Source organism: Scyliorhinus torazame, chromosome 17 (genome assembly GCF_047496885.1).
Source record: "Scyliorhinus torazame isolate Kashiwa2021f chromosome 17, sScyTor2.1, whole genome shotgun sequence".
NCBI lineage: Eukaryota > Metazoa > Chordata > Chondrichthyes > Carcharhiniformes > Scyliorhinidae > Scyliorhinus > Scyliorhinus torazame.
In genome coordinates, this window is record NC_092723.1 from 81789058 (window position 1) to 81861146 (window position 72089).

Consider the following 72089-nt stretch of genomic DNA (forward strand, 5'->3'; position numbering starts at 1 on the left):
CCCCCAGGTGTGGGGGGGGGGGGAATCCTTGGGGGGGCCGGGGTGGTGGCGAATACCGTGCTAGAGGGATGTGGAAGTTGGAGACGGGAGTCCTGCAGGGATTGGTCTGGGTCTATACTAATTAGTCATGTAACCCTGGAGGAGCCATCTGAAGTTAACAATTTAAACCCCCAAACCTGGCGCTGGGGAGCTCAGACATTACGTTAGGTGGTACATCCATCAACGAGAAAGCTGAATCATCCTCTGAGACCTGGACCTTCAAGAGATCACTCATACTCCAAGAGATTCTTGCCCATCAGTATCTAGGGAGAGCCAATTCAATCCAGCAGGCCACCATAGAGATGGTCACCATCTGCTGCAGTGCCTTCTGTCCATCACCTCTGACCTGCCTTCATGAATAACTGAGAGATCCACAGTTTCAATCTCCACCCAGGATCTAATGGATGCCATTCCTGTGAAAGAAAGGAACTTGCTGCTGAATGCATAAACTTCCTCAGCTTCTGAAGGCTGAATTTCCATTGCGTTGAAATGAAAGGTTGAAGATTGTTGTATGAAAGAAATTGAATCGTTCAAATAATGAGCGTCATCGAAGATTCCTACAAATATGCCAACATCACCATTCAATAAAGACATATGTTGATTGTGAAAAACAAAGAGAGAATCAATACCCTGTTGCCCTTGTAGCTAAGAGCAGTAATAATCCTGCCTTTGATTGGAAGGTTTTGCTGCCTGGACCTTGTAATTTGATGTCTGATAAAGAGTCATTGGCTGAAGCCAGTCAAGGTCATCTGCTGATATGTTAGCTGCAACTCTATTATCGATTTTAAAGATAGTCTCGAAGTCTTGGACTTTAAATGACCACGAGTCTGGATTAAGACTACCAACTTTCCCAAGGAACTCTAATTTTGTCATTTTCTTGATTTTCCATTTCTTCTATGGATTGTGTTTCATAAATTCTTTCTGGTCTTTGGCTTCGATTAGAGTTTCTGGATCTGCAGAAATGTTTGAAATGTTCAGTTTTGCTACTGTGAAGCATTCTGTATCCGTGACTGGGCAGTCCTGGTGTCATGCCACAATGCAACCATCTCAAATTGGCTGCCGGCGTGGAGTTTCCTGTCCTTTCACCTGGCTTGGGGGACTTTCTTGTGGGTGGGACCACTGCCCTTTAGCCTACCCAGTCTACGGATACGTGAAGCCTTAGAGTCACTGCAAATTCATAGATTATCATAGAATTAACATAGAATTAACAGTGCAGAAGGAGGCCATTCGGCCCATCGAGTCTGCACCAGCTCTTGGAAAGAGCACCCCACCCAAGGTCAACACCTCCACCCTATCACCACAACCCAGTAACCCCACCCAACACTAAGGGCAATTTTGAACACTAAGGGCAATTTATCATGGCCAATCCACCTAACCTGCACATCTTTGGACTGTGGGAGGAAACCGGAGCACCCGGAGGAAACCCACGCACACATGGGGAGGGCGTGCAGACTCCGTACAGACAGTGACCCAAGCCGGAATTGAACCTGGGACCCTGGAGCTGTGAAGCAATTGTGCTAACCACTATGCTACCGTGCTGCCCTGTTAAAGCTGATTAAGTGCTTGAAACTGAGCCTGCCTTGATTGAAACTGAAATGATCTTTGGCTGCAGAAAGTCAGAGAGCTTTTCCTATCAGACACCCATGACTTTGCGATCACAGTTTAGCTCATCTTTCAGCAAGAATCTGAAGTATCTGCTAGAGCTAGCTAGGCAATATTGTTTGATTACTAAGATTTCTTTGGCATTCAAAGAGGTGTAAAAGGCTTTAATAATGATCCCAAAACCCAAGTTGGACTCCTGTACGCGTTGCCTGAAGAGAATGTTGCCTCCACCTGGACCTACTGCACAGGGAAAGAACTGACTAAACCTTTGTGTCCTTTTTATGAAGACATGGGGCGAAATTCTCCCCCAACGGCGAGATGTCCGCCGACTGGCGCCAAAGCCGGCGCCAATCAGACGGGCATCGCGCCGGCCCAAAGGTGCGGAAGGCTCCGCATCTTTGGCGGCCTAGCCCCAACATTGAGGGGCTAGGCCGACGCCGGAGGGATTTCCGCCCCGCCAGCTGGCGGAAATGGCGTTTGTTTCCCCGCCAGCTGGCGCGGAAATGCAGCATGCGCGGGAGCGTCAGCGGCCGCTGTCAGTTTCCCAGCGCATGCGCGGGAGCGTCAGCGGCCGCTGTCAGTTTCCCGTGCATGCGCAGTGGGGAGAGTCTCTTCCGCCTCCACCATGGTGGAGGCCGTAGCGGAGGCAGAAGGGAAAGAGTGCCCCCACGGCACAAGCCCGCCCGCGGATCGGTGGGCCCCGATTGCGGGCCAGGCCACCGTGGGGGCACCGCCCGGGGTCAGATCGCCCCGCGCCCCCCCCAGGACCCCGCCCACGCCACCTGGTCCCGCTGGTAAATACCAGGTTTGATTTACGTCGGCGGGACAGGCAATTCCTGGGCGGGACTTCGGCCCATCCGGGCCGGAGAATCCAGCGGGGGGTCCCGCCAACCGGCGCGGCCGGATTCCCGCCCCCGCCCAATCTCCGGGAGCGGAGACTTCGGAGGGGGCGGGGGCGGGATTCACGGCGGCCAACGGCCATTCTCCGACCCGGCGGGGGGTCGGAGAATGACGCCCATGATGCTGTTCGGTACAGGACAAAATGGTGTTTCCATCACTCCCGCTGCTGGTCCCTCTGTGGGTTCGCGAGGCACTCAAACAGGTTGGGAAAGGGCAGGGATTGCTCACCAGCTATGGTCATCGTTACCTCTCTCCATTGTACTCCCTTCTTCCATCGATGTTTTGCGAGATTTCAACTGTTTCTTCCTTCTGTGGTTCCTTCGATGACACCAAGGCATTTTTTTACATCAATATAGGACCTGTGATGGTCCTTCTACCTTGGACTCTAGGCATAGGACTTTGTTCTTCAACAGACTTTGGACAAACTCTGGATTCTGTTTATCACTTGCTTGTTAGTACTGCACATAAACAGGCTACACAGTAGCTACGTTGCTCTGAAGCACAATTCCAATCTTGCTCGAGTCTAACACATGATTCACTGATGTCACTGGTACATCATCATCCATGTCATTTTAGTTATGAGGAAAGATTGCATAGGCTAAGGTTGTTTTCCTCAGAACAGAGTTGGCTGAGGGATGACTCGACTGAGGTGTGCAAAAGTATGAGGGGCTTAGACACGGTGGACAGGAAATACCTGTTTCCCCCAGCTGAGGGGTCGACCACCAAGGGGCATAGATTTAAGGTGATTGGTAGAAAGATTAGAGGGGAAGTGAGGAATTCGCTGCCTGGATTGGTGGTTGAGGCAGAGACCCCCAACTCATTTAAAGGGTACTTGGATCTGTAGCTGAAGTGCTGGAACCTGCAAGGCACGGATGCTGGAACATGAGATTAGAATGGGTGGCTACTTTTTCCTTTTCCTTTTTTGGCCAGCACAGACTCGATGGGCTGAGTTGCCTCTTTCGGTGCTATAAACTTTCTATAGTTCAATGGTACCATCCCATTGGTTAACACTTGATACAATACCCAGCTTTACTCCATGGGCTCTTGCCTCAGCCCCTACATTGTTTCTGCTTTGCCACACTATTTATCTCACATCAAATATGGATGAGTAAAAATGTCCTCCAATTATATATTCCTTTCTTTGCTTTGATAACTGTCTGAGGCGGAACCAGACCATTTGCAGACTTGGTATTACGTTTGGCCTCAAGGTGAGCTTGCAGTCACATATCTGTGCCATCACTAAGACGGCCGCCATCCATCTTTTTACCATCACCTGACTCTAACTCTGTCCCAGCTCCTTTGCTGCTGAAACCCCCACCCATCACTTCATTACCTCTAGGCTTGCCTGTTCCATACTCTCATGGCCATGCTTTGTAAACTTGCTCATCCAAACCTCTGCTGTCAGTATCCCAACTCACATCAAGTTCTATTTGCCAATCACCCTGAGGCTTGCTGACTTCCAGCCTGGCAACATCTCTGATAAAACAATTCTCATCCTGGTTTTCAAAAGCCTTTGCGGTTTTGCCTTAACTTTCCCCATAATCATACACCCTGCTGGAGCAACTGCTGCTTCTGGATGTGGAAGAGGAGGGAAAAATTGGGGCTATATACAAGTGGCTGGTGGAGCAGGGAGGTGAGCGGGTGGTGAGGATCAGGGAGAAATGGAAAAGGAGTTGGGAGGGGAGATCAATTGGGGAATATGGAGTGAGGCACTGCGAAGGGTAAATGGGACCTCCTCTTGTGCAAGGATGAGCCTGATAAAGTTTAAGGTGGTGCACAGGGTGCATATGACCCGGGCGAGAATGAGTGGGTTCTTTCAGGGGGTAGCAGATGAGTGTGAGAGGTGTGGGCGGGGGCCAGCGAATCACATGCACATGTTTTGGAGTTGCGATAAATTGGGAAGATTCTGGGCGGGAGTATTCGCGGTCTTAGCCAGGACAGTGAAGGAGGAGGTGAACCCTTTGGTGGTGATATTTGGGTTTCAGAGAAGCCAGAGCTCATGGAGAGGAGGAAGGCCGATGTCATGGCCTTCGCCTCTCTGATTGCACGGCAGCGAATTTTGCTGGAGTGGTGGTCGGCATTGCCACCGGGGGTAACGGCTTGGTTGGGTGACCTGTATGACTTCCTGCGATTAGAGAAGATAAAGTACGAGTTAAGGGGCTCTGCAGAGGTGTTAGAGAAAAGGGGGGGGTGTTTGTGACTGTGTTTGAGGAGCTGTTTGTCGCAGGCGTGTGGAGTGTGGGAGGGAGGGGAGGGTGAAAAAGGGGGAAAATCTGTGCAGACGATATCGTTGATTGTTGGGAAGCATGTTTCCCGGGGTGTTTATTTGCTGTAAACTGCTTTGATATATGTTTGTAATAAAATACATTTAAAAAAAGAGAAAAAACGTTCCCTGTAATCTTCTCAATTTCTACAGCCCTTCGAGATCTCTTACTCAACCAACTCGGGCCTCTTGTACATCCTCCATTTTATTAGCTTCACCATTGATGGCCTTTCAGCTGCCTGGGCCCTCAGCTCAGGACTTCTCCCCTTGAACTTCTCCACGAGTAAGTTGCTGCTTAAAACCTGCATTTTTATTTAAACAAAGCGTTTGGCCATCCATCCCACTAGCTCTTTATGTGCTGGCTGTCAAATGATGATTGATAACACTCCTGCAAAGCACCTTCGATGGTTCCACTCCATTAAAGGTGTTATATAAATACAAATTGTGGTACGAATTAAGTTCATTTTAGATTCAGTCATGGGGTTAAACTCCACTGAGCCCAGCAAATTTGTTTTGTCTGTAATTAACATGAAGCACCAAGGGAGATGACTTGGCATCCTTCAGCTGAGCAACAGCCAAAGATTTGTTGAAATGTCCAACATATTGGAATCCAGTGACTAACATATTTTTAGTTTTGAAGTGAACATATTTGCGATTATCTTTTCCCAATGATGCGATCATTTTTTTTACTGGAACTTGTTGTTTTCGAGCGGAATTGGTTTTGTATTGTTTGGCCATTGTTTCATGCGTGGTGGACCCCACACAGTGGGCTCTGACGGTAAAGGATTGCAAATTTAATGTTGCTAAATCGCACTCTCTGAAAAGCATGAGGTTCCATTGAGATTATCTTCCGGTAAACCCCACAGTTTTTGTAGTTGACTTACGAATGCCTCCAAGCTCCCAAGGCCTTTATAATATATCAAATGTGCATTGAATGTGGGTGTTGCTGGCAGGGCTGGCATTTATTGCGCATTTCTGGTTGTCCTTGTGCTTCAGAGTACACTTAAGACTCAACCACTTTGGAATCACGTAAATGCCAGCCCCTTTTTCTCCTTTTAAGGACATTAGTGAACCAATTTGGATTTTACCCCAAAAACCTGACAACTTCAGAGTCATTTACCAGAATTTTAAAAAACTGGGGCGAAATTCTCCCCCAACGGCGGGATGCCCGCCGACTGGCGCCAAAGCCGGCGCCAATCAGACGGGCATCGCGCCGGCAAAAAGGTGCGGAAGTCTCCGCATCTTTGGCGGCCTAGCCCCAACATTGATGGGCTAGGCTGACGCCGGAGGGATTTCCGCCCCGCCAGCTGGCGGAAATGGCGTTTGTTGCCCCGCCAGCTGGCGCGGAAATGCGGCGCATGCGCGGGAGCGTCAGCGGCCGCTGTCAGTTTCCCGCGCGGAGGCGGAAGGGAAAGAGTGCCCCCATGGCACAGGCCCGCCCGCGGATCGGTGGGCCCCGATCGCGGGCCAGGCCACCGTGGGGGCACCCCCCGGGGTCAGATCGCCCCGCGCCCCCCCCCCCCCCAGGACCCCGGAGACCGCCCACGCCGCCTGGTCCCGCCGGTAAATACCAGGTTTGATTTACGCCGGCGGGACAGGCAATTCCTGGGCGGGACTTCGGCCCATCCGGGCCGGAGAATCCAGCGGGGGGTCCCGCCAACCAGTGCGGCCGGATTCCCGCCCCCGCCCAATCTCCGGGAGCGGAGACTTCGGCGGGGGCGGGGGCGGGATTCACGGCGGCCAACGGCCATTCTCCGACCCGGCGGGGGGTCGGAGAATGACGCCCCTGATTCCAAATTTGCCAACTGCCACAATAAAATCTGCACTAATATTCCACTAGGGGTGGAATACTCACAAGAAATGACTAAGCGAGTGATTTAATGGAAAAGTTTCTAAGTGTGAGCGAGCGGGAACTGCCGCGATCTGCCCGACACTCAACCTGGCGAGGCCGTCATTGGTATCAAACGTTAATTGGTCCACTTAAAGGGGCTTCACGCCACAAAGGATGGTCCCGCCCGCTGATTCACTGGAACCGTGCCCAGCAGCTCCCCAGTCATGTGTATATTTAGATGCTTATTTAAATGTGAGTGTGTAAACCAGATTGGGTCAGGTGCTGCAGGCTGTGAGCATTGCGCACCGTTTGGTGTCCATGTGAACCCCGTTTAGGGGCTCTCTCGATGTTCTCTGGTGTGCAAGGCAGGGGGAGAAATGCCCCTAGATAACTAGCCCCATATCATGGGCTGGATGCTCCGTTCCTGCGTCGAAGTGCTGACGCCAACGGAGGATCCGTGGAATTCCACACCAGAAATTAGGCGCCACACCTGCACCGATTCCCCGACCGGTGAGGGGCTAGCACCGGCACCACGAGAAAAACACCTGCGAAATACGTGAGAAACGGTGGAAGATCGGCGGGTCCGTGCTGGACATGCGCAGAGCTGACAAGCTGCAGCCGTGCGTACATTATACACCCCCCACACACGCACCGCTCGCGCCCGAAAAGATGGCGCCGGTTATGCTGGAGCACGTACCTATCCACCTCGACCTACAGCCCACCTCCTGGCCACCCCCCCACTACTCCCAGCCCGCGGTGCGACTGTCGATGAAGTATGGCGGCGCTGGACCTGCCCGTACGCCCTCTCTTTCTCTCCGCAGCCACCATGCCAGGCTCACAACTGTCAACACCACACGTGGCCCGCACTGTTGGGAACTTGGCCCATCGAGGTGAAGATCGTGTGTGGGTCCGATAATGAGATGCGAATGCGGTTGCAATTATGTGCGGCGTGCATCGCAATGCTGCCGATTTAGAGGGGGCGGAGCATCGTGACCCAGCGTCAAACCGGCATCTACCGTGATATTGCCGTGGGGAGCTATTCTCCGCCCGATCGCGTTCCTGATTTCGGCGTCGGGCAATGGAGAATCCCGCCCCATGTTATTTTCCCAATTAGGGTGCAATTTAGCGTGGCCAATCCACCTGTGCTGCACATCTTTGGGTTGTGGGGGTGAGACCCACGTAGACACGGGGAGAATGTGCAAACTCCACACGGACAGTGACCCCGGGCCGGGATCAAACCTGGGTCCTTGGCACCGTGAGGCAGCAGTGTTAACCACTGTGCCACCATGCTGCCATGAGGTATTATAGGTATTACGGTACCTGATAGGCTGGAGCACCATTGGTGGAAACTGTATGCTTTCTATTGGTTAGGATGCATGGTAGCTCCGCCCTGCTAGGCGGGGTATAAGAGCCCATGCCACCCCAGCAGCCTTCATTCTGTACCTGAGCTGCTGGGGGAAACATCTAGCTTATTAAAGCCTTCAGTTGGACTACAATCTCGCTTTAGTGGTCATTGATCGTGCATCAATTTAATAAGCTAGTTTTTTTTAAGAAGAAAGGATGGAGCTCCGAATCAAGCCGGAGTGTCTGCAACTCAACCCCCACGCGACAAACTCAGCGGCAATCTTCAAGCACTGGCTGGCGTGCTTTAAAGGGTATCTCGGGATGGCCGAAAACACACCCATGGGGGAGCAGAAACTGCAAGTCCTACACTCAAGAGTGAGCCCGGAGATTTACACCCTCATCGAGGAAGCGGTAGACTTCGATGCAGCAATAGAGCTGCTAAAAGGACACTATATTCGCCCGGTAAACCAGGTCTACATCCAGCACCTGCTTGCAACAAGGCGACAAACCCCTGGGGAATCGCTGGAAGAATTCTACCGTGCACTCCTGGTGTTGGGGAGAAGCTGCAGCTGCCCGCAAGTTTCGGCGAGCGAACACACTGAACTCTTAGTCCGGGACGCTTTCGTGGCAGGTATGCTATCCTCACAAATCTGCCAGCGACAGTTAGAAAAAGACACTCTGGGTCTCAGGGAGGCACGGGCCTTTGCAGGCTCCCTGGACATGGCCTCCAGGAACGCCCGCGCTTACATTCCCGACCGTGCGGCAGCCCCCTGGGCAGCATGGCACTGCTCCGCGGCCGACCCCGAAACTTCCCCCATCCCCCCACAGGCCTGCGCTGCAAGGCGGCCTGGCAACCCCGGGGGGCCCCGCTGCTACTTTTGCGGGCAGGCCAAACACGCCCGCCAGCGCTGCCCGGCCCGCGCATCCACCTGCAAGGGATGCGGCAAAAAGGACCATCTTGTGGGGGTAAGTCAGGCCCGTGCGGTTGCCGCGGTCTCCGGTGGCGAATGCGGACCGCAACCACAAACTTCTCCACGGTCCCCGTGTGGCCAGCGGTCGCCGCCATCTTCCTATTCCAGGGCCACTTGCGGAACCCGGGCGCCACCATTTCGTTCCGCGGACGCCACGTTGGAGGGACGCCATTTTGTGCAGCCCCAGCCATGTACGACCAATGGGAGCCACCATCTTGGATGAACCGGGCAGCACGGTAGCCTTGTGGATAGCACAATTGCTTCACAGCTCCAGGGTCCCTGGTTCGATTCCGGCTTGGGTTACTGTCTGTGCGGAGTCTGCACATCCTCCCCGTATGTGCGTGGGTTTCCTCCGGGTGCTCCGGTTTCCTCCCACAGTCCAAAGATGTGCGGGTTAGGTGGATTGGCCATGATAAATTGCCCTTAGTGATCAAAACTGCCCTTAGTGTTGGGTGGGGTTACTGGGTTATGGGGATAGGGTGAGGTGTTGACCTTGGGGAGGGTGCTCTTTCCAAGAGCCGGTGCAGACTCAATGGGCCGAATGGCCTCCTTCTGCACTGTAAATTCTATGAACCCCCAGGACCCCAGCTCGGCTGACCACGCACTGCCTGAAGAGAACACTCAACTGCTGCGATTAGCCTCGGTGACCCTGGATCAGTCCCAGCCTCGAACACTCTCAACTGCTACAACGACTGTATTCATCAACGGGCACGAGACGTCCTGCCTAATCGACTCTGGGAGCACGGAGAGCTTCATACACTCCGACACGGTAAGGCGCTGTTCTCTCCTCATCCACCCCGTTAATCAAAAAATCTCACTGGCCTCCGGTTCCCACTCAGTGGAGATAAAGGGGTTTTGTGTAGCAAACCTCACAGTCCAGGGAAGGGAGTTCAAAAATTTCCGTCCATACGTCCTTCCCCACCTCTGCGCGGCTACACTCCTCGGTTTAGATTTCCAGTGTATAACCTCCAATGTCTAACCTTCAAATTTGGCGGCCCTATACCTGCCCTTACTGTCTGCGGCCTCGCGACCCTTAAGGTCGACCCGCCTTCCCTGTTTGCGAACCCATCGCCACCAGGAGCAGACGATACAGTGCACAGGACCGGATCTTTATTAGGTCAGAAGTCCAAAGGCTACTGAGGGAAGGGGTCATTGAAGCCAGTACTGACCAGAGAGAGCACACCTGAAAATGGCTTCCCGTCCCTTTGAACGCCTCAGCATGGACTTCAAAGGCCCCCTCCCCTCCACGCAACACGTACTTCCTGAATGTGATTGATGAGTACTCCCAGTTCCCATTCACCATCCCCTGCCCCGACAGCGCCTATACTTCCTCAGGAAACTAAGGAAATTTGGCATGTCCACATTGACTCTTACCAACTGTTACAGATGCACCATAGAAAGCATCCTATCAGGCTGCATCACAGCCTGGTATGGCAACTGCTCGGCCCAGGACCGCAAGAAACTTCAGAGAGTAGTGAACACTGCTCAGTCCATCACACAAACCTGCCTCCCATCCATTGACTCCATCTACACCTCCCGCTGCCTGGGGAAAGCGGGCAGTATAATCAAAGATCCCTCCCACCCGGCTTACTCACTCTTCCAACTTCTTCCATCGGACAGGAGATACAGAAGTCTGAGAACACGCACGAACAGACTCAAAAACAGCTTCTTCCCCACTGTCACCAGACTACTAAATGACCCTCTTATGGACTGATTTCATTAACACTACACCCTGTATGCTTCATCCGATGCCAGTGCTTTTGTAGTTACATTGTATATGTCGTGTTGCCCTATTATGTATTTTCTTTTATTCCCTTTTCTTCTCATGTACTTAATGATCTGTTGAGCTGCTCGCAGAAAAATACTTTTCACTGTACCTCGGTACACGTGACAATAAACAAATCCAATCCAATCCAATCCAATCATTAAGGCCCTCCATAGCATCTTTGCACTGTTCGGGTTCCCCGCTTACATACAGAGTGATAAGGGGTCCACTTCTATGAGCGACGAACTGCATCAATTCCTGCTCAGCAAGGGCATCTCCTCGAGCAGGACGACCAGTTACAACCCCCGGGGTAATGGACAGGTAGAGAGGGAGAACGGAACGGTCTGGAAGACCGTCCTACTGGCCCTACGGTCCAGGAACCTCCCAGTCTCCCGCTGGCAGGAAGTCCTCCTGGATGCCCTCCACTCCATCTGGTCACTGCTTTGTACGACCACCAACCAGACACCTCACTAACGTCTTCCCCAGGAAATCCACCTCTGGGACCTCGCTCCCGACCTGGCTGGCAGCACCCGGACCCATCCTGCTCCGAAAACACGTGCGGGCACACAAGTCGGACCCGTTGGTCGAGAGGGTCCATCTGCTCCATGCTAACCCCCAGAACGCCTACGTGGCCCCGACGGCCGACAAGATACGGTCTCCCTACGGGACCTGGCGTCCGTCGGAACTCCACGCACACCCCAGCCACCAGTCCCACCCTTCCCTCCACCGGGGCACCTTACTGGAGGATCGGTCCTTTTGCCGGCCCCGTCTAGACCCCCCCACCCACCGACGCTCCCCGCCAGTGCTCCCTTCCCAGGTCAACCGTTTTCCCCACCAGCGCCGTCTAAGGGTGCCGAAGCTGCCATGGAGATCGAAGCCACGCTCATGGAGTCACAGACGCCCGCGCCTCCACCAGAGTCACCACCGAAGCTCCGACGATCACAGAGGACGACCAGGGCCCCCGATCGACTGATTGCTTCATTTCAAATTGTAAACTGTAAACTGATTGCTCCATTTTAAATTGTAAACTGTAAACTGTAAATGTAAATCATCAAATGTACATAGCTATCAGAATTGCAAATAGTTACAAAACACTGTACGGAGGTATTGCGGTACCTCCATACCACGTTGCCATGTTTGTAGTATCAGGCCACCACACCCATCAGACTCTTTTTTAACAGGGGGTGAATGTGGTATTATAGGTATTACGGTACTTTTTTTGCTGAAGCTAGGCAGTGGAATCCACATCCAGAATTAGTACTTGTTTCAGAATCAAAACTTCAGTATTAGATTGGAGGATGACTGGATGAAGGAAATATTAGACAAAGGGTTTTGGAATGAGGGTGGGTAAATGAGGGTGGGTATCTGCTCATGTGATGTTTAAACACTGAGACGGACTGTTAGGTCCAATTAGCCTGTTTCTGTTTAGTTACTGAGGAACATTAGGATGGAAAAAGACCAAGATGCACCTCGTTTGTCAACCGTGAGGTTTACATAACATAATGATAATGGAGTCATTGATTAATCATCTCAATAAATCACCAATAATTCAACAATGGAAGCAGACATGACATCAGGAAAGCTCCAATGGTTGAAAGCTTTGTAAACCCTGGCCTGGATTCTCCGCTTCGCCATGCGTCAAATGTGAATCACAATCAGATGGACAATCGGGTGAAATTGAAAAATCGAGGTTTGCGGTCAGTGACGATTCCGACGCTATGCTCCAGTCCCAGGTGGCGATATTGAACTTTGCGCCCTGCGCCGGCGGGTCCATGCAAAACTGCATGGATTTTAGTCTCAGAGGGCCGGACACTTCATACTCACCCTTTCGCGATGATCTGGCCCTCTCAGGGGGTGAATTGGTGCAAGTATTTACCAGTGGGGCCTGGGGAAGCAAGAAGGTAAGTAAACTCAAAAACTCTCCAAAATTGTCGGGCTTGCTGGGAGGAAGGGGTTGGGGGGGGGGGGGCTTCCTGGGCCAGGGTAGTAGCGGGAAGTGACTTGGGGACAGGTTCAAGGACTTGGGGTATCAGGATCAGGATGGCCTGGCTCAGACCACCATTGCGTATGCATTGTAAATGCACGCCTCTGATACTACCTACAGACCCCAGGTTGTTCATTCTGCTGACTGCTCACTGTGCCTTAGAATATATAGAATATAGAACATACAGTGCAGAAGGAGGCCATTCGGCCCATCGAGTCTTCACCGACCCATTTAAGCCCTCACTTCCACCCTACCCCCATAACCCAATAACTCCTCCTAACCTTTTTTGGACACTGTGGTAGTATGTATTAGGGGTCATGTGGGACTGTGAAGCCGTGATGCTATTGGCTGACAGATCCCGGGTCCTGGTTGGCTGTTGACCCATGGCTCCGCCCTGAAGGCGGAGTATAAGAACCCGAGCTTCTCCCCGCCGCTCCATTCTGTTGCTGAACTGCTGGGGACAAGTCTCGCTTAATAAAGCCTCATCGACTTCATCACTACTCGTCTCTCTCGTAAGTCATTGTGCGCTACAATTTATTAAGCGAGCTTAAAGGACTATGGAGCTCCGGATCGCCCCGGAATGCCTGCGGATCAGCCCCCACGCAGCAAACTCGGCAGCAGTATTTAAACACTGGCAAGCATGTTTTGAAGGCTACCTCCGAACGGCCCCCGGCCGGATCACAGAAGACCAGAAAATCCAGGTCCTGCATTCGAGGGTAAGCCCGGAAATTTACCCTCTCATAGAAGAACATAGAACAGAGAAAATACAGCACAGAACAGGCCCTTCGGCCCACGATGTTGTGCCGAACCTTTGTCCTAGATTAATCATAGATTATCATTGAATTTACAGTGCAGAAGGAGGCCATTCGGCCCTTTGAGTCTGCACCGGCTCTTGGAAAGAGCACCCTACCCAAACTCAACACCTCCACCCAACACCAAGGGCAATTTGGACATTAAGGGCAATTTATCATTGGCCAATTCACCTAACCCGCACATCTTTGGACTGTGGTAGGAAACCGGAGCACCCGGAGGAAACCCATGCAGACACGGGGAGGACGTGCAGACTCCGCACAGACAGTGACCCAAGCCGGAATTGAACCTGGGACCCTGGAGCTGTGAAGCAATTGTGCTATCCACAATGCTACCGTGCTGCCCTTGAGAACAAATAAATCTACACTATATCATTTTACCGTAATCCATGTAGCTATCCAATAGCTGCTTGAAGGTCCCGAATGTTTCCGACTCAACTACTTCCACAGGCAGTGCATTCCATGCCCCCACTACTCTCTGGGTAAAGAACCTACCTCTGATATCCCTCCTATATCTTCCACCTTTCACCTTAAATTTATGTCCCCTTGTAATGGTTTATTCCACCCGGGGAAAAAGTCTCTGACTGTCTACTCTATCTATTCCCCTGATCATCTTATAAACCTCTATCAAGCCGCCCCTCATCCTTCTCCGTTCTAATGAGAAAAGGCCTAGCACCCTCAACCTTTCCTCGTAAGACCTACTCTCCATTCCCGGCAACATCCTGGTAAATCTTCTTTGCACCTTTTCCAAAGCTTCCACATCCTTCCTAAAATGAGGCGACCAAAACTGTACACAGTACTCCAAATGTGGCCTTACCAAAGTTTTGTACAGCTGCATCATCACCTCACGGCTCTTAAATTCAATCCCTCTGTTAATGAACGCGAGCACACCATAGGCCTTCTTCACAGCTCTATCCACTTGAGTGGCAACTTTCAAAGATGTATGAACATAGACCCCAAGATCTCTCTGCTCCTCCACATTGCCAAGAACTCTACCGTTAACCCTGTATTCCGCATTCATATTTGTCCTTCCAAAATGGACAACCTCACACTTTTCAGGGTTAAACTCCATCTGCCACTTCTCAGCCCTGATCTGCATCCTATCTAAGTCTCTTTGCAGCCGACAACAGCCCTCCTTACTATCCACAACTCCACCAATCTTCGTATCGTCTGCAAATTTATTGACCCACCCTTCAACTCCCTCATCCAAGTCATTAATGAAAATCACAAACAGCAGAGGACCCAGAACTGATCCCTGCGGTACGCCACTGGTAACTGGGATCCAGGCTGAATATTTGTCATCCACCACCACTCTCTGACTTCTATCGGTTAGCCAGTTCGTTATCCAACTGGCCAAATTTTCCACTATCCCATGCCTCCTTACTTTCTGCATAAGCCTACCATGGGGAACTTTATCAAATGCCTTACTAAAATCCATGTACACTACATCCACTGCTTTACCTTCATCCACATGCTTGGCCACCTCCTCAAAGAATTCAATAAGACTTGTAAGGCAAGACCTACCCCTCACAAATCCGTACTGACTATCCCTAATCAAGCAGTGTCTTTCCAGATGCTCAGAAATCTTATCCTTCAGTACCCTTTCCATTACTTTGCCTACCACCGAAGTAAGACTAACTGGCCTGTAATTCCCAGGGTTATCCCTAGTCCCTTTTTTGAACAGGGGCACGACATTCGCCACTCTCCAATCCCCTGGTACCACCCCTGTTGACAGTGAGGACGAAAAGATTATTGCCAACGGCTCTGCAATTTCATCTCTTGCTTCCCATAGAATCCTTTGATATATCCCGTCAGGCCCGGGGGACTTGTCTATCCTCAAGTTTTTCAAAATGCCCAACACATCTTCCTTCCTAACAAGTATTTCCTCGAGCTTACCAATCTGTTTCACACTGTCCTCTCCAACAATATCGCCCCTCTCATTTGTAAATACAGAAGAAAAGTACTCGTTCAAGACCTCTCCTATCTCTTCAGACTCAATACACAATCTCCCGCTACTGTCCTTGATCGGACCTACCCTCGCTCTAGTCATTCTCATATTTCTCACATATGTGTAAAAGGCCTTGGGGTTTTCCTTGATCCTACCCGCCAAAGATTGTTCATGCCCTCTCTTAGCTCTCCTAATCCCTTTCTTCAGTTCCCTCCTGGCTATCTTGTATCCCTCCAATGCCCAGTCTGAACCTTGTTTCCTCAGCCTTACATAAGTCACCTTTTTCCTCTTAACAAGACATTCAACCTCTCTTGTCAACCATGGTTCCCTCACTCGACCATCTCTTCCCTGCCGGACAGGGACATACAAGACGCAGAGGATTTCCCGACGGCGCTCGCAGCACTGAAGAGCATCTACGTTCGCCCCGTGAACCAGGTCTACGCACGCAACCAACTCGCAACGAGACGGCAAAGTCCCGGAGAATCGTTCGAGGAATTCTACGCCGTGCTGCTAATTTTGGGACGGGGCTGCAGCTGCCCACCGGTGAACGCGATTGAACACACGGACATGCTAATTCGCGATGCGTTTGTGGCAGGTATGAACTCTCCCCAAATCCGCCAAAGACTTTTAGAAAAAGAGTCGCTAGGACTCAGAGGCACGGGCCATTGCAGCTTCCCTAGATGTGGCCTCGCAAAACGCCCGCGCCTACGGCCCCAACCGCGCGGCAGCCCCTTGGGCTCCGTGGACCCCCGTCGCGACAACCCCCCCCCTCACAGGCTTGCGGGTTAAAGCGCCAGATCATCCCGGGGGGGCCCGCTGCTATTTCTGCGGGCAAGCGAAACACCCCCGGCAGCGCTGCCCGGCCCGCGCAGCTATTTGCAAAAGCTGCGGCAAGAAGGGCCATTACGCGGCTGTGTGCCGGTCCCGGGAGGTCGCCGCAATCCCCGGAGAAGAACGAGCCCAGCACATCCCAAATGCTCCCCAACCCCCCCAGCGCCCCATGTGCGACCCGCGGGCGCCGCCATTTTGGGTCCCGGCCATCACGAGGGGAGGATGGGCGCCGCCATCTTGTGACTCCCCAGCCACGTGCGATTCATGGGGGTGGCCATTTTGTCCACCCCCGACCACGTGCGATTCATGGACGCCGCCATCTTGGATGACAACAAAGGACCCCAGCATCGACGGCTCCACGGGGTCCGAAGAAGACTGGCTTCGGTGACGCTGGATCAATCATGGCCCCGGACGCTCCAGACGACGACAACAACGGTGCTGATCAACGGACACGAGATATCATGCCTGATCGACTCCGGGAGCACCGAACGTTTCATTCACCCCGACACGGTAAGACGCTGTTTTCTGACCATCCATCCAAGTACGCAAAAGATTTCCCTAGCTGCAGGATCCCACTCCATAGAGATCAAAGGGTTCTGCATCGCGAACCTAACGGTGCAAGGGAGGGAGTTTAAAAACTACAGGCTCTACGTCCTTCCCCAACTCTGCGCGCCCACATTACTGGGATTAGATTTCCAGTGTAACCTGCAGAGCCTAACATTTCAATTCGGCGGCCCAATACCCCCACTCACTATCTGCGGCCTCGCAACTCTCAAGGTTGAACCGCCGTCCTTGTTTGCAAACCTCACCCCGGATTGCAAACCCGTCGCCACTAGGAGCAGACGGTACAGCGCCCAGGACCGGATATTTATTCGGTCTGAAGTCCAGCGGTTGCTGAAGGAAGGCATAATCCAGGCCAGCAATAGTCCCTGGAGAGCCCAGGTGGTAGTAGTAAAGACCGGGGAGAAGCAAAGGATGGTCATAGACTATAGCCAGACCATCAACAGGTACACACAGCTAGATGCGTACCCTCTCCCCCGCATATCCGACATGGTCAATCGGATTGCCCAGTATAAGGTTTACTCCACCGTGGACCTCAAGTCCGCCTACCACCAGCTCCCCATCCGCCCAGGTGACCGCAAGAACACAGCCTTCGAGGCAGACCGGCGTCTATACCACTTCCTAAGGGTCCCATTTGGTGTCACGAACGGGGTCTCGGTCTTCCAACCGAATGGTTGACCAGCACGGGTTGCAGGCCACGTTCCCGTATCTTGACAACGTAACCATCTGCGGCCACGATCAGCAGGACCACGACGCCAACCTCCAAAAATTCCTCCAGACCGCTAACGCCTTGAACCTCACATACAACGAGGAAAAGTGCGTTTTTAGCACAAACCGGCTGGCCATCCTGGGATACGTAGTGCGCAATGCGATAATAGGCCCCGACCCCGAACGCATGCGCCCCCTCATGGAATTTCCCCTCCCCCACTGCTCCAAAGCCCTGAAACGTTGCCTGGGGTTCTTTTCTTATTACGCCCAGTGGGTCCCCCAGTATGCAGACAAGGCCCGCCCGCTAATACTGACCACGACCTTCCCCCTGTCGACAGAGGCTTGCCAGGCCTTCAGCCGCATCAAAGCGGATATCGCAAAGGCCACAATGCGCGCCATCGACGAGTCCCTTCCCTTCCAGGTCGAGAGCGACGCCGCCGGCGTAGCTCTAGCGGCCACCCTTAACCAAGCGGGCAGACCCGTGGCCTTCTTCTCCCGAACCCTCCACAACTCAGAAATCCGCCACTCCTCAGTGGACGACCAGCTACAACCCCCGGGGGAACGGGCAAGTAGAGAGGGAGAACGGCACGGTCTGGAAGACCGTCCTACTGGCCCTACGGTCCAGGGATCTCCTAGTTTCCCGGTGGCAGGAGGTCCTCCCGGACGCTCTCCACTCCATCCGGTCGCTGCTGTGTACCACCACTAACCAAACGCCTCATGAGCGCCTCCTCGTCTTCCCCAGGAAGTCCTCCTCCGGAACGTCGCTGCCGACCTGGCGGCCCCAGGACCCATCTTGCTCCGGAAACATGTGCGGGCGCACAAGTCGGACCCATTGGTCGAGAGGGTTCACCTCCTCCACGCGAACCCGCAGTACGCCTACGTGGTGTACCCCGACGGCCGACAGGACACGGTCTCCCTGCGAGACCTGGCGCCCGCCCGCAACACCCCCCCCCCCCCCAACACCGATCATCCCCTCCCTGCCACCGGCGCACCCTGCGACCGCCCCCTTCCCGGGAGGATCGGTCCTCCTCCCGTGTCCGCCCAGGAGTGAAACAGGAACAAACACCGAAATGCTCCCGGAGACGACAACGCCGGAACAAGCACCTGCACCACCACCGGGGCTGAGGCGATCGACGAGGAAGACCAGACCGCCCGCTCGACTCGTGGCATCGGCGTGACACCAAGAATGTTGTTGGGTTGTAACAAAAATTTTTTCTCTTACTAATATTGTAAATAGTTTCACAAACCTTGTACATAGCCCAGTGTCGGGCTAAAACTGTAATGACATGCCCGAAATTTCCTCCCAGGACCAGCCTTGTAAACCCCTACCACCATGCGAACCACCACCCCGCCGGGTTCATTTTTTAACAAGGGGTGAATGTGGTAGTATGTATTAGGGGTCATGTGGGACTGTGAAGCCGTGATGCTATTGGCTGACAGATCCCGGGTCCTGGTTGGCTGTTGACTCCTGACTCCGCCCTGAAGGCGGAGTATAAGAACCCGAGCTTCTCCCCGCCGCTCCATTCTGTTGCTGAACTGCTGGGGACAAGTCTCGCTTAATAAAGCCTCATCGACTTCATCACTACTCGTCTCTCTCATAAGTCATTGTGCGCTACAGACACTAAGGGCAATTTAGCATGGCCAATCCACCTAACCTGCACACCTTTGGACTGTTTCCGGTTTCCTCCCACAGTCCAAAGACGTGCAGGTTAGGTGGATTGGCCATGATAAATTGCCCTTCGTGACCAAAATGGTTAGGAGGGGTTATTGGGTTACGGGGATACGGTGGAAGTGAAGGCTTAAGTGGGTCGGTGCAGACTCGATGGGCCGAATGGCCTCCTTTTGCACTGTATGTTCTATGTGGGAGGAAACGGGATCACCCGGAGGAATCCCACGCAGACACGGGGAGAAAGGGCAGACTCCACACAGACAGTGACCCAAAGGGGAATCGAACTGGGGACCCTGGCACTGTGAACCCACAATACTAACCACTGTGCTGCCGTGCTGTCCAATGCCAGTGCCCTGTAAATGCTTTGAGAGCCTCTGGTCATCTGGGATCCCACCCAGGCCGCCCTTCTGGAAACCCTCAGACCCCATCTGAATCATCAATGGGGTGGGAGTGATGAAGCTCAATCAGTGGCCACTGGTGCTGACACTCCTCGGTGCACTCATTAGAAGCTTAGACCCACTGCAGGATAGTGGAGGAGGAAGTGGACCCGGACCCTTTAGTAAAAAGGGGAAAAATCTGTACAGACTGTATAGTTGATTGTTGGGAAGCATGTTTCCCAGGGTGTTTATTCGCCGTAACCTGTTTTCATACTTGATTATAATAAAATACGTTTTAAAAACAAAAGAGTTTCGAATCAAAGTCCAATGAGGTGTTCACGGAGGTCAATGGACTGAAAATTGTTGCTGGATAATTACGTTTTCTGGTGATTTTGACTTCACACAATGTGGTAGGCATGCAGAAATGCATCGGTCTTGTAGGCAATGGTACAGAACTTCTAGTAGAAGCAGTATTAATGGGGCCATGTGTCCAATCTGGAGTACAGCTCCCTGGCTGTGATGTTGCTAGCTAGATGGTAATATGCAGACTGAAACTGTGCAGTACAGCAAGGACATATTACTGGTTCCCCAAATGAGAGGTCCATGGCGCATGACTCACACCTCTCCACTCTGGTTTTGACAAGTGATGTGTAACCTTTGTCTGGGTTCCGAGATGTCTCAACCATTAAGACTTGAAAGGTAGGTTGTCTAAAACTGTAATGACATGCCCGAAATTTCCTCCCAGGACCAGCCTTGTAAACCCCTACCACCATGCGAACCACCACCCCGCCGGGTTCATTTTTTAACAAGGGGTGAATGTGGTAGTATGTATTAGGGGTCATGTGGGACTGTGAAGCCGTGATGCTATTGGCTGACAGATCCCGGGTCCTGGTTGGCTGTTGACTCCTGACTCCGCCCTGAAGGCGGAGTATAAGAACCCGAGCTTTGCCTTAGCAGACACGTAGTCCCTGGTTAGCCAGCTCGGGTTATGAAATGCAGATGGTCTTTGTGTAGCTCTCTTTGAATTTTGTCTGTGAAGCCCACAGGGGTGTCGTTAGTGTCTCTTCAGGGATAACAGGTTCAAGTTTCTACGATACTGCTCCTTTTATTCAGGGTTACAGGCAGATATGGATTTAGTTTCTGAGATGGCAATGAGCATATCTCTATATATATTATCAAAAAATTATACATTGTGAGGCCTTAGTCCCTCACAGGAAAATGACGTTGAGGTAAAAGATCTGCCATGATATAGTTGAATGGTGGAGGGGGCTTGAGAGGCAATATGGCCTACTCCTCCTCCTATTTTCTATGTTCCTAGGTTCCTGTGGTGAGAGAGACAGAGAAAGGCAATCAATTTTGTGTTTGCCATAGTCCTCTTTCTTAAGATGATGGTTGCCAGAAAGTAGAATTCTTTCTTAATCTTTAAACTCTGACACTTGTTCAATGGTGACAAGACCTTCCATGTCTCCTTCTCACTTCATCTGATGAGGATTCTTTTTATATTTATTAGCTTTAGTGTCACAAGTAGGCTCACATTAACACTGCAATGAAGTTACTGTAAAAAGCCACTAGTCACCACATTCTGGCACCTGTTCGGGTACATGGAGAGAGAATTTAGAATATCCAATGCAGCCAAAAGGCTGGAGGGCTGCGTACCAGAGGTGGTCGCAGAGGACCAAACGGGCTTTGTCAGGCCTAGGCAGCTCACAGCGAACATCAGGCGGCTGCTGAATGTAATAATGACCCCCCCCCCGCCCCCCAATCCCTGGGGAGAGAGCACCAGAGGTGATCGTCTCCCTGGATGCACAAAACGCCTTTGACAGAGTCGAATGGAACTACCTCCTCGAGATACTGGAACGGCTTGGGCTAGGAGCGAGGTTCACCGCCCGGGTGATGCTCCTGTACAACGCTCCCAAAGCAGGTGTCCGAATTAACATCACCAGCTCTGAATACTTCCAGCTATAGAGAGGAACAAGATAGGGCTGCCCCCTGTCCCCACTCTTGTTTGTGCTAGCAATCGAACCCCTGGTGATAGCCCTGCACGATTCGAAAAGCTGGAAGGGAATCCGGAGAGGAGACAGAGAGCACAGAGTCTCACTCTATGCAGATGACCTCCTCTATGTCTCGAAGCCACAGGAGGGACTGAAGGCAATACTGCAAATGCTGAAAGAGTTTGGAACCTTCTTGGGCTACAAACGTAACCTGGGCAAAAATGAGATATTCACAGTGAACCGAAAAGGGAGAGGGGCAGAGCTGGAAGGGCTCCCGTATAAAACGGTCCAGAACCTGGGGATCCAAATAGCCAGAGACTGGACACAGATCCACAAGTGGAACCTGACCAGCCTGATGGAGGAAGTAAAAAGGACCTTCAACCGTGGGGCTCACTCCCACTCTCCCTGTCGGGGAGAGTGCTGAAGATCAAGACGGATGGTATGTTGCCTCCCTGGTGCAAGGGTCAAGGATGTCTCGGAGCGGCTGCAGGACATTCTGGGGGAGGGTGAACAGCCAGCTGTCGTGGTGCACATAGGCACCAACGATATAGGTAAAAAACGGGATGAGGTCCCACAAGCTGAATTCAAGGAGTTAGGAGTTAAACTAAAAAGTAGGACCTCAAAGGTAGTAATCTCAGGATTGCTACCAGTGCCACGAGCTACTCAGAGTAGGAATGTCAAGGTAAATAGGATGAATGCGTGGCTCGAGAGATGGTGCAAGAGGGAGGGATTCAAATTCCTGGGGCATTGGAACCGATTCTGGGGGAGGTGGGATCAGTACAAACTGGACGGTCTGCACCTGGGCAGGACTGGAACCGATGTCCTGGGGGGGGGGGGGGTTTGCTAGAACTGGTGAGGAGGGTTTAAACTAATGTGGCAGCGGGATGGGATCCAAAGCAGGAAGTCGGAGGGAAGTAAAACGGGGCCAGAAACAAAAAGCAGTAAGGGGGAAAGTGTAAGGCAGAGAAGCCATAGTCAAAAATCAAAAAGGGCCACAGTACAGGGTACAGTGACTGAGGAGAGTGTGAAAAGGGAGGTGGCCAAGGCAGGATTGAGGGTGTTGTACCTAAATGCGCGCAGTATACGGAACAAGGTAAATGAGCTTGTTGCGCACATTGAAATTGGCCGGTACGATGTTGTGGGCGTCACAGAGACGTGGCTGCAAGGGGATCAAAGCTGGGATCTAAATATCCTATCGAAAGGACAGGCAGATGGGCAAAGGGGGCGGGGTTGCATTGTTAGTAAGGAATGAAGTTAAATCAATAGCAAGGAGCGATATAGGATCAGAAGGCATAGAATCTCTGTGGGTAGAGTTGAGGAATCGCAAAGGTAACAAGACCCTGATGGGAGTAATGTACAGGCCCCCCCTAGCAGTAGTCAGGATGTGGGGCAGAAAATAAATCAGGAGAGAGAAAAGGCATGTAAAAAAGGCAATATCACAATAGTCATGGGGGACTTCAATATGCAGGTGGACTGGGAAAATCAGGTTGGTAGTGGATCCCAAGAATTGGAATTTGTGGAATGTCTAAGAGATGGTTTTTTGGAGCAGCTTGTGACAGAGCCTGGGGAACAGGCAATTCTGGATTTGGTGATGTGTAATGAGGCAGACTTGATTAGGGAACATAAGGTGAAGGAACCCTTAGGGAGCAGTGACCACAATATGATAGAATTTACCCTGCAGTTTGAGAGGGAGAAGCTGCAATCAGATGTAACAGTATTACAATTCAATAAGGGTAACTACAAAGACATGAGGGAGGAGCTGGCCAGAGTTGATTGGAGAAGGAGCCTAGCAGGGAAGACAGTGGAACAGCAATGGCAGGAGTTTTTGGGGGTTATTAGGGAGGCACAGTAGAAATTCATCCCAAGGAGGGGGAAACATGCTAAGGGGAGGACAAGGCATCCATGGCTGACGAGGGATGTCAAGGACAGCATAAAGGCTAAGGAGAAAGCATACAAAGTGGCGAGTTTGGTGGGAAACCAGAGGATTGGGAAGCCTTTAGAAGTGAGCAAAAGATAACTAAAAAAGCAATAAGGGGGGAGAAGATGAAGTATGAGTGCAAGCTAGCTAGTAATATAAAGGAAGAAAGGAAGAGATTTTTTCAAAATATAAAACGTAAGATAGAGGCAAAAATAGACATTGGGCCACTGGAAATGTGGCTGGAGAAGTAATAATAGGAAACAAAGAAAGGGCAGAGGAACTGAATAGTTACTTTGCATCAGTCTTCACGGTGGATGACACCAGTGGGATGCCAGAGCTCCAGGAGAACCAAGTGGCAGAGGTGAGTGCAGTGACCATTACTAAGGAGAAGGTTCTGTGGAAACTGAAGGGTCTAAAGGTGGATAAGTCACCTGGACCGGAAGGACTACACCCCAGGGTCCTAAAAGAGATAGCTGAGGAAATTGTGGAGGCATTAGTGATGATCTTTCAGGAATCACTGGAGGCAGGAAGGGTCCCAGAGGACTGGAAAGTGGCTAAGGTAACACCACTGTTTAAGAAGGGAGGGAGGCAGAAGTCGGGAAATTATAGGCCGGTTAGCCTGACTTCGGTCATTGGTAAAATTTTAGAGTCTGTTATTAAAGTTGAGATCGCGAAGCACTTGGAAGTGCATGGTAAAATAGGACCGAGTCAGCACGGCTTTGTCAAAGGGAGGTCGTGTCTGACAAATCTGTTAGAGTTCTTTGAGGAGGTAACAAGGAGAACTAGTGGACATGATTTATTTAGATTTCCAGAAGGCCTATGACAAGGTGCCGCATAGGAGACTGTTAAATAAGTTAAGAGCCCATGGTGATAAGAGCCCATGGTGTTAAGGGTAAGATCCTGGCATGGATAGAGGATTGGCTGACTGGCAGAAGGCAGGGAATGGGAATGGGAATGAAGGGGTCTTTTTCAGGATGGCAGCCGGTGACTAGTGGTGTGCCTCAGAGGTCTGTGCTGGGACCACAACTTTTGACAATGTAGGAACCCGAGAATTCCCCAACCGACACTGCAAAGAAGGAAAATCAAAGGGGTGTTGCGTTGCCAACCTACAATGCTACCACTGGGCAGCAACAGCAGAAAGAGTGAGGGGATGGGTACAAGAACCCGGCACAGACTAGGTACAAATGGAGGAGGTCTCCTTTAAAGGAACGACCCTCTGGGCCCTGGCTACAGCAGCACTCCCATCCCCCTCAACAAGATGCACAACGAGCCCAGTGGTCGCGTTCACGCTGAGAACGTGGACCCAGCTGTGACAACACTTCAGGATAACTAAAATGTCCCCCATGGCCCCCATCTGCGACAACACAGATTCCCCCCAGCCATGCTAGACACCACCTTCAAAAGATGGAGGCGGGACGGGGGCACACTGACGATCAGGGACTTTTACGTAGGGCGCAGACTGGCAACACTGGACGAACTGATGAGGAGGTGGAAGCGAACAAAAGGACAGGAAATGAGACCTCTCCAAATAAAACACTTCCTACGCAATGAGACAGTGGGGTACCCCGGGGCCCCAGAAGCCACATTACTAGAGGGCCTGATAGGCACAAGCAGCAATGAGGGGGGGTTATGTGGGAAAATACATGGACAGTTACTGGACAGAGCTCGAACACCACTGGACGAGACCAGACAAAAATGGGAGGCCGAACGGGGGATGGAGATAGGGTGGGGACTCTGGAGCGAAGCACTGAGCAGGGTGAACTCCACCTCCTCCTGCGCAAAGCTCAGCCGAGTGCAGCTCAAAGTGGTGCACAGAGTGCACCTGACCAGAACCCGAATGAGCAGGTTCTTCCCGGAGGTGGAGGACAAATGTGAGCGGTGCCAGAGGGGACCGGCCAACCACGCCCACATGTTTTGAGTTCTGGACTGCCTTCTCCGAGGCAATGTCCAAGGTTGTGGGAGTGAGGGTGAAGCCATGCCCAGTAGTGGCAATCTTCGGGGTATAGGAGCAGCCAGAGTTACACATGGGGAAGGGGGACAACGCCCTTGCTTTCGCTTCCCTAATCGCACGCCGGAGAATCTTGCTCGGCTGGCGATCGGCAGCTCTGCCCACAGCTGCAGACTGGCTCGCTGACCTCTCGGAATTTCTCCACCTGGAGAAGATTAAGTACGCCATCCGAGGGTCAGAGGAAGGCTTCCTGGATACTTGGGGCAGTTTATCGGCCTGTTCCAAAACCTGTTCGAGGCCAGCAATGCGGAGTAAGCTAAGAATAAAAAATAAAGATAGATGAGGAACCAAAGGACTGCACAACCCGGGGCGGGGGGGGCTCTGAAAATAAAAGCAAAGTACAGCCGAAGCCAAAGGGTGGGGGGGGGGGGCAAGTGGGGTGGGGGGGGCGGGAAGGGGGAAGGACCATAGACCGATCCAGAGGGCGGCGAAATGTATATAGGGTCAATTAAATGCAAGAGAAAATAAAGTAAATTAACGCGAGCAAGAAAAATGTGATGTATATATACAACGGTTTATAAATATGAGAAATCCCAATAAAAAGATTTTAAAAAAGGAATATCCAAGTCACCTAACAGCACGTCTTTCAGGACTTGTCGGAGGAAACCGGAGCACCCAGAGGAAACCCACGCAGACACAGGGAGAACGTGCAGACTCCGCACAGACAGTGACCCAAGCCGAGAATCGAACCTGGGACCCTGGAGCTGTGAAGCAACAGTGCTACCCACAGTGCTACCGTGCTGCCCTTTCAGGATGTAAATTACAAAATTCCCCAACAATATAAAGGGTGATTTGTTACACTCAAATTTCCAGGGAGTGGCATTGACCGGCTGCAGGTGACTACAAGGGAGAGAGCTGATTGGTGAATAGCAGGTAAGTCCTTCATATCGGGAGCGGAGTTGAACTGAGCAGGGGCAATCAGGAGTGCAGTCTGGGAAGGTAAGTGGTACTTGTGTCTGTGTGTTGTCTCTCTGTGTTTTCAAATTGTGGGGGGGAAAAAAACTGAGAAGCGACGTCACGGTAAAGCTGTGGCCTGATGGGCTGGTCGGGAATCTGTGTTAAATTTGAAAAAAAAAACATTAAAAAATTTAATTAAAACTAATTACTTAACTGGGTAGAGGAGTAGCTAAACTTGAGGGCAGAGATTACTATTTAGCATTTAATTTTACAGTAAAAATCTAGTGCCAGGGACCATTCAGTTAATTGTAACTTAATCTAATAACAATTTAAGTATTTATTTTGAATTAATTAACTAGTGCTTAATGTCACTCAGCCGTGGGCAGTGCTCTACCTGTGAGATGTGCGAGATCCGTGATGCTTCCAGGGTACCGGTGAACTACGTCTGCAGGAAGTGTAACTAATGCCAGCTCCTCACAGACTGCGTAGTTCAGTTCGAGCAGCAGTTTGATGCACTTAAGAACATGCAGGTGATGGAAAGCGTCATACATAGGAGTTATAGAGACGTGGTCACACCCAAGGTGCAGGCATACAGATGGGCGGCCGCTAGAAAGGGCAGGCAGTCAGCACAGGAGACCCCTGTGGCTGTCCCCCTCTCTTTTGGATACTATTGGGGGGGATAGCCTATCAGGAGAAAACAACAGCAGCCAGCGGGAGATAGAGGAGCAGATAGGTAGACTGATTTTGGAAAGGAGTAAAAGCAACAGGGTTGTTGTGATGGGAGATTTCAACTTCCCCAATATTGACAGGGACTCACTTAGTGCGAGGGGCTTGGATGGGGCAGAGTTTGTAAGGAGCATCCAGGAGGATTTCTTAAAACAATATGTAGTAAGTCCAACTAGGGAAGGGGCTGTACTGGACCTGGTATTGGGGAATGAGCCCGGCCAGGTGGTAGAAGTTTCAGTAGGGGAGCATTTCGGGAACAGTGACCAAAATTCAGTAAGTTTCAAAGTGCTGGCGGACAAGGATAAGAGTGGTCCTAGGGTGAATGTGCTAAATTGGGGGAAGGCTAATTATAACAATATTAGGCGGGAACTGACGAACCTAGATTGGGGGCGGATGTTTGAGGGTAAATCAACATCTGACATGAAGGAGGCTTTCCAATGTCAGTTGAAAGGAATTCAGGACCGGCATGTTCCTGTGCGGAAGAAGGATAAATACGGCAAATTCCGGGAACCTTGCATAACGAGAGATGTTGTAGGCCTCGTCAAAAAGAAAAAGGAGGCATTTGACAGGGCTAGAAGGCTGGGAACAGACGAAGCCTGTGTAGAATATAAGGAAAGTAGGAAGGAACTTAAGCAAGGAGTCAGGAGGGCTAAAAGGGGTCTCAAAAAGTCATTGGCAAATAGGGTTAAGGAAAATCCCAAGGCTTTTTACACGTACATAAAAAGCAAGAGGGTAGCCAGGGAAAGGGATGACCCACTCAAGGACAGGCAAGGGAATCTATGCGTGGAGCCAGAGGAAATGGGCGAGGTACTAAATGAATACTTTGCATTAGTATTCACCAAAGAGAAGGAATTGGTGGATGTTGAGTCTGGAGAAGGGTGTGTAGATAGCCTGGGTCACACTGAGATCCAAAAAGACGAGGTGTTGGGCGTCTTGAAAAATATTAAGGTAAATAAGTCCCCAGGGCCTGATGGGACCGACCCCAGAGTACTGAAGGAGGCTAGAGAGGAAATTGCTGAGGCCTTGAACAAAATCTTTGGATCCTCACTGTCTTCAGGTGACGTCCCAGAGGACTGGAGAATAGCCAATGTTGTTCCTTTGTTTAAGAAGGGTAGCAAGGATAATCTAGGGTACTACAGGCCGGTGAGCCTTATGTCAGTGGTAGGGAAATTACTGGAGAGAATTCTTCGAGACAGGATCAACTCCCATTTGGAAGCAAATGGACGTATTAGCGAGAGGCAGCATGGTTTTGTGAAGGGGAGGTCATGTCTCACTAACTTGATAGAGTTTTTCGAGGAGGTCACTAAGATGATTGATGCAGGTAGGGCAGTAGATGTTGTCTATATGGACTTCAGTAAGGCCTTTGACAAGGTCCCTCATGGTAGACTAGTACAAAAGGTGAAGTCACATGGGATCAGGGGTGAGCTGGCAAGGTGGATACAGAACTGGCTAGGCCATAGAAGGCAGAGAGTAGCAATGGAAGGATGCTTTTCTCATTGGAGGGCTGTGACCAGTGGTGTTCCACAGGGATCAGTGCTGGGACCTTTGCTGTTTGTAGTATATATAAATGATTTGTAGGAAAATGTAACTGGTCTGATTAGTAAGTTTGCAGACGACACAAAGGTGGGTGGAATTGCGGATAGCGATGAGGACTGTCGGAGGATACAGCAGGATTTAGATTGTTTGGAGACTTGGGCGGAGAGATGGCAGATGGAGTTTAATCCGGACAAATGTGAGGTAATGCATTTTGGAAGGTCTAATGGAGGTAGGGAATATACAGTGAATGGTAGAACCTTCAAGAGTATTGAAAGTCAAAGAGATCTAGGAGTTCAGGTCCACAGGTCATTGAAAGGGGCAACACAGGTGGAGAAGGTAGTCAAGAAGGCATACGGCATGCTTGCCTTCATTGGCCGGGGCATTGAGTATAAGAATTGGCAAGTCATGTTGCAGCTGTATAGAACCTTAGTTAGGCCACACTTGGAGTATAGTGTTCAATTCTGGTCGCCACACTAGCAGAAGGATGTGGAGGCTTTAGAGAGGGTGCAGAAGAGATTTACCAGAATGTTGCCTGGTATGGAGGGCATTAGCTATGAGGAGCGGTTGAATAAACTCGGTTTGTTCTCACTGGAACGAAGGAGGTTGAGGGGAGACCTGATAGAGGTATACAAAATTATGAGGGGCATAGACAGAGTGGATAGTCAGAGGCTTTTTCCCAGGGTAGAGGGGTCAATTACTAGGGGCATAGGTTTAAGGTGAGAGGGGCAAGGTTTAGAGTAGATGTACGAGGCAAGTTTTTTACGCAGAGGGTAGTGGGTGCCTGGAACTCGCTACCGGAGGAGGTGGTGGAAGCAGGGACGGTAGTGACATTTAAGGGGCATCTTGACAAATACATGAATAGGATGGGAATGGAAGGATACGGACCCAGGAAGTGTAGAAGATTGTAGTTTAGTCGGGCAGCATTTTCGGCACGGGCTTGGAGGGCCGAAGGGCCTGTTCCTGTGCTGTACATTTCTTTGTTCTTTGTTCTTTGTATTAGACAGGAATTGAAGAATTTGGATTGTGTGCGGCTGTTGGAGGGTAAATCAATATCGGACATGTGGGAGTCTTTCAAGTGACAGTTGATTAGGATTGAGGAAAGTTATGTTCCGGAGAGAACAAGGATAAGTATGGGAAGTTTAGGGAGCCTTGAATAACGAGAGATATTGTCAGCCTCGTCAAAAAGAAAAAGGAGGCTTTTGTACGGTCTAGAAGGGTGGGGACAGTCAAAACCCTTGAGGAGTATAAAGAAAATAGGAAGGTACTTAAGTGGGAAATAAGAAGGGGGTCATGAAAAGTCCTTGGCAAGTAGGATTAAGGTGAATCCCAAAGCTTTTTATTCATATGTAAAAGGCAAGAGGGTGGCCAGGGAAAGAATTGGACCATTTAAGGACAGTGCGGGGAATCTGTGTTTAGCCAGAGGAAATGGGCGCGGTACTAAATGAGTACATTGCATCAATGTTCACCAAGAAAGGGACTTTGTGGAAGATAATTCTTGGGTTGGGTGTGTTTTCAGTCTGGATCATGTTGACATTGAAAAGAAGGAGGTATTGGGTCTTTTAAAAGACATTAATGTAAATATGTCTCCTGGGCCAGATGGGATTTACCCCAGGATACTGAGGGAAGCAAGGGAGGAAATTGCTGGGGCCTTGACTGACACCTTTGTATCCTCATTGGCTACAGGTGAGATCCTAGAGGACTGGAGAATAGCTAATGTGGTACTGCTGTTTAAGAAAGGTAGCAGGAATAATCCTGGAAACTATAGGCCGGTGAGCCTCACGTCGGCAGGAGGTAAATTATTGGAGAGAATTCTCAGAGACAGGGTTTATACCCATTTGGAAACAAATGGACTAGTTAGCGATAGACAGCATGGTTTTGTGAAGGGGAGGTCGTGCCTCACTAACTTGATTGAGTTTTTTGAGGAGGTGACAAAGATGATTAATGAGGGGAGGGCAGTGGATGTTGTTTTAATAGACTTCAGTAAAGCCGTTGACAAAGTGCGTCATGGCAGACTGGTACAAAAGGTGAAGTCACACGGGATCAAGGTGAGGTGGTAAGATGGATTGGCTCGGTCACAGAAGGCAAAGAGTAGCAGTAGAAGGGTATTTTTCCGAATGGAAGGTTGTGACGAGTGGTGTTCCCCAGGGATCTGTGCTTGGGCCTCTGTTGTTTGTCGTATATATGAACGATTTGGAGGGAAAGGTAGCTGGTCTGATTGGTAAGTTTGCGGATGACACCAAAGTTGGTGGAGTGGCAGATAGTGTTGAGGATTTTCAGAGGATCCAGCAGGCCATAGGTAGGTTGGATACTTGGGCAGAGAAATGGCAAATAGAGTTTAATTCAGACAAATGTGAGGTAATGAATTTTGGTAGGTCTAACAGAGGGGAAATATACCGTAAATGGCAAAACTCTTAAGAATATAGAAAGTCAGAGAGATCTGGGTGTGCAGGTCCACAGATCTTTGAAAGTGGCAACACAAGTAAACAAGGTTGTCAAGAAAGCGTACGGAATGCTCGCCTTCATTGAATGGGGCATCAAGTAAAAAAACTAGCAAGTCATGCGACAGTTGTACAGAACCTTGGTAAGGCCGCACTTGGAATATTGCACACAATTCTGGTCGCCATACTACCAGAAGGATGTGGAGGCTTTGGAGAGGGTGCAGAGGGGGTTCACCAGGGTGTTGACTGGTCTGGAGGGCGTTAGCTATGCGGAGCAGCTGAATAGACTCTGACTGTTTTCATTAGAAAGACGGAGGTTGAGGGATGATGTGATGAACGGTTACTGTATTACTGTACCTTTATCATCATGTAAGGTGATGTCTCCTTTAAGACCGGGCTTGGAACCCTGGGGGACTCCGCCTCTGGCTCTGCCCACCTGGGAGTCGTATATAAGGGACCGCCTTGTGGGTTGCACCCAGTTAGCACCCGTCTCGGCACCAGCCTAGTTCTTAGCTTATTAAAGCCTTCTTTACTGTTTACTCTCTAAGCGTCGTTATTGAGGGTACAACAGATGACCTGATAGAGGTCTACAAGATTATGAGGAGTATGGATAGAGTGGATGGGCAGGCACTCTTTCCCAGGGTGGAGGGGTTAATCACCAGGGGGCATAGGATAAAGGTTCGTGGGGCAAAGTTTAGAGGAGATGTGCGAGGCAGGTATTTTACGCAGAGGGGGGTGAGTGCCTGGAACACGTTGCCAGGGGTTGTTGTGGAAGCAGATACATTAACAGCGTTCAAAAGACATCTTGACAAATGTATGGATAGGATGGGTTTAGAGGGATACGGCACAAGGAAGTGCTGAGTGTTTTGGGCAAGGGGGATAGTATGACCAGTACAGGCTTGGAGGGCCAAATGGCCTGTTCCTGTGATGTATTGTTCTTTGTTCTCATAGTTCTTTGTAATTGTTCCTTGTGAGGAACTGCAGAGTTCAATCAGTTCACATCTTGCGACCATCGACCTTATCTTTGCTAACCTTGTGAAATGATTAAACTTCTTTCTGTACTGCTGGAAGGGTAGCTGGTGCTGAGGTTTATGTCGTTTTACACTCGTTTTCTGTGCTCGGCCTTCAATATGGCCCTGGTTGCCACCCATGCCCATTCCTCCTGTGTCTAATTTCACCAAAAACCTTGTCATTACTTTCAGCAAAGCTTTCTCTCCTTTCTTTAACTTCCTGTGGGATTTATTTTGTTCACTTCCCCGCAAGCTGACCTCCTCTAAAACCCCCACTCGCCATCAAGCCACCCCCCCCATCTCCACTCACCACCCAGCCTTCCACCACTCTGAACATCCCAGCCCAGCCCATCCTGCCTACCATACCAGCGGGTGGTGGGACTTCCAGTGGTGGGTGGCAAGTCTGCCAGAGCTTCAGAACACAGCTGTATTCTATAAGACAGGCATTGTCAAACTCGGGGCGCGACCCGCCCGCGTCGGGAGGGTCGTGGACCCGTCCGCTGCGGCGCTCCCGATCGCGCAAATCTGTGCGCAACAGCCGCAGCAGCCGGCTGTTAATAACGCCGGCTGCAAGCGGCCTTCAAAATGGCCACGAACGTGTAAAAAAAATACGCCCGCACTGCGCATACGGGCCTGATCATCAGCGCGCATGCGCAGTGTGGCCGCTTTTTTTTTTAACCGGTCGCAGCTTTTTGTTTTATAAGTGCGGGGTTTTTAAATTAATTTTATTTTTTTATTTTTTTCATTTTTTAAATTCATTTTATTTTTATTTTTTCTTACAAGTTCGGGGGGGGGGGTTTATTTGATAACATTTTACAGGAAAAAAATGCAGAGCTTTGGACAGATGGAGGCTCCATGCTTTCCGACACCGGAAGGCTTCACCTTCATCCAACAGGTTCCATTGGAGGAGCGTGTCCGAGGGCCAAAGGGACCCAAAACCATTTCCTCCATTTTTGTCAGCAGCAAACAAGGTAAGAGAAAATGTTGGGTCGTGCAGGTCAGCTGGCGTGGGCCGCGAAGGTCGGCTGGCGTGGGTCGCAAAGATCAGCCGGTGTGGGTCACGAAGGTCGGCCGGGTTGGGTCCCGAAGCTTGGCCGGTTGGTAAAAATGGATCCCGGAAAAGAAGTTTGAAAAACACTGCTATAAGAGATACAAGAATGGATCTGTATGATGCATCAGTCCAGTAGGTGGCAGGATTGACCAAGGTACACCAGGATGAACCAATTGTTGGCTTACATTGTTTCTTGTTAAAGGTTAAGACAATAATGGTGATAATAGCATCTTGAGCACCTGAGGTTTGCATTTTAGTTGTTAGCTAGTCATATATGTTGGCCGAAATATGCTGTAACAACAAACTGATTTTTATCCCGGAGTTCAGTTAGGAGATTTAATCGAGCTGCCCCCATGAAACCATTTCCCCAACAAGCAGCTCTCCACCTGCTATCAGGAAATCAGGGCTGGGGGCTGGTGGTGGGGCTGGAGAACGGGTGAGGGCAGGGGAGGGGGGAAGGAGGTGTGTGGTGGGGGAGCGGGGGGTCAAACCTGAAGGATCTGTGGGAGTTCCTTAAAGGCGTCTGGTATCAGCACCGGGTGTGAGTCAAGCAGCACCTGAAAAGAGCAGGCCGCATGTCTGCAGAACCCACGGCAGCCTTAATGGCTTGAAATCCCTGGGACCGCCATGAAAATGTTTCCCCAAACTGCCTCCAGCTTTTCCTGAGCCGGACTGCCGGCTGCGGCCTTGGGGGTCAGTGGCAGCAGTTAGGAGTGGACCAGACCAAAATGGTGAGAGCTTGAGTCGGTATTAACTGCTGAACTTGCCCTGATTTGAAAATGGGTCACTCACCTGCTGCAGGCAGAAACTCTGAACCCGCATGGATATCTGCAAGAAAATCACCCACTTTCAAATCAGATGGACATCAGCAGGCAGTGCAGGACTCTGGAAATAGGTACTGTCAAAGCCAATTTCTGATATGCCCCAAACAAGTTGAACTTGGATTAATTTGAGAATACATAGTGGTCACCGACCAGGTCACCTGGCCTACTCTATCTCCTGACAAAAAGATAACATGGTGAAACCGATAAACAGTGCTAATCACAGCATAACATAGTTATCATGCGGCAGGTAAGAAGAATTCTGATCAGTGAATCATAGCAGGGTTACAGCACAGAATGGAGACCATTCAGTGCACCGAGATCATGCTGGCTCTCTGTAAGAACAACTCAGCTCGTTCCTCTCCTTCCCCCATAACCCAACATGTTTATTCCTTTCAGGTGCTCATCCCATTCCTGTTAGAAAATCTATTGGATGATGATCTTCCTTTCGGGCTTAACCGTTATTTGACACCAGGTTGTTTGGCTACCCCCAGTACCGTCACGGTGACTGAGTTAACTTCTCCCAGAATCCTGTTCTGCCCCCTCTATTGGACAATCATGGCTCGTCTTGTTGATAGTTAGAGTGGGGAGGGGGCGGTTTCTCCCGGTTTTAGTGGGTCATTTTCAGTTTAAAGTGCCTTATTCCAGGTTTTCAGGAGGAGACCCACCTTTCATGTGACCACTCAGCACATCCCTGTCACTGCAAGTCCCCCGGTCTTTATTCTCCACAGGAACATCCTCCAACCTAACCCTTAAACAATGGCTGGATTTTCCAGTTCCCCAGCTCCGTGTTTCTAACTGGGATGAGCAGGCCCTCAGGGAGGAAGCCCATCCTTGCTCCAGTTAATTGGCACTTAACGGTCCCGACCAGTCTCAATTTTCAGGTTGGTAGGCGGATGACAGTCCAAGGGAAAAGCTGGATAAAACCAAAGTGCGATCTTGGGTGGGAAGATGGGCGGCGGGGGGGGGGATGCAGGGGGTGAGGGTTCCTTCATTAGAAGGTCCCTTTTAACTGGCCTCCCCTTAAGGTCCGGTAACCCCTGGACATCCCCCGCCCCCCCCGCCCCAGCCTATCCTCAGAGACCCCGATCATCCTCTCTTGCCAGGCATTCTCTACCTTCCATGGGGCACCTCCCACTTACCTGTCCGCTGGATATCGGAATTCTGTTCCAGGCAGCTCCCTGTAGTGCCTCTCCGAGCCACTATGGCACTGTGTCTTGAGGGACTGGAGAGTTGTCGGCGAATCTTAAAGGCGACACTTCCTCCCCTTGTTAGAGTGTAATATGGCACTGCTGGAGTTGGCATGGTTTGGCCCATGCCATCCTAAAAATTCAAGTCATGGTAACCAAACATGAACATGCATTGTAAATAATTATACTTTTTTGGAATGGGGGAATGTATGAGTAAGAGTACAGGAGTGAGATAGAGAACCTAGTGGAGTGGTGTAATGATCCCCGTAGCCCTATCCCCGTAACCCAATGATCCCTTCTAACCTTTTTGGTCACTAAGGGCAATTTAGCATGGCCAATCCACCTAACCCGCACATCTTTGGACTGTGGGAGTAAACCGGAGCACCCGGAGGAAACCCACGTAGACACGGGGAGAACGTGCAGACTCCGCACAGACAGTGACCCAGCCGGGAATCGAACCTAGGACCCTTGGGCTGTGAAGCAACTGTGCTAAGCACTATGCTACCGTGCTGCATGTCCACATTGACTCTTACCAACTTTTACAGATGCACCATAGAAAGCATCCTATCTGGCTGCATCACAGCTTGGTATGGCAACTGCTCGGCCCAGGACCGCAAGAAACTACAGAGAGTTATGAACACCGCCCAGTCCATCACACGGAACCGCCTCCCATCCATTGACTCCATCTACACCTCCCGCTACCTGGGGAAAGCGGGCAGCATAATCAAAGACCCCTCCCACCCGGTTTACTCACTCTTCTAACTTCTTCCATCGGGTAGGAGATACAGAAGGCTGAGAACACGCACGAACAGATTCAAAAACAGCTTTTTCCCCGGTGTTACCAGACTCCTGAATGACTCTCTTATGGACTGACCTGATCTTTTCACACATCGTCTCTCCTGAGTAGTACTACATTCTGTACCCTTCACCCACCGCCTGTGCCTATGCATTTACATTGTGTATTTATGCATGTCCTATGTTTTTTTTTCATGTATGGAATGATTTGTCTGGACTGTGCGCAGAACAATACTTTGCACTGTACCTTGGTACACATGACAATAAACAACTCCAAATCCAAGAGGAAAGGGGAATGGTGTAACAAAAACAGAAAATACTGGACAGATCTGACAGCATCTGTGGTGAGAGAAGGGAACTAACGTTTTGAATCTGGATGACTCTGTCAAAGCCGGGGATGCCGTAATATGCCTTTAAGAGCTAGCATGACATCGCTAAAAAGAAAATGTGTCATGTGTTTGCAGTTTCACTTCTGCTTTGATCAGAACACACATGCACAACTCTGATGTCTTTAAGCTTGAAGACTATGTAGAACTGTTCTTGTGTGTCTTGTCTTAATAAATGAACTCAGTGTTTTTACACAATTCTTTATGAGGAATTGGTGCCTTGTACCTTGTACAGTGATTCAATCCAAGAATTATATCATAATAATAACAGTACTACCTGTCGTGTTGGGTGTTCCGATACACAAACGAACCAACACAGTTGTAGATGGTACAACTCTGTTTTATTATTCTGTACAATAATAACTGTTAACTTCTGGCTGTGGTTCGTACTTCACCAGTTAACCTGTGGACCCGCCCTAGCACTATCTTAGAGAGGCACTCAGCACATGGTGTATGTCTGAGTGGCACGCTGTGAGCTCTGTGCTCTGAGCTATCTCCTGGTAGAATGAGCGGGAACTGTGGTGCTCCCTGTTTTATAGTGCGTGTGCTCTCACTGGTGATTGGCTGCGATGTTGTGTGTGTGCTGGTTGGTCCAACTACCTGTCCATCAGTGTGTGTGTGTGATTGCACCATGATATGTTAATGTGGATATCATGACATCCCCCCTTTTCACAAGAATATGTGCCTACATTGTAATAAATATTGGTGTGTACTGAGTGCGGCTGAGTATGTGTGCAATATTTACAACATGTACATGAGGCTAAACTATATACATAGGAAGGTGTCAGGTGCAACAGAGCAACGAGGTTGTACCACGAACAAAACAATTGCAAACAGCAAACATCGAAAGAGAACTTCTGGAACAACAAGAAAGAAACACGTTAACAGTATTGCAAAATAATTCAGTGAGTCCAATGTGCAAACAGGCTCATAAGTCCAGTCTATTAGGTGGGCGACGAATTCGGGTTGACCGCCTCAAGGGTGGGTCAGGATCCACTGGCTGAGGAATGGGCCTGGCCACGAGCGATAGAGGAATAGGCAGAGTGGCAGGAAGCTCAACAAAGTCGACATCAGGGACAACAGGAGGACGTGGCACCAGTGCATGATCACGTAGCGAGCGCGGAAGCAGCCAACGGGCCCGCCGATTGCACAGGCAAATGGAGCCATCAGGCAGGCGAACCAGGAACGAGCGGGGAGCCACACGGCGGAGAACCTCGGCGGTTGCCGACCAGCCACCCTCTGGTAGGTGTATGCGGACGTTGTCTCCAGGCGCCAGGGCAGGAAGATCAGTTGCCCGAGTGTCATGTGCCACCTTCTGCTGAGCACGCTGCTGTTGCATCCTTTGCAGTACTGGAGCATGGTCGGGTTTAGGAACATGAATGGACGGCACAGTGGTCCTGAGGGTGCGACCATCAACAGCTGGGCTGGTGAGAGGCCTGTGGACAGTGGGGCCGAGCAATAGGCCAACAGGGCTAAACAGAAGTCAGATCCGGCATCAGCAGTTTGCAGAGGAGCCGCTTCACGATATGGACGCCCTTTTCCGCCTTGCCATTGGACTGGGGATGCAAAGGGCTGGACGTCACGTGTGTGAAGTCGTATGAAGCGGCAAAAGAAGACCATTCTTGGCTCGCAAAACAGGGCCCGTTGTCAGACATGACGGTGAGCGGAATCCCATGGCGAGTGAAGGTTTCTTTACATGCTCTGATGACAGCTGATGATGTCAAGTCGTGCAGGCGTATGACCTCCGGATAATTTGAAAAATAGTCAATTATAATGATGTAGCCCCTGCCGAACGCATGAAAGAGGTCCACGCCCACCTTCGCCCAGGGGGACGTGACCAACTCATGGGGCTGAAGTGTCTCAGGGGGTTGCGGCGGCTGAAACCTTTGGCAAGTGGGGCAGTTGAGCACCATCTTGGCGATGTCGTCGCTGATGCCCGGCCAGTACACAGATTCTCGGGCCCTCCGCCTGCACTTTTCAACTCCGAGATAGCCTTCGTGCAGTTGTTCGAGGACAAGCCGGTGCATGCTGTGTGGGATCACAATCCGGTCCAACTTTAGGAGGACACCATCAACGACGGCCAAGTCGTCTCGGACATTGTAGAATTGTGGGCACTGCCCCTTGAGCCACCCTTCCATCATGTGGCGCATCATACGTTGTAGAAGGGGGTCAGCCGCAGTCTCATGGCGAATGTGGGCCAGACGTGCATCAGTAGCCGGCAGATTGGCCGATGTGAAGGCTACTTGTGCGTCGACCTGACAAACGAACCCCTCCGATTCGGGCAGTGTGTTCACTGCTCTGGACAGGGCATCTGCGATGATGAGGTCCTTTCCCGGGGTGTAGACAAGTTGGAAGTCGTACCTCCGGAGCTTGAGCAGAATGCGCTGGAGGCGAGGGGTCATATCGTTGAGGTCCTTCTGAATGATGCCGCCAGGGGGCGATGGTCGATCTCCACAGTGAACTGCGGAAGACCATACGCATAATCGTGGAATTTGTCGATGCCGGTCAACAACCCAGGCACTCCTTTTCAATCTGTGGGGGTCATGGCCCGCGAGGCATAGGCGACCGGGGCCCATGATGCAGTGTCGTCCCGTTGCAGGAGTACCGCCCCAATGCCGGACTGACTTGCATCAGTCGAGATCTTTGTGTTTTGTTATTCTGTACAATAATAACTATTAACTTCTGGCTGTGGTTCGTACTTCACCAGCTAACCTGTGGACCCGCCCTAGCACTATCTTAGTAAGGCACTCAGCACATGGTCTATGTCTGACTGGCACGCTGTGAGCTCTGTGCTCTGAGCTATCTCCTGGTAGAATGAGCGGGAACTGTGGTGTTCCCTGTTTTATAGTGCGTGTGCTCTCACTGGTGATTGGCTGTGATGTTGTGTGTGTGCTGGTTGGTCCAACTACCTGTCCATCAGTGTGTGTGTGATTGCACCATGATATGCTGATCTGGATATCATGACACTACCTCCAAAACTCAACTATCTACTCTCCTCCAATCTGAAAAATAATCATTATAACAACTCTCTGGGTACGTTAACTATTAATTATATAATGAAAATTCAACCTTTTAATACTAAATTGCAAGGTATTTGCTGCGACAGGTTGTTGTTGGAGAAAGGCTGCTGGACAAATCTCTTACATTCAGGAGCCAAAGAGGGAATTCTCGCCTGGGTCAGGGCTGAAGAGAACCCAGGTCTCCCAAGTGAATGGACAGTGCCATACCCAGGGAACTAGCCACTCCTCCTGACCTGCACCCCACAGTATATTTTGCCTGGGATTTGCATGGGCTCCTGATGATTCACTAACTCTCAGACATGTTTGGGGATTTACTTTGGGAGATTACCATGGTCACTGTTAAACCAGACCCACCCTTTGCCTGGTGTGGTAACTTAATAATGTTGGTTATGTTGCTTTTGTGGCACATTCACCACAATTGCAGAGTACTTCATCGAGATGAATCTTGAAACCCTAAACAGATTAATTGTTAAAAGGTCACATTCCACATTTGGAAAGCAGCATATTCTACACAGCATTAGCATTGGAAGAACGATATTTTAAGGCTTATTTGCAATGAAAGCTTGTGTATGTTCTTTGTAACTCACTGGGAATAAAACTAAGGATTTGTTTTCTGGATGGATATTATATTATTAATGTCAACTAGAAACATCTAACATGATATAGAGTAAGTCACTGGCTATCATACTATCACTATTAAGAGCTCTTGGCCTTTATTGCAAAGGGATTGGGGGGTACAATAATAAGGGATTCTTCCCACAATTGTACAGGACTTTAGTAATGCCACATCTGGAATACTGTGTGTATTTTTCGTTTCCATATTCAAGAAAAGATATACTTGCATTGGAGGCAATACAGCTAAGGCTCACTAGATTAGTCCCTAGGATGAGAGGGCTGTCCTATGATGAGACACTGAATAAATTGTGCCGATATTCTCTGGAGATGAGAAGAATGAGAGGTAATTTCTTTGACACCTACAATTTTCTGAAGGTGCTTTAGAGGGTCGATACTGGAAGGCTAAAATAAAAGCAAAATATTGCAGATTCTGGAAATCTAAAATAAAAACAGAAAGTAATGGAAACTCTTACAGCATCTGTGGCGAGAGAGCCAGAGGGCACAATTTAATGGGAAAAGTCCCATGTCGAGTGCGTTTAGTGTGGTGTTTCTTGACGCTTGCAGCGCCAAGAACTACCCCATTATTGAACAGGGCTCTCGTCTTTTTACAGGCCTCAGTGAGGAAGGCCTTGCCCAGGCCGTACTTACCTTCAGCTCGTCAGTGCAGGAAGAGATCGGGGTGCCATTTTAAAATAGTGCCGCAATATCTCGATTTCCATACACGTCCCCAGACACAGAATCACAGGATTTACAATGCAGAAGGAGGCCATTCGGCCCATCGAGTCTGCACCGGCCCTTGGAAAGGGCACCCCATTTAAGCCCACACTTCCAACCTATCCCCGTAACCCTGCAACCCCACCTAACCTTTTTGGACACTAAGGGCAATTTAGCATGACCAATCCACCTAACCCGCACATCTTTGGACTGTGGGAGGAAACCTGAGCACCCGGAGGAAACCCAAGCAGACACGGAGAGAACGTGCAGACTCCGGACAGACAGTGACCCAAGCCGGGAATCGAACCTGGGACCCTGGGGCTGTGAAGCAACTACTTGGGCACCCTGGTAGTGCCTTGGTGCCCAGGTGGCACTGCCAGGGTATCATGCTGGCAGTGCCAAGGTGCCTGGTTGGCATCAGCAGTGCAGGGATACCACTCTGCCCGGAGGCTGACCACCCAGGGGCATCCGATCACCTGGGAGATCCCCCAAGTGCCGTTCTGCCTGATCCACATTTGTGGGAATCAGTGCTAAATGGCGCCGGCTTGGGATTTCCAAGGTGAGGGGATTCAATCCCAGGCGTGGGTAGATCTGGCGTAGACATATTCAAGTGAGGCTAGGTGTGAGCCAGGAGAGATGGTAATAAAGATGTGTAGGTCACAAGTCAAAGGAAGTGGTAATGGCAGTATGAAGAACTATATAAAGTGTTGATAGTGGCATAAAAGTAAGGTAACAGAATGTGTTAATGGGAGAACAAAGGTCAATTCTCAGTGTGACAAATGTAGGTATTTCAGATATAGGGGCGGGATTCTCCATTCTTGAGACCAAGTCTTGATGCCGGGGCAGGATTTGTGGACTTCCACGATGGCAAAACTGGCACCGAACCTGGACCGATTCAGCAACTGTGGAGGATCTAGCACTGGCCCACGTGGAACACAATCGATTCCAATGAGAAACGGTGCCGGATTTGCCGGGTCCGTGATTGACACATGGGAGGCTGACAAGTTGCAGCTGCATATGCACACGTCACTCCCCACACACACTCTCCCAGTCAACAAGATGGTACTGGTTGCACACCCACATGACCGATGGCCCTAAAGTCACAGTGGGCAGTCAGTGGTGTGCACAGCTGCATGGCTGCCTTGCCGGCTGCGGCAATGGTTTTCCGTGCTTGTCCACCCCCACCCCACAGCCCACTTCCTTGGCCACCCCCCGCTACTACCCCCGGCCCTGGCAGAAGTCCCCCGGCCAGCGGCACAACTGTCAACAAACAATTGCGATGTTGGACACTCTCCGTACCCCCTGTCTCCATCTCATCAGCCACGACGCCGGTTTCAGAATTTGGTAAACCTCGCTGCCGGGAATTCGGCCGTTCGGAGGCGGAGAATCGGGACGACCCTCGTCGGGCCTGCTAATGATACACAAACGGTGTTTACTGTACGTGTGTTCTGGAACGCATTTATGCTGCTGTCAAAGTGATGGAGAATTCCGATTTGGCGTGAAATCAGCGCCCACCACGATTTTGCCGTTGGAACCGATTCTCCGCCCAATCACGTTTCAGCGGCCGTGGAGAATCCTGTCCACAGTATTGCCTGTATTGGTGCAATAAGGGTTAAACGTCTGGGTTAGTGACTGCTGCAATGCTCTTGCTAAAGAATCCTGGTTTGAAAGGTTTGGTGGATTTAAAACATCATTAAAGCTTGGATCTATGTTCTATAGGTTGATCTTAGATTAGGATAAGTGGTAGGCACAACATCGTGGGCCGAAGGGCCTGTACTGTGCTGTACTATTCTATGTTCTATGATCTAAAGGAGTTTTGTTTAGCTGAAGGTGGTTTCCTGTGGAGTTAGATACATTGGACGCTATTCAACGTTGCTCATGGCGCGTATCAGGGTGCACGGAGAACTAGCGGAGGAGGGCAAAAATGGAGATTCGCGCCAGACGCGAACCATTTTGTGACTCACCCACCCCCCTCCCGATGGTGAGTTCCGGATCACTGCCGCATCATTAACAAGATTGAAGTTGAATGCAGTGGTCTCCCCAGAATTACCCAACTCTCCAGTGGGAAGTCACGCAGGATTTATTTAGCACTCCTTTACAAAAACTTGAAGCTGACACAATGGCTGCTGAGGGGAAGTGAGGAGGTGAGTAGCATGCAGCTCAAGGTCACCAGAGCTGCTGCACCAGTTCACGTAGGGGAGGGGGGAGGGGAACCCCTAAGGGGGATTGGGCTTGGTTGGGGGGGGCAGAACCGTTCCAGGTCGAGGGTTGCCCCTGGGCTGGGCGGGGAGGAGGGGGGTTGAGGGGCTTTACGCCTGTGAGGCCTTAAAATCATCTTTAAATATAATGGAGGTTCATAACAGGGCAACCCCACTTCTGCCTGTCTGTCCCATCAAACACTTCCAGGACAGAGCCCTGCTGTGGCTTCTTTTCTGAAATTCAATGTCAGTCCCTTTGACTGTTAGCAGCCTCTAGATTCACAGAGAAAGGCTATTTCAAATGAGGGATGAGCCTTGTTATTTGTGATAGCACTTCACACTCCTCAACTCTCAAGTGCCTCCTCGAGAGCACAAGTGCCATGTCTCAGAGGATGTTTAGCACTGCATGTCCAGCAAACTTTGATGTCTGAACAATGTGCCTGTACTTAAGGAGCGTCAGCACCATAGAGGCAGCTGGCAACAATCAAATAGTAAAGAGCAGGGCTTCATCACTGAGGATCTTCTTATGACCAAAGGTTAAGTGTGGGGATGAGCGGAGAGCAGCTGAGCATGGCCTCCCTAATGGTCCCGGTAGACCATAAGACCATAAGACATAGGAGTGGAAGTAAGGCCATTCGGCCCATCGAGTCCACTCCGCCATTCAATCATGGCTGATTTCAACTCCATTTACCCACTCTCTCTCCATAGCCCTTAATTCCTATAAGAAATCTGTAGAGGTAGAGGTCTGAGGTCTGGGGTTCAAGGGCTCCTGATGTGGCCAGAGGTGAGTGTGCAGAGCAAGGTTTGCCAGCACAACTGGCTCGGTGGATGGCACTCTTAGAGAAGGCAGGGAGGTAAGGCTGCTGGAGTCTTGGGAGATTTTAGATTTCCTGGGTGGAAGCCCGAACTGGTATCTGTCCCTCCCCTTCTTCAATTCCTTCCAGATAAACTATGTTTGATGCAGTCGATCTTGCAGAGGATGCCCTCATGTTGCTTGTGGCAGCCAGACACACGAGATGGCAGCAACGCTGGTGGCGGCACCCCATGTGAAGGGGGCTGCTTCACTCCCTGAAGATCCGGCCGCTCATCAGGCTGAGGGGGAACCCAGAAGGTGAGGCCAGCGATGGCCCACGGTGTAGAAGCGTCATTGGTCAATCAATGAGCTGACGGAACCATGTACCGAAGAAGACTGCGCCTCAGCAGGGAGACAGTGCGGCACCTATGCCATATCCACGTAGAGTTGGCACCCCGTGGAGGAGGAGGACACCCACTTCTGGTGGCTGTGAAGGTCACTGCAGCTCCAGGTCATTCCAGGGTTTGAATGGCGACCTGAGTGGCATAACACAATTTTCTGCCCACAGTTAAATCCGGAAGGTGGTGGATGCTTTGTTTTTCCCGGGCATCAAACTGTATCATCTTGGAGCTGGGCCAGGCCCACCAAGATACCTGGGCTGCAGGATTTTCTGCCATCGCCGGGATGCCCAGGTCCAGTGGACGATCGATGAGACCCATGTCATCCTGCGGATCCTGGGGCATCAGGGACTGCCATATTCACAGGAAGGAGTTCCACTCTCTGAATGTTCAGATTGTATGCAACCACTACCTCCAAATCATGCACGTGTGTGCCCGCAACCTGAGAGCATGCATGATGATACATCCTAGGGCACTCAGAAATCCCTGGTGTCTTCAAGGACCACCCCAGGATGACGGGTTGTCTCTTGGGGAACAACGGATCGCCACTGAGATCATGGCTGATGATGTTGGATACCGAGGCAGAGACCCGATGTAACGAGGCTCAGGTTGCCACCCGTGTTGCCATTGAGCTGTGTATCGTTCTGCTGAAAATGCGGTTCCGTTACCTTGACCTCTCTGATGATGCTCTGCAGTACACATCTCAGAGGATCCACCACTTTGTAATGGTCTGCTGTGGCCTCCACAATCTGGCACAGCGGCAGGTCGACATGCTGGAGGAGGAGGAGGCGGAGGGACATGTGACCTCTTCGGAGGACAGGGTGGTCCAGGAGGGGATGGAGGACGGGTCTGAGGAGGAGCCAGATGATGGAGTGCAGGTGGCAGCAAGGGCCCGACATGCCCGGAGATCAGGGAGGCTCTCATCATCTCCAGATCCTCCTAGGACAAGGCTGTACCTGTCAGCTGAACAACCACGCCCATTTCCCCCCCCTCCCCCAGCCAACCTATCAGCGTCACTGGCCTCACCGTGCCACCCTCTTGTGCTCCCTGCCCCTGAGATGTGGCGGTGTCAGGAGGGAGGATTTGGAAGAATTGGAGGCCACATTAGTCTACTTGGTGGCAGGCCCTGGGTTGGCCTCCAGCACTTCCTTCTCCCTGATGGTGCCCCTAGGGCCCTGGGCTAGTCTATGGGATGGAGGGGCAGCTGAAGTGAAGCCAGAGGCCTCTGAGTCAACTGTCACTGCCAGTCCTGGTTGTTCTTCATTATCTGCTCCATGATGTCAGAGCCCTTGGCAATGCTCCTCAGTGACTGGCCATGCTTTGCAGTGTCTCTGCAATGCCCATCTGTGTCTGAGACATGCCTCTAGCAAGTGGGACATGATGTCGATGCAGATGTTGTTTTCCAGGTTTTCCACTGCGGCCACCACCCTAGCAGTATTGGCCTTGGTGCCTGCATTGTTGGAATTATCCCCTGCGCTTGCAGCCATGGGACATCTCCAATCAGCTTTGTAGTCGCTGACACTCCCTCCTGAATCACACGGCTGCTTCCTATCATCTGCATCAGCTCTGGCGGGAATGGCTACGGATGGCCGACCCCATCAGGTGGACATCCTCTGAGACAATGGGCATGTGGTCAGTCAGAGGGAATGATTATTTTATCTGACATGAACAGCTCACTTGAAACAGGACATCTGGGTGAAAGGGCGGTGGATCCTCACCTCTCTGCCGCAGGCCAATCTCACTGTTGGTGACTGCTCTTTTCTTGGGCAACCGGCCGATTTCCAGGGCCCGTTCTTCCTCGGGGGTGAGGACTGTAATCTCTGGGATTCCTCCCCCCATCCTGGCCCTTCCCACTTATTATGGGCTATCTTTTCCTGTGGGGGCAAAGAGAGAGTATTGTGAGCCTCCCGCTTGGTGGGTCTGAGGGGTGTATAGCAGTTGGTATGTGTTGGCATCGCACCCGGACATAAATTGGGTTGTGCTGGTGGGTGCCAGGGCGTGCTGAGGAATAAGCACAAAGATCAGATGTGGGGAGGGTGCAAGATGTCAGCCAGTGAATTGAGGGTGGGGTTTGGGAATTTGAATGGTGACAGACAGAACTGAATCTAGGGAGAGGTGGTGACGTATCCTTGCAGCTCAGTGGAGGTTGCTGGTCTTTTTCTGACATTGGACGGCTGTCCTCCAGGTCATGCTGCCCGCACTGACAGCTGCTGCCACTGCCCCCCTGGTGGCATTTCTGACCCTGCTGCTTGTCCTTCGACCCACTTACGGGTTACAGGGTGGTCCGCCTCTCATCCACAGTGTGGAGAAGCTTTGTGAAGACGCCATTCCCAAAGTGAGGAGCAGGTCTGAGCACTGCCATGTTTGTGTGCTGACTAGGAGTGAGTGGCGAGGGAGCAATTAAAAGCAGCTCCCCTTTGCATGAGGCATGAGTCTGGCGAATCAGATGACGAGACAGCCAGTAATGGGAGAAGTTTGTGGCGACTTATATTTCAATCTGGGCTGCGATCTCGCCAATGTGGCCATCATGAAACTTCCTACCAAACGTGCCGAAAACCAGACTTTGAAATGTTTTTGTTGAATCATGCCCATTGCGTTTCAGCTTGGTAAGATGGTGTAATTAATGAGGAGCTAAGGTATAGGCATTTTGTAGAAAAGCAGTTTAGTTGAGTATTAGATGGAGGTGTGAGCAGGTCAAGCATTTTGATCTCACTGTAATCCAGTTAAAGATGTGTCTGTCGACAGATGAGCAGTTTCTTTCCAAGCAGTTCAGAATGGTCTGATTAGAAGGTGAGCTGAAACAAGCTGAGAAGTAGCTTCTGAAGGAATACAGACAGTTTCTGTATGATTCTGAGAGGATTCAGGGGCGGGATTCTCAGAATTCCCGCCGGGTTGGAGAATCGGCGGGGGCGGCGTGAATCCCGCCCCCGCCGGCTGCCGAATTCTCCGGCGCATGCGCTGGGATGATGCCAGCACACGCTGGCGCTCCCGCGCATGCGCCAACTCGCACCGGCCGGCGGAGGCCCTTCGGCGTGGTGCCAAGCCCTTCCACGCCGGCTGGCGCAGTGCCAACACTCCAGCGCCGGCCTAGCCCCTGAAGGTGCAGAGGATTCCGCACCTTCAGGGCGGCCCAATGCCGGAGTGGTTCACGCCACTCCTCGGCGCCGGAGTGGCCCGTCCCACCGGTTCTCAGAGAATCCCGTCCCAGGTCTTTTCTTTAAAGCAGTGTCAAAAGATCTCTTTTTCTCAAAGCAGAGTATCCAGACATCTCTGTACAGCAGAGTGTACTGAGTGCTAACTGTATTTGAAAGTGGATTGGGACCTGAGATTTTTTTGTTGTTTGAGTTGGAATAATTGTTATTGTGTCTCTGTATTGATGAGTATTGTTTACGTGGTAATTGTAAGCTATTTTCTGGTGTGACGCAAAAGATATTTTAATACTGTGTTCGTAATAAAGTTTGTTTTAATAAACCATATCCCTATTTTGTGTGAAATCATCCCTGGGGATCCTTACCTCACAGTCTTATGAAATTAAAATAAAATATTGAGGTTTCTGTCCACTATTGGGGTCTGGTCCGGTATCGTAATATTAGTGAAAGCAAAACAAGAGCAAGTGACAGATGGCTCAGTGGGAGAGGAGCATGGGGTGGGGAGGGGTTGCATTGGGACAAACACATTTTGGATTAATAAAGAAGGGGCCAAGATGAGGAGAAAATTCAGAGTCTAAAGTTGTTGAATCCAATGTTGAGTCCAGAAGGCTGTAACATTTCTAATCCTCCTGGCTGGGGAACCCAGAACATGAGGACAGGGTTTAAGGATCAGAGGTGGACAATTGAGGACAGAGAAGAGAAGTCGCCCCACTCAAAGATTTGTGAATGTCTGGAATTCTCTAAGCCAGAGAGTTGTGGACGCTCCATCAGTGAATATATTTCAGGCTGGGATAGACAGATGTTTGATCTCTCAGGGAATTAAGCGAGGTAACTGAGTTAAGACCCAAGATCAGCCGTGATCATATTGAATAATGGAACAGGATCGAGGTCTAATTCTGATCATATTTCTTATGTTCCCAACTCCTGAGGTAGAAAGAAGTGAAGTTATAACTCTTTGAATTGTGGTATTATTATTGTCCTCTGTAGCTCAGTGGCCTTCTTCTTGTTTCTGAGGCAGAAAGTGATGGCTTCAAATGCCCCTGCAGAGAGGGGTATATAATCTAGGCTGGATTCCAGTAAACAACTGAGGGGAGTGCTGTACTGTCAGAGATGGATAACTCATTAAACTCAAGTCACCTTTGAACTCTTAGACAGTTGCAAAAGATCCTGTCGCATTTTTTCAAAGATCTGCAGGGGTGTTCATGCATGTATCCTGGTCAATACTTAACCCTTACCTCGCATTCTGTACTTAAAGAGAGAATGATCATCTGGTTATTATCTTGTTGCTGTTTGTGGGATCTTTCTATGAGCAAATAGGCTGCTGTGCTTCCTGAACTTCAACAGGAAGTACTTAAAGAAAATACTGAGCATGCTGGAAGTCTGAAATAAGAAGAAAGAATCATCACAGCTCCTCTGGAGATCTATCCATTCATCCCCCTACCTCGGCCTTCAACCTCATAGTCCCCCTATTCTGAACAGCCTGCTTTTACCTCCTTCCCAAGATCCACAAAGAAACCGCCTGGTTGGCCTATTATTTCAGCCTGTTCCACTCCCTCTGAACAAATCTATTCCTAACTTGCCTCGATTCTTTTCTCATTTTATCCAGTCACTCCTGACCTACATCTTTGATTGTACCAACACCCTGTGCCACTCTGATAGAGCCCCAGCCCGAACCATGGATATCCAGTCTCTTCACACCTCCATTCCCCCCCAGGATAATCTCAGAACTCTTTGCTTCTTCATTGAATGGAGACCCAAATAGTCCCCATCCACCAGAATCCTCCTCCACTTGGCTGAACATTGAACACCGTCTCCTTTAACTCAACTCACTTCACCAAATCAAAAGCTGCTGCAGTGGGAGCCCGTACGGGTACAAGCTCTGCCTGCTTTTTTGTGGGATATTTGAATGTTTTTTTCCCATTCTTACTCGGGCTCCTTTCTTCACCTCTGTATCAAGTACATTATATCAGGGCAGTTTCCTGCTCCTACCCTGAACTGAAAAACTCCACATCAAATTCACTTAAAATTTCCACAGCGGAATTCCCTGTCGGCAGCATCCACTGCTCTGCAGGCAGTGCACCCACGTCCGCGGGTTTCCCGATGGTGTGGGGAAGTTCCATTGGCCGGCTGCCAGAACGGAGGATCCCGCTGCCGGTGAGGCAGCGCTGCACAGGAAAACGTGGCTGGCGGACCAGATAATCCCACTCCCATTCTCTCACCTTCACATGATCCACCTCCTGCCTCCTCACTTCCCTTCCTTGACTTCGCTGTCTCCATTTCTGGTGATAGGCATTCGCCGATATTCATTGTGAGTCCACAGATTCTCACAGCTACCTTCACTTCCTCACAGCCCACTCCATTTCTTTTTTAAAATAAATTTAGCGTACCCAATTATTTTTTTTCTAATTAAGGGTCAATTTAGCGTGGCCAATCCACCTACCCTGCACATCTTTGGGTTGTGGGGGCGAAACCCACGCATACAAGGGGAGAACGTGCAAACTCCACACGGACAGTGACCCAGGGCCGGGATTCAAACCTGTGTCCTCATCGTCGTAGTCCCAGTGCTAACTGTCGTGTTGGGTGTTCTGATGTACAAACGATCCAACACGGCTGGAGATGGTGTAACTCAATTTTATTAACTACTCAACTGTAACAGCACACTGCTAACTTGGGTACATGCATTACCAGCTAATCTGTGGACCCTGTCCTATCACTATCTGGGTGTGGCACTCAGTACATGGTGAATGTCTGAGTGGCAGGCTCTGAGCTCGGTGCTCTGAGCTGGCTGCTGCTGGAATGAGCAGGAACTGTAGTGTCCCATGTTTTTATAGTGCATGTGCTCTCACTGGTGATTGGCTGCGATGTTGTGTCCTACTGCATGTCCATCAGTGTGTGTGTGATTGCACCATGATATGCTGATCTAAATATCATGACATCCCCCCTTTTCGCAAAGAATATGTGACTACATGATAATAAATAAAGAAGTGTAGTGAGTGCATCTAATCATGTGTGTGCAATATTTACAACAGTATGTACATGTGGCTATACTATATACACAGGAAGGTGCCAGGTGCAGAAACTAACTATGTTACACCAAGAACTAAACCAATGTAATCAACAAACAATAACAAAATCTTAAACAGAATGGCAAAAAGTCTGAAACAGTATGAGTTATTCACCATAGAATCCCTAGTTATTGACCTGCGCTTGTAGCCACAGTATTTATATAGCTGGTCCAGTTCAGTTTCAGTTCAATGGTAACCTCAGTCTGGCCTGCTCCAACATCTTCTGCCTGAGATTGTTTGTAATGGCCATGAGCTTAATCTTCATGGAGACACCTTCAAGACTGATCTCATGCAGTGCTTCCTCCATGCGGTGCTCAGCTTGAAGGAATACTGATTCATCAGCTGAGTGGGGACAGTAGGAGATAACCGGCAGGAGGATTCCTTGCCCATGTTTAATCTGGTGACATCAGACTCCATGGGGCGTGGCATCGATGTAGAGAACTCCCAGGGCATCTCCCTCCCATCTGTGTACCTCCTTGGGTGACATGGTGGCACAGTGGGTAGCACTGCTGCCTCACAACTCCAGGGACCCGGGTACAATTCCAGTCTCGGGTGACTGTGTGGAGTCTGCACTTTCTCCCCGTGTCTGTGTGGGTTTCCTCCGGGTGCTCTGATTTCCTCCCACAGTCCAAAGATGTGCAGGTTAGGTGAATTGGCCATGAAAAATTGCCCGTTAGTGCCTGGCGTATGACCTCTGGATAGCTGGAAAAGTAGTCGATGATGATGATGGAGTACCTGCCGAGCGCATGGAACAGGTCCACGCCCACCTTCGACCAGGGGAACGTGACCAACTCATTGGGCTGAAGGGTCTCACAGGGTTGTGCCGGCTGAAACCGCTGACAGGTGGGGCAATTGAGCACAGTGTTAGCAATGTCCTCACTTATTCCCGGCCAGTACACAGCCTCTCGGGACCTCCGCCGGCACTTCTCAACGCCGAATGTCTGAGTGGCAGGCTCTGAGCTCGGTGCTCTGAGCTGGCTGCTGCTGGAATGAGCGGGAACTGTAGTGTCCCCTGTTTTTATAGTCTGCGTTCTCTCACTGGTGATTGGCTGCGATGTTGTGTGTATGTTGGTTGGTCCTACTGCATGTCCATCAGTGTGTGTGTGATTGCACCATGATATGCTGATCTAAATATCATGACACAAACCACAGCGTCACGTGCCGCCCCTTCCACTCCATTTCATTCTCCCAGTTTCTCTGTCTCACCTTTTCTGCTGTTATCAACTTCCATAGCAGCGCTTCTGATATATCTTCCTGCTTCCTCAACTGAGGATTCCCTCTACGAAACACTCCATCCACGTGAAACAGTAATTTACTTGTTCTTCTTGCAAATTAAACTCACTGCTCATGATGTGCTCACCTCCACATTGGGGAGGCCAAATGCAGTATGGGAGCTTGGTTTGCGAAATTCAGTGCCCAAGTGTGACCCTGAGTTTCCGACTGCTTGCTATTTTAATTCTCTACCTCATTGCAACGATGACTTCCCTGTTCTTAGCCTTGTATACGAGTAATAGGACCATAAGAAATAGGAACAGGAGTAGGTTGTTTCTCCCCTCGAGCCTGCCCCACTATAGGATCATGACTGATTCGACATTCCTCACATCCTCCTTTCTTGCCCTATCCCCATAACCCTTGATTCCCTTACTGATCAAGAATCTATCTCAGCCTTAAATAAACACAAGGGGCTGGATTCTCCATCGGGCAATGTGAAATTGGGAAGGACGATTGGTGGAGAATCGGTCTTGATGCCGAAATCAGGGCCGGTGCCAGGTTCACGGTAAATCGCAATTCTCCGGTGCCTCGACAGTGCCGTCAATGCGTTCTACTCCGCACGTACAGTAAATACCGTTTGCATATTATTAGCGGTCCTGACCCGGTATTCTCTGCATCCTCCGGATTCATCGGCCTCCGCCAGGGACAGTTCCCGACAGCGCGGTTCACTTGAGTTTTAAAAATTGTGAAACAGGTGCTGTGGCTGATGAGGGAGAGAGAGGTGGTAGGACACGGAGAGGCACAACCGTAGGCTGCCATACCAGACACAGGCGGAACCGGCCAGGGTGGTGGCCAGGGAATGGAGCTTGGGAAATCAGAAGCACAAAGGGACTTGGGAGTCCTTGTTCAGGATTCTCTTAAGTTAACGTGCAGGTCCAGTCGGCAGTTAAGAGGGCAAATGCAATGTTAGCATTCATGCCGAGAGGGCTAGAATACAAGAGCAGGGATGTCCTTCTGAGGCTGTATAAAGCTCTGGTCAGACTCCATCTGGAGTACAGTTTTGGGCCCCGTACCTAAGGAAGGATGTACTGGCCTTGGAAAGGGTCAAGAGGAGGTTCACAAGAATGATCCCTGGAATGAAGAGTTTGTTGTATGAGGAACGGTTGACAACTCTGGGTCTGTACTCGTTGGAGTTTAGAAGGATGAGGGGAGATCTTATTGAAACCTACAGGATACTGCGAGGCCTGGATAGAGTGGATGTGGAGACGATTTTTCCACTTGTAGGAAAAACTAGAACCAGAGGACACCATCTCAGTCTAAAAGGACGATCCTTTAAAACAGAGGTGAGGAGGAATTTCTTCAGCCAGAGATTGGTGAATCTATGGAATGCATTACCGCAGAAGGCTGTGGAGGCCAAATCACTGAGTGTCTTTCCGACCGAGATAGAAAGGTTCTTGATTAATAAGAGGATCAGGGGTTATGGAGAGAAGGCAGGAGAAATCACGATTTTGACATCGGGCTACGGAGAATCCAGCCCATCATCTCTCCTTATTGCAGTAACTGCTTCCTTAACTAATGATGCAATGCCTCCTCCTCCTTTACCTCCTCCTCTGTCTTGCCTGAAGATTCTGTATTCCGGGATGTTGAGCTGCCAATCCTGCCCCTCACTCAGCCACATCTCTGTGATATCGACTATGCCATAATTACAAATGTCAATCATCACCCCGAACTCATCGTTTTACCTTTAATACTCTTGGCATTAAAGTCGAGGCACTTCAGTGAAGAGGCTCGTGGAGCACCACACACGTACAGAAGGTGGAGGTAGAAACCCTGAGGGGGACAGACGGTCGGAGGGCGGGCTGACCGCAGGGATTAGCTGCCAAATAGATGTAGTTTTACATTTTACTGTTCTTTCTTTTATCATTGTCCTTGTTTCTCTTTCCTCGCCATCCTGCTTAGGTTCCCATCCCTCTGCCATTCTAATTTAAACCCGCCCCACTAATGAAGCCTAGTGTAAGGTCAAAGTACAGCCTTCCATTTGTCAATTAGGCCAGGCCCTGTATACACCACTGAACAGCCCTACTTTGAGTCCTGATTGGGTCCTGGGTATTGTTCGGAATGGCCACTTTCTACAATGATGATAGCTTGTGACCCTGGCCGTTACAGTGGTAAAGTATGTTTATTTATTTATTTGCTCTGTTATTTATTGTGAATTTAAGAGGGAAATATCCATTTCCAGAGCGGGAGGGGGGTACATTTACAATTTCCCCAGTCCCAGCCTCAATCACAGAGCTGTATCAGAGCATCCAGTGATAGAAGCTGCACTGAGCAAGTGAGCTGGAGATGGAAACAACTGGATACTTCTGAGCCTTTAGGCAAGTAGTTGGGTTAAGTGCACCACTGAAGAATGGTGATGCTGCTGTTCCAGTTCACTCAGTGTCTGGGTTGCTGTGGTGACATGCATATTATAGTGTGGAGCTATGTGCAGTGTTGGAGGCCTCAACATTCTTGCCATTACATGGCTAATCAGGAATCTCTCCCACTCTTATTGCTTGCCATTGGCCTGTGTTGGAAGGATTTATAGGCTGATATTCAACTTGTTTGTCCATGTTATGAACACACCTTCCATGGCCATCAAGTCCTGAAGTGGGATTCAAACCCAGAGCTTCTGGCCGAGAATCATGATGCTACCCACTACACCACAAGACCTCTGTTATATTATAGGGCAGCACGGTAGCATAGTGGTTAGCACAATTGCTTCACATCTCCAGGTTCCCAGGTTCGATTCCCGGCTTGGGTCACTGTCTGTGCAGAGTCTGCACGTTCTCCTCGTGTGTGCGTGGGTTTCCTCCGGATGCTCCAGTTTCCTCCCACAGTCCAAAGATGTGCAGGTTAGGTGGATTGGCTATGCTAAATTTCCCTTAGTGTCCAAAATTGCCCTTAGTGTTGGGTGGGGTTACTGGGTTATGGGGATAGGGTGGAGATGTGGGCTTGGGCAGGGTGCTCTTTCCAAGGGCCGGTGCAGACTCGATGGGCCGAATGGCCTCTTTCTGCACTGTAAATTCTATCTCTGAAATTATCCAATCTCACTAAAATTACTGCATTGTTGATCTTTGAAATTTTCAGACAGCATTAAACCACTTGGTAACTTTGTAACCAGGTTCACCCAGCCAAGGCAAAAATATTGCCCCTTGTCCTATTTTTAGTGATCTATTATTTCCCCTACTCAAATGATGAGAACTTTGAGTTCTGTTCTCTATCTCAAAATGACCCGCACATCCCATTATACCAACTATACCAATTCTCCTTCACATTCTTCCCGTTCACCCCATATCCCATCCTAACCTCCTCCATCCCCTGGAACATCCCTGGTTTTAGTACCTTGTTAAGCAATGATATGCGCACTTCTGGTTTGGAATGAATATTTGTTATAGATTTAAATTCTTTGCAACACAGGCTTTATAAAAACAATATAAATAATTTCAGATTAAAAACGAACTCACCAATCACTCGTCACAGGCAATATAACTGCGGCAGGTTTAAGGTTAACAAACCTCATGCAATGTTATGTGAAGGAGTTCAGGGCAGGAGCTCATATAAATATAGAGCACCGAGTGTAAATATTAAAACGCTCTTTGCATTTATTCACGTCACAGCAATAAATAATGACTTGTCAAAAATACAGGCGGCTGGATTCTTTGTTCCTCAGACTAAGTGTTGACGCCGGGACAGGAGTCGTGAACTTCTACGATAGCATAACTAGCGCCACACCTGGACCAATTCAACGACTGGTAAGGGGCTAAAGCTGGCGCCACGTGGAACACAAACAATTCCAATGGAAACTGTGCTGGATTCGGGATTAATACTCAGGAGACTGACAAGCTGCAGTCGCAGATACACACTTCAGTGCCCACACACACCATCCCAGCCAACAAGATGGCAGCAAGACGCATAGCCCAGAGGTTCACCGACACAGAACTGGAGGTCCTGCTAGACGCCGTGGAGGTGAGGCGGCCGACCCTGGGTTAACCCGAGGTTGGAAAGAGGCTTCCAGCCACTGCCTTTTGCTGGGCTTGGGCGCAAGTGGCAGAGGTGGTCAGCGCAGTGGGCAACATCGTCCGGGCCGACCTGCAGTGCCGGAAAAAGCTGCACCTCAGGGCCGCAAGGGTGTGAAAGCAGCACTGTGCCCCTGGCACCAACCCCACGTCCCACACATCCGTCACCCTAATCCCACCCCCCACCCTAAGGGCGGGCAAATCCCCGCTCTGCACCAACATGTCAATAGCCATACCAGCCGCCAAGGCTGGGTGCACTGGCCACTGAAGCCACCAGCTACCCATCCCCTGGGCTGCATGCGTTGGACTGTCTAACTCTGTGCATTTTCTGTGTCCTACCCCCCCACCCCCAGGAGAAGGCTGCTCATAACCGCCAGGAGCGGGAGAAGACCGGAGGGGGACCGGCAGACCTGTGGCCGCTCACCGCAGCTGAGCAGCGGGAACTGGATGTGGTCAGTGGGCCCGAAGAAAGGGTAGTCGCCGGGTGGAGGTTGGCATCGGACGAGGAAGTGAGACCCCGCTGAATTGCGGTTACCCATGACATGTGTGTCACCCCCTCACTACCCCCACATCCACCACCGGCCACACCACCAACCCCACACCACCACCACCCTCACATCCACCACCGGCTGCACCACCAACCCCACACCACCACCACCCTCACATCCACCACCGGCTGCACCACCAACCCCACACCACCACTACCCTCACATCCCCCACCGGCCGCATCACCAACCCCACACCACCCTCACACCACCCACACACCCACACAATCCCTACTACCCTCTAAGATGCAATCATACATCTTGTCTTGTGTCTTGCAGGACCTGCTGGTGACAGGGCAGATCCTTCTAGTGTCCCCTGCCCCCGATGCCAGCCACAGCCACAACCCCAGGTACTCACCAGCGATGAGGATGACACCAACACGGACGGGAGCCCTTGACCCGAATCCCTGGACACCCCGGAGTTCGAGTCTGGGGGTGACATAGATTTCCCAGCACAGCTGCAATCAACACCCTCCACCAACCCAGAGACACTCACCTCGCTCGGGCACTTTAGTGAAGAGGCTTGTGAGGCACTATCTGGTTCGTACCACACCCATGCTCCGGCAGAGCAGATGGAGGTAAGAACTCGCGCGGGAGCGGACAGTCGGAGGGCGGGCCGACCCCACGTATTCTCCAACTATTGCAGCTGACATCACTGAAGTGCCACAAGAGTAATTTTCTCGAGGAAGTCGAGGAATCAGTGATTTCCAAACTGCAGATTGAGATATGCACAGAACAGAGCATCCCTCAGGGATGTCCTCACTGACACCATTTACTCACTCACTCCTTCTGCTGAACTATTTAAAGCCAGAGTGACTGAGAAATGTTGAGGAGATATACCATTTATTGTTGCCTTTGCCAAATATTACTTTGGTTGCAATATCTCTCGATTCACAATTTTTAATTTATTCATTCATGGGATAGCAAACAGATGTTGTCCATCTCTAATTGCCCTTGGCAAGATGGTGGTGAACTGCCTTCTTGAATCACTGCATTCATGTGGTGTAGGTACACCCATAGTGCTGTTAGGGTTTTGACCCAGCGACAGTGAAAGAACGGCGGTATATTTTCAAGTCAGGGTGGTCCATGGCTTGGAGAGAAGCTGACAGCTGGTGTGCTCCCATGTGCCTGCTGCGCTTGTCCTTCTCAATGGTAGTGTTTCTGGTTTGGGAGGTGCTGTCAAAGGAGCCTTGATGAGTTACTGGGGTGCATCTTGTGGATGGTACACACAGCTGCTACTGTGTGTAGGTGGTGGAGGGAGAGAGTGTTTGTGGATGGGGCGCCAATCAAGCAGGGCTGCTTTGGCCTGGATGGTGTTGGGCTTCTTGAGTGTTGTTGGAGCTGCACTCATCCAGGCAAGTGGAGAGCATTCCATTGCACTCCTGGCTTGTGCCCTGTAGATGGTGGACAGGCTTTGGGGAGTCAGGACATGAGTTATTCACCATATAATCCCTAGTTACTGACCTGCGCTTGTAGCCACAGTATTTATATAGCTGGTCCAGTTCAGTTTCAGTTCAATGGTAACCTCAGTCTGGCCTGCTCCAACATCTTCTGCCTGAGATTGTTTGTAATGGCCATGAGCTTAATCTTCATGGAGACACCTTCAAGACTGATCTCATGCAGTGCTTCCTCCATGCGGTGCTCAGCTTGAAGGAATACTGATTCATCAGCTGAGTGGGGACAGTAGGAGATAACCGGCAGGAGGATTCCTTGCCCATGTTTAATCTGGTGACATCAGACTCCATGGGGCGTGGCATCAATGTAGAGAACTCCCAGGACATCTCCCTCCCATCTGTGTACCTCCTTGGTGGCACAGTGGGTAGCACTGCTGCCTCACAACTCCAGGGACCCGGGTACAATTCCAGTCTCGGGTGACTGTGTGGAGTCTGCACTTTCTCCCCGTGTCTGTGTGGGTTTCCTCCGGGTGCTCTGATTTCCTCCCACAGTCCAAAGATGTGCAGGTTAGGTGAATTGGCCATGAAAAATTGCCCGTTAGTGCCTGGCGTATGACCTCTGGATAGCTGGAAAAGTAGTCGATGATGATGATGGAGTACCTGCCGTGCGCATGGAACAGGTCCACACCCACCTTTGACCAGGGGAACGTGACCAACTCATTGGGCTGAAGGGTCTCACAGGGTTGTGCCGGCTGAAACCGCTGACAGGTGGGGCAATTGAGCACAGTGTTAGCAATGTCCTCACTTATTCCCGGCCAGCACACAGCCTCTCGGGACCTCCGCCGGCACTTCTCAACGCCGAATGTCTGAGTGGCAGGCTCTGAGCTCGGTGCTCTGAGCTGGCTGCTGCTGGAATGAGCAGGAACTGTAGTGTCCCCTGTTTTTATAGTACGCGTTCTCTCACTGGTGATTGGCTGCGATGTTGTGTGTATGTTGGTTGGTCCTACTGCATGTCCATCAGTGTGTGTGTGATTGCACCATGATATGCTGATCTAAATATCATGACACAAACCACAGCGTCACGTGCCGCCCCTTCCACTCCATTTCATTCTCCCAGTTTCTCTGTCTCACCTTTTCTGCTGTTATCAACTTCCATAGCAGCGCTTCTGATATATCTTCCTGCTTCCTCAACTGAGGATTCCCTCTACGAAACACTCCATCCACGTGAAACAGTAATTTACTTGTTCTTCTTGCAAATTAAACTCACTGCTCATGATGTGCTCACCTCCACATTGGGGAGGCCAAATGCAGTATGGGAGCTTGGTTTGCGAAATTCAGTGCCCAAGTGTGACCCTGAGTTTCTGACTGCTTGCTATTTTAATTCTCTACTTCATTGCAACGATGACTTCCCTGTTCTTAGCCTTGTATACGAGTAATAGGACCATAAGAAATAGGAACAGGAGTAGGTTGTTTCTCCCCTCGAGCCTGCCCCACTATAGGATCATGACTGATTCGACATTCCTCACATCCTCCTTTCTTGCCCTTTCCCCATAACCCTTGATTCCCTTACTGATCAAGAATCTATCTCAGCCTTAAATAAACACAAGGGGCTGGATTCTCCATCGGGCAATGTGAAATTGGGAAGGACGATTGGTGGAGAATCGGTCTTGATGCCGAAATCAGGGCCGGTGCCAGGTTCACGGTAAATCGCAATTCTCCGGTGCCTCGACAGTGCCGTCAATGCGTTCTACTCCGCACGTACAGTAAATACCGTTTGCATATTATTAGCGGTCCTGACCCGGTATTCTCTGCGTCCTCCGAGATCATCGGCCTCCGCCAGGGACAGTTCCCGACAGCGCGGTTCACTTGAGTTTTAAAAATTGTGAAACAGGTGCTGTGGCTGATGAGGGAGAGAGAGGTGGTAGGACACGGAGAGGCACAACCGTAGGCTGCCATACCAGACACAGGCGGAACCGGCCAGGGTGGTGGCCAGGGAATGGAGCTTGGGAAATCAGAAGCACAAAGGGACTTGGGAGTCCTTGTTCAGGATTCTCTTAAGTTAACGTGCAGGTCCAGTCGGCAGTTAAGAGGGCAAATGCAATGTTAGCATTCATGCCGAGAGGGTTAGAATACAAGAGCAGGGATGTCCTTCTGAGGCTGTATAAAGCTCTGGTCAGACCCCATCTGGAGTACAGTTTTGGGCCCCGTACCTAAGGAAGGATGTACTGGCCTTGGAAAGGGTCAAGAGGAGGTTCACAAGAATGATCCCTGGAATGAAGAGTTTGTTGTATGAGGAACGGTTGACAACTCTGGGTCTGTACTCGTTGGAGTTTAGAAGGATGAGGGGAGATCTTATTGAAACCTACAGGATACTGCGAGGCCTGGATAGAGTGGATGTGGAGACGATTTTTCCACTTGTAGGAAAAACTAGAACCAGAGGACACCATCTCAGTCTAAAAGGACGATCCTTTAAAACAGAGGTGAGGAGGAATTTCTTCAGCCAGAGATTGGTGAATCTATGGAATGCATTACCGCAGAAGGCTGTGGAGGCCAAATCACTGAGTGTCTTTCCGACCGAGATAGAAAGGTTCTTGATTAATAAGAGGATCAGGGGTTATGGAGAGAAGGCAGGAGAAATCACGATTTTGACATCGGGCTACGGAGAATCCAGCCCATCATCTCTCCTTATTGCAGTAACTGCTTCCTTAACTAATGATGCAATGCCTCCTCCTCCTTTACCTCCTCCTCTGTCTTGCCTGAAGATTCTGTATTCCGGGATGTTGAGCTGCCAATCCTGCCCCTCACTCAGCCACATCTCTGTGATAGCGACTATGCCATAATTACAAATGTCAATCATCACCCCGAACTCATCGTTTTACCTTTAATACTCTTGGCATTAAAGTCGAGGCACTTCAGTGAAGAGGCTCGTGGAGCACCACACACGTACAGAAGGTGGAGGTAGAAACCCTGAGGGGGACAGACGGTCGGAGGGCGGGCTGACCGCAGGGATTAGCTGCCAAATAGATGTAGTTTTACATTTTACTGTTCTTTCTTTTATCATTGTCCTTGTTTCTCTTTCCTCGCCATCCTGCTTAGGTTCCCATCCCTCTGCCATTCTAATTTAAACCCGCCCCACTAATGAAGCCTAGTGTAAGGTCAAAGTACAGCCTTCCATTTGTCAATTAGGCCAGGCCCTGTATACACCACTGAACAGCCCTACTTTGAGTCCTGATTGGGTCCTGGGTATTGTTCGGAATGGCCACTTTCTACAATGATGATAGCTTGTGACCCTGGCCGTTACAGTGGTAAAGTATGTTTATTTATTTATTTGCTCTGTTATTTATTGTGAATTTAAGAGGGAAATATCCATTTCCAGAGCGGGAGGGGGGTACATTTACAATTTCCCCAGTCCCAGCCTCAATCACTGAGAGCTGTATCAGAGCATCCAGTGATAGAAGCTGCACTGAGCAAGTGAGCTGGAGATGGAAACAACTGGATACTTCTGAGCCTTTAGGCAAGTAGTTGGGTTAAGTGCACCACTGAAGAATGGTGATGCTGCTGTTCCAGTTCATTCAGTGTCTGGGTTGCTGTGGTGACATGCATATTATAGTGTGGACCTATGTGCAGTGTTGGAGGCCTCAACATTCTTGCCATTACATGGCTAATCAGGAATCTCTCCCACTCTTATTGCTTGCCATTGGCCTGTGTTGGAAGGATTTATCGGCTGATATTCAACTTGTTTGTCCATGTTATGAACACACCTTCCATGGCCATCAAGTCCTGAAGTGGGATTCAAACCCAGAGCTTCTGGCCGAGAATCATGATGCTACCCACTACACCACAAGACCTCTGTTATATTATAGGGCAGCACGGTAGCATAGTGGTTAGCACAATTGCTTCACATCTCCAGGTTCCCAGGTTCGATTCCCGGCTTAGGTCACTGTCTGTGCAGAGTCTGCACGTTCTCCTCGTGTGTGCATGGGTTTCCTCCGGATGCTCCAGTTTCCTCCCACAGTCCAAAGATGTGCAGGTTAGGTGGATTGGCTATGCTAAATTTCCCTTAGTGTCCAAAATTGCCCTTAGTGTTGGGTGGGGTTACTGGGTTATGGGGATAGGGTGGAGATGTGGGCTTGGGCAGGGTGCTCTTTCCAAGGGCCGGTGCAGACTCGATGGGCCGAATGGCCTCTTTCTGCACTGTAAATTCTATCTCTGAAATTATCCAATCTCACTAAAATTACTGCATTGTTGATCTTTGAAATTTTCAGACAGCATTAAACCACTTGGTAACTTTGTAACCAGGTTCACCCAGCCAAGGGAAAAATATTGCCCCTTGTCCTATTTTTAGTGATCTATTATTTCCCCTACTCAAATGATGAGAACTTTGAGTTCTGTTCTCTATCTCAAAATGACCCGCACATCCCATTATACCAACTATACCAATTCTCCTTCACATTCTTCCCGTTCACCCCATATCCCATCCTAACCTCCTCCATCCCCTGGAACATCCCTGGTTTTAGTACCTTGTGAAGCAATGATATGCGCACTTCTGGTTTGGAACGAATATTTGTTATTGATTTAAATTCTTTGCAACACAGGCTTTATAAAAACAATATAAATAATTTCAGATTAAAAACGAACTCACCAATCACTCATCACAGGCAATATAACTGCGTCAGGTTTAAGGTTAACAAACCTCATGCAATGTTATGTGAAGGAGTTCAGGGCAGGAGCTCATATAAATATAGAGCACCGAATGTAAATATTAAAACGCTCCTTGCATTTATTCACGTCACAGCAATAAATGACGACTTGTCAAAAATACAGGCGGCTGGATTCTTTGTTCCTCAGACTAAGTGTTGACGCCGGGACAGGAGTCGTGGACTTCTACGATAGCATAACTAGCGCCACACCTGGACCAATTCAACGACTGGTAAGGGGCTAAAGCTGGCGCCACGTGGAACACAAACAATTCCAATGGAAACTGTGCTGGATTCGGGATTAATACTCAGGAGACTGACAAGCTGCAGTCGCAGATACACACTTCAGTGCCCACACACACCATCCCAGCCAACAAGATGGCAGCAAGACGCATAGCCCAGAGGTTCACCGACACAGAACTGGAGATCCTGCTAGACGCCGTGGAGGTGAGGCGGCCGACCCTGGGTTAACCCGAGGTTGGAAAGAGGCTTCCAGCCACTGCCTTTTGCTGGGCTTGGGCGCAAGTGGCAGAGGTGGTCAGCGCAGTGGGCAACATCGTCCGGGCCGACCTGCAGTGCCGGAAAAAGCTGCACCTCAGGGCCGCAAGGGTGTGAAAGCAGCACTGTGCCCCTGGCACCAACCCCACGTCCCACACATCCGTCACCCTAATCCCACCCCCCACCCTAAGGGCGGGCAAATCCCCGCTCTGCACCAACATGTCAATAGCCATACCAGCCGCCAAGGCTGGGTGCACTGGCCACTGAAGCCACCAGCTACCCATCCCCTGGGCTGCATGCGTTGGACTGTCTAACTCTGTGCATTTTCTGTGTCCTTCCCCCCCCACCCCCAGGAGAAGGCTGCTCATAACCGCCAGGAGCGGGAGAAGAGCGGAGGGGGACCGGCAGACCTGTGGCCGCTCACCGCAGCTGAGCAGCGGGAACTGGATGTGGTCAGTGGGCCCGAAGAAAGGGTAGTCGCCGGGTGGAGGTTGGCATCGGACGAGGAAGTGAGACCCCGCTGAATTGCGGTTCCCCATGACATGTGTGTCACCCCCTCACTACCCCCACATCCACCACCGGCCACACCACCAACCCCACACCACCACCACCAACCCCACACCACCACCACCCTCACATCCACCACCGGCCACACCACCAACCCCACATGACCACCACCCTCACATCCACCACCGGCTGCACCATCAACCCCACACCACCACCACCCTCACATCCCCCACCGGCCGCATCACCAACCCCACACCACCCTCACACCACCCACACACCCACACCATCCCTACTACCCTCTAAGATGCAATCATACATCTGGTCTTGTGTCTTGCAGGACCTGCTGGTGACAGGGCAGATCCTTCTAGTGTCCCCTGCCCCCGATGCCAGCCACAGCCACAACCCCAGGTACTCACCAGCGATGAGGATGACACCAACACGGACGGGAGCCCTTGACCCGAATCCCTGGACACCCCGGAGTTCGAGTCTGGGGGTGACATAGATTTCCCAGCACAGCTGCAATCAACACCCTCCACCAACCCAGAGACACTCACCTCGCTCGGGCACTTTAGTGAAGAGGCTTGTGAGGCACTATCTGGTTCGTACCACACCCATGCTCCGGCAGAGCAGATGGAGGTAAGAACTCGCGCGGGAGCGGACAGTCGGAGGGCGGGCCGACCCCACGTATTCTCCAACTATTGCAGCTGACATCACTGAAGTGCCACAAGAGTAATTTTCTCGAGGAAGTCGAGGAATCAGTGATTTCCAAACTGCAGATTGAGATATGCACAGAACAGAGCATCCCTCAGGGATGTCCTCACTGACACAATTTACTCACTCACTCCTTCTGCTGAACTATTTAAAGCCAGAGTGACTGAGAAATGTTGAGGAGATATACCATTTATTGTTGCCTTTGCCAAATATTACTTTGGTTGCAATATCTCTCGATTCACAATTTTTAATTTATTTATTCATGGGATAGCAAACAGATGTTGTCCATCTCTAATTGCCCTTGGCAAGATGGTGGTGAACTGCCTTCTTGAATCGCTGCATTCATGTGGTGTAGGTACACCCATAGTGCTGTTAGGGTTTTGACCCAGCGACAGTGAAAGAACGGCAGTATATTTTCAAGTCAGGGTGGTCCATGGCTTGGAGAGAAGCTGACAGCTGGTGTGCTCCCATGTGCCTGCTGCGCTTGTCCTTCTCAATGGTAGTGTTTCTGGTTTGGGAGGTGCTGTCAAAGGAGCCTTGATGAGTTACTGGGGTGCATCTTGTGGATGGTACACACAGCTGCCACTGTGTGTAGGTGGTGGAGGGAGAGAGTGTTTGTGGATGGGGCGCCAATCAAGCAGGGCTGCTTTGGCCTGGATGGTGTTGGGCTTCTTGAGTGTTGTTGGAGCTGCACTCATCCAGGCAAGTGGAGAGCATTCCATCGCACTCCTGGCTTGTGCCCTGTAGATGGTGGACAGGCTTTGGGGAGTCAGGACATGAGTTATTCACCATAGAATCCCTAGTTATTGACCTGCGCTTGTAGCCACAGTATTTATATAGCTGGTCCAGTTCAGTTTCAGTTCAATGGTAACCTCAGTCTGGCCTGCTCCAACATCTTCTGCCTGAGATTGTTTGTAATGGCCATGAGCTTAATCTTCATGGAGACACCTTCAAGACTGATCTCATGCAGTGCTTCCTCCATGCGGTGCTCAGCTTGAAGGAATACTGATTCATCAGCTGAGTGGGGACAGTAGGAGATAACCGGCAGGAGGATTCCTTGCCCATGTTTAATCTGGTGACATCAGACTTCATGGGGCGTGGCATCGATGTAGAGAACTCCCAGGGCATCTCCCTCCCATCTGTGTACCTCCTTGGGTGACATGGTGGCACAGTGGGTAGCACTGCTGCCTCACAACTCCAGGGACCCGGGTACAATTCCAGTCTCGGGTGACTGTGTGGAGTCTGCACTTTCTCCCCGTGTCTGTGTGGGTTTCCTCCGGGTGCTCTGATTTCCTCCCACAGTCCAAAGATGTGCAGGTTAGGTGAATTGGCCATGATAAATTGCCCGTTAGTGCCTGAAAGGTTAGGTGGGATTACTGGATTCCAGGGATAGGGTGGAGGTGTGGGCTCCACCCACGTTGGGTGCCCTTATCAAGGGCCGGTGCAGACTCGATGTGCTAAATTGCCTCCTTCTACACTAAATTCTATGATTCTATGTGCCGACCCGGCTTGTGGGACTGTCCTATTGGTGGCACAGGGCATACAGAGGGATAGTGATGGTGGTGTCTGGGGCATTGTCTGTAAGGTATTACTAGGACTACTCTGTGTGTCAGAACTACCATCGCTGAATCCCCCACTAGCAACATTCTTAGGGTTATATGGACCAGCCATATAAATACTGTGGCTACAAGAGCAGGTAAATAATTAGGGATTCCTCAGTAAGTAACTCACCTCCTGAATTCCCAAAGGTGTAGACTCGATGGGCCAATTGGCCTCCTTCTGCATCGTTAAGGTTCGATGATTCTATGAAAAACCAAATTTTATAATTGTACAATTCTCAAATGATAAAACTAGGCAACACAAAAAGAACGGAGTGTTTATAAAGTGCAGTAATTCCAATTGCACAGTAAATGAGTCCAGATGCCCAAGCAACAAACATATAATGCATACTGTATTGAAATGAAACAACTGGATTGAATAACAGCAGCTGTGTATGTTACACACTGCTCTGTGTCCTTATATTGCCCAATACATCTCAATCTCTGATTGCTAAAAAGAATGCGAGTGTAATGGAAGCCAGCTGCCTGGCAGGGTGACAGAGCAGAGAGAGTGCAGCTCAGGGACACTGACTCATGTTGCTGTCTTCCACTGTCACAGCACTCTGTGATGTACAATGGCTGAGATACTTCAGCTAAAGGATTGGAAAGTGATGCAGCAGTAACAGACCTGTAACTGTGCCTGTAGGAAGTGGGCTATCACAGCACCCTGAGGATATATAGGTTGGCCTAACATTGTACCAAAGTGTGTGTCGGCTGATGTAACATGGCACTCCCCAACTCGTACAGGATGCAGTGACATTGGTCATTCAGCATGTGTGGGATGGGGAATCCTTTCCTCTGAATCTATGTTAATACTCTGTATGATTGAAGATTAGTGCAGCAGAATATTTATAACCTGGTGCAACACTGGACACAAGTGGCATTGAATGTGTTTATATAGTCCCTTCATTAGAATACAGTAACTCTCTACCACCTCTGCAGGTCCCGATGATATCCCAAACATATGGAGAGGAGATGAATCCATATCCAATGTGTGTATAACACCATACTCTGACAATGGAACAATCTATCAAGGCATCCATTGGCTGGAGTAACATTGGGCCCAATCTAATGGAAATGTTTCTAAGTGTGGTAGCGAGTGGGAACAGCTGGGTGATTCCCGATCGCTGATCCGGCGAGGCCGTCACCATTAATGTTAATTAGGGCAATTTAATGATGCCCCACAGGTTTCAGGTCGGTAAAGAATGTCCCGCGAGCTGATACGCCTGGACCGCGCTTGGCACCTCCCCACTAACAGGGGGAGCAACTCTTAAATCCCAGACAGTACATAGTCATGCCACCACACAGGCCAGCCCACGATTCAGAGATGCTGACCTGGCCAGACTGTTGGATGCGGTGGAGTCTAGATGGGATACCCTGTTCCTCCCAGGGGTCGAGGGTCAGCCACAGGTCAGCCATGCCACCTGGGAGGCAGTGGCAGCAACCGTCAGCACGGGGAGTGCCACCCAGGTGGTGGAACCCCTTCCTGTTGATGGATGGTGCTCCCAGACCACCTGGTGTGGAAGGCGACATGTGTGCCATCTATTACCCATAGACCTGGGGCATCCCGACGATGGTGGAGAATCCTGCTGCCCGGGTATCTTGATGTGCTTGGTCCAGGTCAAAGTTTATATAGTAAGAAGTCTTACAACAGTCTTAGATAGATATAAATGGGGGCTATTTGCTAGAGCGGTTGGGGAGAGTTTAAACTAATATGCCAGGGGATGGAAACCTACGCAACGAGTCAGAGAAAGAGGGAGAAAGGACAAAAGCAAAAGGTAGAAAAGTGAATAAGAAAAGTGACCGGTGGAGAAACCAAGGACAAAATTCAAACAGGGCAGTAGAGAAAAATATTGGGAGCAAGACCAGCATTGTGAAAACAACAAACTTAAAGGCTCTGTGCCTCAATGCACGGAGCATTTGCAATAAAGTGGATGGACTAATCGCGCAGATAGATATAAATGGGTATGATATAATTGGGATTACGGAGACATGGCTGCAGGGTGAACAGGGATGGGAACTGAAAGTCTCAGGGTTCTCAGCATTTAGGAAGGACAGGCATAAAATAAAAGGTGGTGGTGTGGCACTGCTGGTTAAAGAGGAAATTAACACAATAGTGAGAAAGGATATTAGCTCTGCCAATGTGGAATCTGTATGGGTAGAGTTGAGAAATACCAAGGGGCAAAAAACATTAGTGGGTGTCATATATACACCAAACTGCACTGGTGAGGTTGCGAATGGCATTAAACAAGAAATTAGAGATGCATGTAATAAGGGAATGTCGGTGATCATGGGTGATTTTAATCTGCACATAGATTGGGCAAATCAAATTGGCCACAATGCCGTAGAGGAGGAATTCCTGGAGTGTATACGGGATGGTTTTCTTGACTAATATGTGGAGGAACCAATTAGAGAGCAGGCCATCTTAGACTGGGTACTGTGTAATGAGAAGGGAATCATTGCCAATCTTGCTGTGCGAGATCCCTTGGAGATGAGCGACCATAACATGATGGAATTCTTTATCAAGATGGAGAGTGAAGTAGTTGATTCGGAGACTAGGGTGCTGAATCTTAATAAAGAGAACTATGAGGATATGAGGCGTGAGTTGGCCTTGATAGATTGGAGAGAGTCACTTAAAGGGATTGTCATGATATCCACATCAGCATATCATGGTGCAATCACACACACACTGATGGACAGGCAGTGGGACCAACCAGCACACACATAACATCGCAGCCAATCACCAGGTGAGAGCACACGCACTATAAAACAGGGAACACCACAGTTCCCGCTCATTCTACCAGGAGATAGCTCAGAGCACAGAGCTCACAGCGCGTCACTCAGACATAGACCATGTGCTGAATGCATCACTAAGATAGTGATAGGGCTGGGTCCACAGGTTAGCTGGTGAAGCACGTACCCAAGCCAGCAGTTAGTTGTTACCGTTGTTTAGACAATAAAACAGAGTTGTACCATCTACAGCCGTGTTGGATCATTTGTGCATCAGAACACCCAACACAACATGATACCAGTAGTGGACGCTAACCAGCGACTGTGAAACCTACCTGCACCCTTTCAGAAATCCGCTATCCTGCTCCATGGAAAACATCAGCCCGCCGCAGCCGCTCCGAATCGCTGGTAATCTCAGCGTAAACTGGAAGCTGTTTAAACAGCGCTTCTAGCTTTTCCTAGAAGCCACAGACAGGGAGAATGCATCGGACACCAGGAAGATCACCCTCCTCCTCTCCACGGCGGCGCAACACGCCATCCACATCTATAACTCCCTGGCATTAGCGGAAGACGAGGACAAAACAAAATATAAGACGGTGCTTCTGAAGTTCGAGGAACACTTCAGCGTGGAAGTCAATGAGAGCTTCGAGAGGTACCTATTCCAGCAGCGCCTGCAGGGTAAGGATGAGCCTTTCCAATCTTATTTGACACACCTCCATATCCTCGCGCAGTCCTGCGGCTATGAGACCACCTCCGACTCCATGATACGGGATCAGATAGTTTTTGGGATCATCTCGGACACCCTATGCCAGCAGCTCCTTAAAATAAAGCGCCTCACCCTAGCCACCGCCATCGAGACCTGCGTCCTCCATGAGAACGCGACCAGCCGGTACTCCCAAATCCAGGCAGCCGAAGTGGCACGGCATGGGTCCTCCGAGGAGGAGCGGGTCCAGTTGATAGAGTTCCTCCCGGCCCGCGGCCCGGACGAGGGCGGCAATTTCGCGCGCTTTCCGAGGCCTCCCGCGCTTGTACGTGTCAAAAGAGGGGACGTTGATGCAGAGGGACGTGATGCGCAGGCGCGCTCTACGCAGGACCGCACCGCACATGCGTGGTGGCGCAACGAACGCCATGACATCATGACGTGCAGCAACTGTGGCTCCGCCCACTTAAAGCGGCAATGTCCGGCCAAAGCGCGACAATACCTTCGCTGTGGCAGGATGGGCCACTATGCTGCCTGCTGTCGAGCAGCTCAACCTGCCAACTCCCAACAATTCTGCCAGCCTCGCAGGGACGGGCGGGCGATTCAGCCCCCCTACACTGAGTCATATCCAGGTAGTATGCAGACCAGCGCTACCGAAGACAGGGAGCCCTTCCGCGTTGCGGTACTCCACAAGAACCAGATGTCCCCAAGTCGGAACCACCAGCCGCTGGCAGTGCACAGCATTGATCCGGGCGATGAGTGGTGTGCCACCCTAACGGTCAACCCGAATTGGTCGCCCACCTGAGAGACTTGACTTATGAGCCTGTTTGCACATTGGACTCACTGAATTGTTTTACAGTACGGTTAACGAGTTTCTTTTCTTGTCGTTCATTGTTCCAGAAGTTCTCTCTCGTTGTTTGCTGATTGCATTTGTTCTGTTATTAGTCCAACCTCGTTTTTCTGTTGCACCGGACACCTTCCTCTGTATATAGTTTAGCCTCATGTACATGTTGTAAATATTGCGCACACATACTCAGATGCACTCAGTACACATTTCCATTTATTAGCATGTAGGCACATATCCTTGTGAAAGGGGGGATGTCATGATATCCAGATCAGCATATCATGGTGCAATCACACACACACTGATGGACAGGCAGTTGGACCAACCAGCACACACATAACATCGCAGCCAATCACCAGTGAGAGCACACTCACTATAAAACAGGGAACACCACAGTTCCCGCTCATTCTACCAGGAGATAGCTCAGAGCACAGAGCTCACAGCGCGCCACTCAGACATAGACCATGTGCTGAATGCCTCACTAAGATAGTGATAGGGCTGGGTCCACAGGTTAGCTGGTGAAGCACGTACCCAAGCCAGCAGTTAGTTGTTACCGTTGATTAGACAATAAAACAGAGTTGTACAATCTACAGCCGTGTTGGATCATTTGTGCATCAGAACATCCAACACGACAGGGATGACTGTGGATAGACAATGGCAAACATTCAAGGGACGCATGGCGGAACTACAGCAACTGTTCATTCCTGTCTGGCACAAAAGCAAAGGGGGTAAGAGGCCAATCCATGGCTTACAAAGGAAATTAGAAATAGTATCTGATCCAAGGAAGAAGCATACAGATTGGCCAAGAAAAATAATAGGTCTGATGATTGGGGGCAGTTTAGAATTCAGCAAAGAAGGACGAAGGGATTGATTAAGAAGGGGAAATTACAGTACGAAAGGAAGCTTGCAGGGAACATAAAGACTGACACTAAGAGTTTCTACTGATATGCGAAGAGAAAGAGATTGGTACAGAGAAATGTAGGCCCACTACAGACAGAAACGGGAATGCATAACAAGGGACAAAGAAATGGCTGAGCAATTGAATACATACTTTGGTTCTGTCTTCACAAATGAGGAGACAAATCAGATCCCAGAAATGTTGGAGAATGAAAAGTTTAGTGAGAGGGAAGAACTGAGGGAGATCAACATTAGTAGAGAAATGGTGCTGGGAAAACTGATGGGATTGAAGGCGGATAAATCCCCAGGGCCTGAAAATCTGCATCCAAGAGTGCTTTATGAGGTGGGTCTGGAAATAGTGGATGCATTGGTGGTCATCTTCCGGGATTCTACACAATCTGGAACTGTCCCTGCAGATTGGAGGGTAGCTCACGTCACTCCGATATTCAAAAAAGGAGGTAGAGAGAAAGAAGGGAATTATAGACCAGTAAGTAGTGGGGAAAATTCTGGAATCCATTATCAAGGACTTCATAACGGAACATTTAGAGAGCAGAGGCAGGATCAGTCAGAGTCAGCATAGATTTATGAAGGGAAAATGATGCTTGACAAATCTGTTGGAATTCTTTGAAGAGGTAACCAATACTTTCAGAAGGCGTTTGACAAAGTCCTGCATAAGAGATTATTGTGCAAAATTAAAGCGCATGGGATTGGGGGAAATGTATTGAGGTGGATAGAAAACTGGTTGGCAGAGAGGAAACCAAAGAGTAGGGATTAATGAGTCCTTTTCAAATTGGCAGGCAGTGACCAGTGGGGTACCACAGGGATCGGTGCTGGGACCCCAGCTAGTCACAATATATATTAATGATTTGGATGAGGGAACAAAATGTAACATCTCAAAGTTTGCAGATGATACCAAATTAGGTGGGAGGGTGAATTGTGACAAGGATTCAGGGATCCTACAGCAAGATCTGGACAGGTTGGGCGAGTTGGTAAACCAATGGCAGATGCAGTATAATTTGGCTAAGTGGGAGGTTATTCATTTTGGAAGCAAAAACAGGAAGGCAGATTACGACCTGAATGTTGTAAATTGGGAGGGGAGTGTGCAGTGGGACCTGGGTGTCCTTGTGCACCATTCGCTGAAGGTAAGCATGCAGGTGCAGCAGGCGGTAAAGAAGGCTAATGGTATGTTGGCCTTCATTCCAAGAGGTTTCGAGTATAGAAGCAGGGATGTGTTGCTGCAATTGTACAGTGCCTTGGTGAGGCCACACTTGGAGTATTGTGTGCAGTTTTGGTCTTCTCTGAGGAAGGATGTTCTTGCTCTCGAGGGAGTGTAGCAAAGGTTTACTAGACTGATTCCGGGGATGGCGGGATTGTCATATG

General features: G+C 50.2%; 1 long non-coding RNA gene across 1 annotated transcript; it reads right to left on the reverse strand.

Annotated features, from left to right (window-relative positions):
• Positions 1–12527: 12527 nt before the first annotated feature.
• On the reverse strand, positions 12528–55094 carry LOC140393548 (uncharacterized). Its single transcript, XR_011935656.1, has 3 exons — positions 55037–55094; positions 35141–35321; positions 12528–12600 (listed from the first exon to the last, which is right to left on the reverse strand). It is a non-coding gene; the product is annotated as an uncharacterized lncRNA (long non-coding RNA).
• Between the last annotated feature and the right edge of the window lie 16995 nt (positions 55095–72089).